Source organism: Urtica dioica, chromosome 3 (assembly GCF_054948205.1).
Source record: "Urtica dioica subsp. dioica isolate 48M chromosome 3, U.dioica_male_clone48M_v1_H2, whole genome shotgun sequence".
Taxonomy (NCBI): domain Eukaryota; kingdom Viridiplantae; phylum Streptophyta; class Magnoliopsida; order Rosales; family Urticaceae; genus Urtica; species Urtica dioica.
The window spans coordinates 15,739,054-15,811,142 of record NC_142758.1 but is presented as its reverse complement, the minus strand read 5'-3'; the positions used below and the strand labels follow the sequence as shown (position 1 = coordinate 15,811,142).

The following is a 72,089-nucleotide window of genomic DNA, read 5'->3' as shown; positions in this document are numbered from 1 at the left end:
TCATAAGAATTTTATTGAAAATTCTAAATGGGCATTTTCTTATGTTGTCATGAACAAGTGAAGAAAATTCTAGAAGCCTTTTTCTAGACATAATAGGCGCCCACTACCCAAAGAGAAAGGGAAATTATTTTGTGCATAAATGTATTTAGATACTTGCCAAAAGAAAAAGAGGAAACAAATTTGCATAAGGATGCACAAGGTATTTCGGCCAAGAGAGTAATAGGCAAGCCAAGGAACAAAAAAGGAAACAAATCCTAGCCTTTTAGAAGGCTGCCTTGGGCGCCCAAATGGAATAAGAAATAAGGGTTATTTTGCTCATGAATATGTGATATTCTATAGAAGAGGAAACTACCTTATTGAAGGTAAGACCTCTCCTATAAATAGGAGCCTCATTCTTCTCATTCCATTCATTCCACACAAGTTAGAGATTGAGAGACTCTCTCTCTAGACATTGTGGCCGAAAATCCTCTCTCCCTCTCTCTAGTTTATTATCGATTTTTTCTTGTCTTGGCACCTAGGTCCTCACTCGACCTAGTGTTTAGCTCTGCGGCTTCGAGACTCGTTCTTAAGTCGTAGCGTTTAAAAGTGCCCACTCACTGATTCCTTCTTTTCGAGTGATTTAGTGATAGAAACTTTCGTGGTTGCTCGAGGTGCCGAGGAAAGAAAGAGAGACGTGCTGCGAGGGGAGACGAGCGTTGCAAACTTTCCTAAAGCTTCTTCAAGGTTCAAGCTTCAAGAAAGGTTGGTAAACTCTTAGCTCATATTGTTTTTAATTACATGTACTTGCTTCTTTGTCTAGGTTAGTAAAAACTGTTTTTACTTGAAAAGAAATTTTTTAAAAATTCCGCCGCTTCCCAAAGCGTTTAATCTTTTTCTTAAACCCTAGATCAATTCCAACACGCTCCCTCCCCGGGCCGAGACCGTCACACGTCGATAGCTTCCGAAAGTTCTCGACGTTCACCCCCTTGAACACCCCACCGGAGCGGATCCTAGCTCTACAACGCGATAAGCTAGGGAGCCCCACTCCTCTCATAAAGGATCCTGCAAAGAGGGATCGAAACAAGTTCTGCGAATACCACAAAGATCATGGGCATCTGACGTCCGAATGCTATCAACTCAAGCATCAGATCGAGGCCCTGATTCAAGATGGGAAACTGAAAGAGTACGTCCTTAGAACGATCGGGACGGCCGCGGCGCACGGTGAGCGTTCACGGCAGGCAAGGAAGGGTCCGGCGACGGTGACCGTCACGGACCGAGTAGCAATTGAAGAACCGGATAGCTCACAACTGCACGTCATGGGCTCAATCATGGGCGGCCCAGAGTTTGGGGACTCGTCCACGCAAAGGAAGAAGTATGTGCGTGAAGTCTCCCAAGGGAAAATAGCGCACTATATCAACCATACGTACGAGGCTCCTCCTCCGGCCCCATTCGAGTCCATGTTCTTCATTGCCCAAGAGGCGGCGCGAGTCCTCCACCCAGACAACGACGCGATAGTCGTCTCAGCCCCGATCGCCAACAACCTCGTCCGGAGAATCCTAATCGACAATGGGAGCTTCGTTGATATAATCTTCAAGTCGGCGCTGGACATGATGAAGCTATCTGGGATGAGACCGACCCCGATCTCGACTCCACTCTTCGGCTTCTCCGGGGAGAGGGTCATGACGGAGGGAACCATGGACCTCTCGGTGACCTTTGGGACACCGGGGGGGCTCGAGGTCACCCACATCGTATCGTTCTTGGTCGTGGACCAACCCTCCGCCTACAACATCATAATTGGCCGCCCAACCCTCAATCGGTTGAAGGCCATTACGTCCACTTACCACCTGATGATGAAGTTCCCGATTGACAAGGGGATAGCCATGATGTTGGGGGACCAATCGATGGCAAGGATGTGCTACATCCAAGGCGTGGACGGGAAAGAAAAGGGAAAGATGGTGAGCACTGTCTTCCAGCTCGGGGACAAGTTCCCGTGCGAAATAGAGGAAGGAGGCACCTTCGCAGAACTGGACCAAAGGGACGATGTCGAGCGTCAAAAGGTGGAGACACCGGACGACCTCGTTCCCATCGTGTTGGACGACGCCAAGCCTGACCAAGTAGTCAAGGTAGGCGCCCGACTCTCGTCCAAAGTCCGAACCAAGCTCGCCACCTTCCTCCGCGAGCACAAAGACGTCTTTGCATGGACACACGCCGACATGTCGGGTATCGACCCCGAGATAATGGTTCATCATCTCAACGACGACATGAGAGTGGCTGAACGCGTTCAACCACGGCGGACGTTCAGCGGAGAGAGGTACCAAGCCATTGGTGAAGAGGTTGACAAACTTCTCGCCGCCGACTTCATCATGGAGGCGGAACACCCCAAATGGGTGTCCAATGTGGTGATGGTCAAGAAGCCAAACAGGAAGTGGCGAATCTTGTTGTCGGTCGTTTTCGGAAAACCCGAGACGCCAAGAAGACACGTCGTTCAAAGGGCCGATGGTCAGGCCGGAGGTCCTGAAGAGCGGCAAGCCTTCTGTCACGAGTCGACTGACAAGTCCTCGTGCCAAATCCTCACGTTCCTCGAGTCGAGCCTCGAGTCGTTCTTCTCGAGTCGAGCCTCGAGTCGCTCCTCGAGTCGAGCCTTGAGTTGCTCCTCGAGTCGAGCCACTCTCGTCGAGTAGAAACCTTCATATTTTGCATGGCAAGAATGGTATTCGAAGACCCCTAAAGGCCCGCAAGGGTCCGGCACGACGAACCATTCGCTGCGCGCATTGCAAGCTGCGTCGGCCAGCCGCGCAGCAAGCAGCGCGCCGCGCCATCAAGACAGCGCGCCGCGCCAGGCAGGCGCGCGCCGCGCCAAGACGCGCCCACGCCGCGCACCCGCGCGCCGTGCCAAATGACTCGCGCGCCGCGCCCCCTGCGCCGCGCGCCGCGCGCCGCGCGCCGCGCGTTGTGCGCCGCTCTTTGTGCGCCGCGCGCGCCGTGCGTCTCCGCTTGATGCCACATGCGTTCCTAGTCCCACATGGACGAAAAAAGAAGCCTTCTAAGGCCCCCAAACACCTATAAATACCCCCTCCCATTGAGGGGAAAGCCATCCCATTCTTTCTCAAGGAACTTGAGACTTCTCTCCGCTTCTCTAGATGCCATCCTTGGCCTGAAGCGGATTCTCCACGATTTCTCGCTCTCGGAGATTCTGAAGCGCTTTCCGGGGACTCCCGAGTGCCGCCTCTCTTGATCGAGCGATTAATCTTGAGCCCACGAGTGCTCTAACGGTTTTCTACTGAAAATCGCCTACGCGTCTAGCCCCCTAGACGCGTCCGCCATTTCTGACAAGAAATCGCCTACGCGTCCGGCATTTCCGACTAGGAATCGCCTACGCGTCCGGAATCTCCGCCACAACAAGGAACTCTTGACTTAGAGTCTCCAACGTCTCCAAAAGAGAGAAAACACACATTCTCTCTCGCGCTCGCGATCTCCGAAGTCCTGAGACGCCGCCGAGGACTCCTCGCGCCCCGTCTCCTTCGTCGAGCACGCCTCTTCGCCAAGGCTCCACGCCTCATACTGCGTCACACACGCTTGAACTACGTTCTGACCTGATCCCACGCACGGGTACGTAGGCAGCCGACAACCAAGGCACGGTCACTCCTCCTCCTCACCCCCTACCTCTCCCGAGAGGCGGGTTGATCGGAGAAAACCCTAGCTCGAGACTATCGGGTTCCCACTCTTGGCCCGAGTGCGATCACTTGGTCCGGCCTTGGATCGAACCGCCCGAGGTTTTAAATAGTTGTTCATTTTCGTGCGACAACATTTTGGCGCTAGAAGGAGGGGACTTCCCGACCTGTTCAGCCCGAAATCCCTTCTGTTCATCTTCTTCTTTTCTTCTACAAACTCAACTTTCTCGAACTTGAGAAAAGATGAGTACTCAACCACCCGTACGTTCTGAGGGCGTGAACAACCCCGAAAACGTCACTGGGACCAAGAAATACTTCTTGCGCTCCCGAGCGCATGGTGACGAAGAGTCGCTCCATGAAGAGAGCTCGACCCGCTCACCATCTCCATCTCCAGATAGCAGGGACCACCGCATGATGGAGTTGGAGGAGAACGTCCGCCAACTAAAGGCAAAGAACGCGAGGTACCACAGCCGACTGGCTGCGAAGCAACCCGCGCATAACGCAATGACCCCCAACGGGGATCCTGAGAACCTCAACGAGGAAAGCCACGACCGTGACCCTGACTATGAGGGTACTTGCGATCCGGAGGATATCGAGACTTCTCTCACGAAGGACGGAGGACTCCCCGCCATGTTTGAAGCCGGTCCTTCGAATCCCCTACCCCGGAAAGGCGACGCGTCGGCTGCTTCTCAAGAGGGAAACTCACGACGCTCGGCCCTCGACCGACTAGGTCGAAGGGAGAACGTTGAGGAGAGTCAGGGCACGCGGAGAGCGCGCCGTCGCAGGCGAAGCCTGCGCTTCCGAACGACCAGCCCAGATCTTAGGGATCACCTCACCGCCCAACGCATCGAGCGTGGCGATGACCTAAGGGAGCGACTAAGCTCTCGGCCAAACATCCCCGCAGCAGCCCCAACTAACGGGAACCGCCGAACAGGTCAAGGGTCAAATGAAAGACGACAGGTGACTCCTCCCGAACAGGGAGTTACTCCGACTACCGGTCTCGATGTGATCACAATGATCCACAATCTTCGAAATGAAGTACGAGATCTCCGAGAACACGGAATAGGCGGAAGTGCCTATGGGGTCGTTGAGGAGAAGTCCTCGCCTTTCACGGCTCAGATATTGGCCGAGGTATGTACGGGAAATTTCAAACTCCCGAACCTCGCTCCATATAATGGAAAAGCAGATCCTGCTTACCACATCCAGCACTATGAAACCTGGATGACGATGCAGGGTATCACTCCCGGCGCTATGTGCCAAGCTTTTAGTCTTACCCTCGCCGGACCCGGCTTCGAGTGGTTCAAGAACTTAAGGCCGGGAAGCATCCGCTCGTTCAAAGACCTGAAGGACATGTTCCTAGCACGGTTCGCTACGTCTATGGTCCAAAAGAAGAACAAGATGTACCTGTGGTCAATCAGGCAAGAGGATGGCGAGTCTCTTAGACGATACCTCGCCCGATTCACTGAAGAATCGAATAAGGTCGATCGCTTTGACGACAAAGACGCAATCACCGCCATCACTGAAGGCTTGCGCACAAGTGACTTCCTTAAGTCCATCGTCGGCCGTGTCCCTTCTACCATGGCCGAGTTAATGACTCGAGCCAAGACCTTCATGGGAGTCGAAGATTACCTCGATGGTCGCAAGGGCAATGATCAAAGCCCTCACCACCGAGACGAGCCTAGCGACGAGCAAGGAAACTCCCGTAAAAGGTGAAACAGAGGAGGTCAAACTTTTAATAGACGACGTCCGATGCCCCAGAAGCCGCGACTTGCGGAAGACTTTAAGGGCTACTCGTCGTTCACACCGTTGAACACAACGCCGGAGCAAATCCTAGCTTTAGCGCGTGACAAGTGCACTCCCCCGGCTCCAATGAACAAAGATCCCGCGACTCGCGATAGATCTAAATATTGCGAGTTCCATCAGGAATACGGTCACTTGACCTCTGAATGCTATAGGCTTAAAAGGCAGATCGAGGCATTGATCCAACGGGGTGAGCTAAAAGAGTTCGTGTTACGCATGATTAGCGCTGCGGGCCCCACCTCGAACAGACCACAGTCTGGCAGGGGAGGAGGAACAGCCGCTTCTGCCGACCGAACCACGGCTACTGCCAATGCCAATCCACAACTCCACGTTGTGACCACCATATTGGGAGGTCCACAAGATGGAGATTCGGCCCGACAACGGAAAAAATTCCTAAAGGCCGTGGCTCAAGAAGACGCTGCTATGCACGTCAACCTCACGTATGAAGAACCTCCGTCCGTGCCTCACGAGACGATGCATTTCACCAACAAAGAGGCCAAGCGAGTTGTGCATCCGCACAATGACGCAATTGTGCTCAAAGCCCAAGTAGCTAATAACTTGGTGAAAAGAGTTCTCATCGACAACGGCAGTGCTGCCGACATAATTTTCAAGTCCACCCTAGAGCGCATGAAGCTCGGGGGGCTACGCCCAACTCCGACCCAAACGCCTCTATTCGGGTTCACTGGGAAGAGAGTCATGACTAAAGGCGTCATCGATCTGCCGGTCACCTTCGGAACTCCCGGAGGCATTGAAGTCGTTCACATGGTCCCATTCCTAGTGGTCGACCAAGAGTCCCCCTACAACGTAATCGTTGGGCGACCCACGTTGAACCGGCTAAGGGCAATCACTTCAACATACCACCTACTGGTGAAGTTCCCTACCAAGGATGGAATCGGCATCATGGCTGGAGAACAATCCCAAGCCAGAATATGCTACATCCAGGGAATCGATGGAAAGACCGCTAAAAAGACGGTTAACACGATCTCTCAGCTCAGAGATAGCGTCGAGTCGACCAAGGTCCTCCGCGAAGTCCATAAAGACACCTGCATGACACCCAAGTGCAAGGTAACGGCGTCCTCATCAGGGACCCCACACGGTCTACCAGGTCATACATGGACGAGACACCGATCTATCGCCTGTGGAATACGGAACACTGGAAGAGAGTACTACCACTAGCCAGCGATCCCCCCATTTTATTTCTTTGCTTTCTAAACATTCAATAAGGCCTACGAGCCAACGTTTTAGGATTTCAAATTTTTTGCAATATTAATAAAGTTCGATGTTTTTCTTTCAAAATCCACTTTATCAAAGATTTTTAATCATCAAAGGTTACACTTGTAAACCCAAAACTCGGGGGGCTAGTGCCATAGGCAATGGAAAGTACGCTCAAAATCCTCAAGAAAGTACGCTCCACAAAAAGAAAGCACGCTCCATCAAAACAAAACACCCGAACACAAAACGGGAACAGGCGTGCACGTAAGACGCCTCCGTGGCGCGCCGTAAGACATCCCCGAGATGCAGGCTAAAGACGCCCCCGTGGCGCGCCCAAGAGACATCCCCGAGATGCAGGCTAAAGACGCCCCCGCGGCGCGCCCAAGAGACATCCCCGAGATGCAGGCTAAAGACGCCCCCGCGGCGCGCCCAAGAGACATCCCAGAGATGCAGGCTAAAGACGCCCCCGCGGCGCGCCCAAGAGACATCCCAGAGATGCAGGCTAAAGACGCCTCCGCGGCGCGCCCAAGAGACATCCCCAAGATGCAGGCTAAAGCCGTCCCTCGCGACGCACTTAAGACGCCTACATGGCGCACGTAAGACGCGTAAAGGCGCAACCCGTAAGACGCCTACATGGCGCAACCTAAGACGCCTACATGGCGCACGTAAGACGCGTAAAGGCGCAACCCGTAAGACGCCTACATGGCGCAACCTAAGACGCCTACATGGCGCACGTAAGACGCGTAAAGGCGCAGCCCATAAGACGCCTACATGGCGCAACCTAAGACGCCTACACGGCGCACGTAAGTCGCGTAAAGGCGCAGCCCATAAGACGCCTACATGGCGCAACCTAAGACGCCTACATGGCGCAACCTAAGACGCCTACATGGCTCACGTAAGTTGCGTAAAGGCGCAGCCCGTAAGACGCCTAAATGGCGCAACCTAAGACGCCTACATGGCGCACGTAAGACGCCTACATGGCGCAGCCCAAGACGCCTACAGGGCGCAACTCAAAACGCCTACATAGTGCATCTAAAATGCCTACATGGCTCATCTAAAACGCCTATACGGCACACCTAAGAAGCCTGCATGGTGCATCTTGGCCATCCCTTGCGATGTGCCTAAGACACCTAAACGACGCACAAAACCGTCTCTCACAACGCGCTCTGAGTCGCCACGAGGCATTGCATATGATGACTAAATCGCAACGCACCTGAACCGCCGTACGAGGCGCAGTTCATGCCATCTTCGCCATCGCCAAATAAACATGATCACCCTCACCTTGGGAGAATCCCCGTTCCATGCGAGTTAATTGAAGCTGCTCGCAAAAACTCGCGAACCCCGCCTCTGAGCAAGAACCTCGCTCGGCCTGAACTAGCTGAGACTTCGCTCCTCGAGTCGAGTCATCCTCCTCGAGTCGAGTCAGTCTCCTCGAGTTGAGCTTTGCTCCTCGAGTCAAGTCATTCTTCTCGAGTCGAGCTTCGCTCCTCGAGTCGAGTCATCCTCCTCGAGTCGAGTTTCGCTCCTCGAGTCGAGTCAGTCTCCCCGAGTTGAGCTTCGCTCCTCGAGTCGAGTCAGTCTCCCCGAGTTGAGCTTCGCTCCTCGAGTCAAGTCATTCTTCTCGAGTCGAGCTTCGCTCCTCGAGTCGAGTCATCCTCCTCGAGTCAAGTTTCGCTCCTCGAGTCGAGTCAGTCTCCCCGAGTTGAGCTTCGCTCCTCGAGTCAAGTCATTCTCCTCGAGTCGAGCTTCGCTCCTCGGGTCGAGTCAATCTCCTCGAGTAGAGCTTCGCTCCTTGAGTCGGGTCATTCACCTCAAAGTCGAGCTTCGCTCCTTGAGTCGAGCCATTCTCCTCGAAGTCGAGCTTCGCTCCTTGAGTCAAGTCATTCTCCTCGAGTCGAGCTTCGCTCCTCGAGTCGAGTCATCCCCCTCGAGTCGAGCTCCACTTCTCGAGTCGAGTCATTTTCCTCGAGTTGAGCTTCGCTCCTCAAATCGAGTCATCCTCCTCGAGTCAAGCTTCGCTTCTCGAGTCGAGTCATTTTCCTCGAGTTGAGCTTCGCTCCTCAAATCGAGTTATTCTCCTCGAAGTCGAGCTTCGCTCCTTGAGTCGAGTCATTCTCCTCGAGTCAAGCCTCGCTCCTCGAGTTGAGTCACGCTCCTTGAGTCGAGTCTCGCTCCTTGAGTCGAGTCATTCTCCTCGAGTCAAGCCTCGCTCCTCGAGTTGAGTCACGCTCCTTGAGTCGAGTCTTGCTCCTTGAGTCAAATCATTCTCCTTGAGTCGAGCACTGCTCCTCGAGTCAAGACATCCTCCTCAAGTCGAGTCACACCCTCCTCGAATCGAGCCATGCTCCTCGAGTCGAGTCGCTCTCCTCGAGTCATCCCTCTCGAGTCGAGCATCACTCATCAAGTCATTCTCCCCGAGTTGAGTCTTGCCCCTTGAATCGAGTCATACTCCTCGATTCGAGCGTCGCTCCTCGAGTAGAGTCATATTCCTTAAAGTCCAGCCAATCTCCTTGAGTCGAGCCTAGCCCCTCGAGTCGAGACTTGAGTCGGCTCCCTGAGTCGAGCCTAGCCCCTCGAGTTGAGACTTGAGTCGGCTCCTCGAGTTGAGACTTGATTCAGTCTCCTCGAATCGAGCCTTGAGTCAGTCTCCTCGAGGCGAGCTTCGCTCCTCGAGTCGAGCCTTGAGTCGTTCTCCTCGAGTCGAGTCCCGCTCCTCGAACAAACGGCTGGAGCAACCTGAAGAACAGGTTAGCCAAAGCAGAGACCCGCGCTCGCGCCTGGGGAATAAGGGCCGATCTTCCGAACGCAGACGAAGAAGCGTCACCAAGGCAGGAATGGCGGATGCCCCGTGAGACCGACTTATGCTTGATGCGTGGTCAAACTTTTAGCGTTTATCCCCGTGCAGTCGAAGCCCTCCGGTGTGGCAGAGCCTTTCGCCAGGTGCCACTCCGTCTTCTCGAAGCATCCGCCCGCAGCATCAACCTCCATCTTCGAGACCTCGGAATGAGCACGCCTCTGCAAAATGCAAAAGTGCAGTCGCCTTCCAAGCTGGCCGAGACGGAAGCCATGATCTTCCCCTAATACGTCACAATTACACAATCGTCGCCCTGCTAGTCACCGTCGAGTCCCATGAACTCCGAATTGATGATATTATCAAGCAAAATGCCATCGAAGAAAGACTTGGGTATGACTTCGCCAAAAGATCAACGAGCCGCGACACGCCTGGCTGCCTCTACAAAAATGCGTGTCCCGCCTGCCCACGCATGTCCCCTTTGCTCCGGGACTAGAGCGATGGACGCAAACGCGTCTGCCTCGCCCACGTCGAGCTACGTCTCCTATCCGCTTGGATCCTCCTCCACGTGTCGATCTCACACTCGTGTCGAGAGAAACAGAAAAGCGAGAGAGAGCACTAGCGTTCGCAAGAATATTCTCTATGTTCACAAAAGCTTTGCGACAGCGAAGCCCTGGGAGATAAATTTTCCTCAAAACACCCGGCAGAAACAACTAAAAGTTCACCGCCCGGGGCCTCCCGAGCGATAAACTTGGGGGGCTAATGTTGTCGGTCGTTTTCGGAAAACCCGAGACGCCAAGAAGACACGTCGTTCAAAGGACCGATGGTCAGGCCGGAGGTCCTGAAGAGCGGTAAGCCTTCTGTCACGAGTCGACTGACAAGTCCTCGTGCCAAATCCTCACGTTCCTCGAGTCGAGCCTCGAGTCGTTCTTCTCGAGTCGAGCCTCGAGTCGCTCCTCGAGTCGAGCCTTGAGTTGCTCCTCGAGTCGAGCCACTCTCGTCGAGTAGAAACCTTCATATTTTGCATGGCAAGAATGGTATTCGAAGACCCCTAAAGGCCCGCAAGGGTCCGGCACGACGAACCATTCGCTGCGCGCATTGCAAGCTGCGTCGGCCAGCCGCGCAGCAAGCAGCGCGCCGCGCCATCAAGACAGCGCGCCGCGCCAGGCAGGCGCGCGCCGCGCCAAGACGCGCCCGCGCCACGCGCTCCATGCGCCGCGCACCCGCGCGCCGTGCCAAATGACTCGCGCGCCGCGCCCCCTGCGCCGCGCGCCGCGCGCCGCGCGTTGTGCGCCGCTCTTTGTGCGCCGCGCGCGCCGTGCGCCTCCGCTTGATGCCACATGCGTTCCTAGTCCCACATGGACGAAAAAAGAAGCCTTCTAAGGCCCCCAAACACCTATAAATACCCCCTCCCATTGAGGGGAAAGCCATCCCATTCTTTCTCAAGGAACTTGAGACTTCTCTCCGCTTCTCTAGATGCCATCCTTGGCCTGAAGCGGATTCTCCACGATTTCTCGCTCTCGGAGATTCTGAAGCGCTTTCCGGGGACTCCCGAGTGCCGCCTCTCTTGATCGAGCGATTAATCTTGAGCCCACGAGTGCTCTAACGGTTTTCTACTGAAAATCGCCTACGCGTCTAGCCCCCTAGACGCGTCCGCCATTTCTGACAAGAAATCGCCTACGCGTCCGGCATTTCCGACTAGGAATCGCCTACGCGTCCGGAATCTCCGCCACAACAAGGAACTCTTGACTTAGAGTCTCCAACGTCTCCAAAAGAGAGAAAACACACATTCTCTCTCGCGCTCGCGATCTCCGAAGTCCTGAGACGCCGCCGAGGACTCCTCGCGCCCCGTCTCCTTCGTCGAGCACGCCTCTTCGCCAAGGCTCCACGCCTCATACTGCGTCACACACGCTTGAACTACGTTCTGACCTGATCCCACGCACGGGTACGTAGGCAGCCGACAACCAAGGCACGGTCACTCCTCCTCCTCACCCCCTACCTCTCCCGAGAGGCGGGTTGATCGGAGAAAACCCTAGCTCGAGACTATCGGGTTCCCACTCTTGGCCCGGGTGCGATCACTTGGTCCGGCCTTGGATCGAACCGCCCGAGGTTTTAAATAGTTGTTCATTTTCGTGCGACAACAAATCTGTATCGACTATAAAGATCTCAACAAGGCCTGCCCGAAAGATAGCTTCCCTCTCCCGAGGATCAAGCAACTATTGGACGCTACGGCGGGCCACGAGTTGTTGAGCTTCATGGACGCCTACTCAGGCTACCATCAGATCCGCATGCACGAGCCGGATCAGATCAAGACCACCTTTGTTACGAACCGCGGACTCTACTGCTACAAGGTCATGCCCTTTGGCCTCAAAAACACGGGAGCAACGTATCAAAGGTTGGTGAACCGAATGTTCGTTAATCAAATTGGCAAAACCATGGAGGTCTACGTGGACGATATGCTCGTCAAAATCTTTAAGGCCCACGACCACGTTCGAGACCTTGGAGAAATGTTCACGATCCTGCGACGCTACAAGATGAAGCTCAACCCCAACAAGTGCGCTTTTGGGGTCGAGTCCGGAAAATTCTTGGGCTACATGGTTAGCCGCCGCGGGATCGAGGCTAACCCTGAGAAGATTAGGGCGATCTTAGAGATGAGGTCGCCGCAGAAAGTGAAAGAAGTTCAGAGTTTGGCAGGAAGGATCGCCGCCCTGACGCGATTCGTGTCCAAGGCCACCGATAAGTGCCAACCATTTTTCAAGGCACTGAAGAAGACCGACGGGTTCGTATGGAAGGAGGAGTGTGAGGAAGCATTCCGCGAAATGAAAGCCTATTTCGCCTCCCCCCCGTTCCTCGCAAAGCCGAAGAATGGAGAAACCTTGTACATCTACCTCGCGGTTTCCAACAGGGCCGTGAGCGCGGTTCTCATACGCGAAGAAGACAAGGTGCAATGGCCGGTCTATTACGTTAGCAAGGCGCTCCTCGACGCCGAGACTCGATACCCAGAAATCGAGAGATTGTCCCTCGCCCTCGTCATGAGCGCGAGAAAACTCTGACCCTACTTTCAGGGGCACCCCATTGTGGTCCGCACGGGACATCCCATTAAGAAGGCCCTTCAAAAAGGGACCTCCTCTCGAATGGCCATTTGGTCCCAAGAGTTGGGCGAGTACGGGGTCGAGTTCCAACCGAGAACCGCCATCAAGGGCCAAGCCCTCGCCGACTTCGTAGCCGAGTTCACAGGCGCGCCCTCAACCGACGAGGGGGACAAAGGTGATGAAGGCAGAGAAGACAAGAAGGACGACCACAGCGAGTCGTCGAAGAAAAGGACCAACAACCCGATAGGGCCGGTCTGGGACTTGCACGTGGATGGCGCGTCAAACGCCCGGGGGGCTGGCGCCGACGTTGTGCTCACAAATCCCGATAGGGAAAAGCTGAGATACGCCCTGCGGTTCGAGTTCAAGGCTTCCAACAACGAGGCAGAGTACGAGGCTCTGATCGTTGGCTTGGAGCTAGCAAACAAGCTGGGCGTCCAAAACCTGCGCATCCACTGCGACTCACAGTTGGTTGTGAACGAGGTTAAGGGCGACTACGCCGCAAAAGAGCCAAACATGGTCGCGTACCTGTCCAAGACCCAAAAGAACCTAGAGGCCCTATCATGCTTCAAGATCGTCCCAGTTCTTTGAGAGACGAACATCAACGCTGACACCCTGGCTCGCCTCGCGTCCGGGATAGACGAGGAGGGCCAGGGCAGCGTCCCGATCGAAGTGCTGACTCGACCCTACATCTCGAGAGGCGACGTAGGGGTAGTTGACGAGACTCCGCCTCCCTCATGGATGACTCCGCTCGTGGGATTCCTTAAGCGAGGAGTCATCCCCGAAGACAAAGAAGAAGCCAAAAAGCTGAGAAGCTTGGTGCCGAAGTACGCGATGAGGGAGGATAACCTGTTCAAGAGGGGCTACTCCATGCCCCTCCTCCGCTGCTTGACCGAGGTCGAGGCGAAGAAAGCGCTCTGTGAAGTGCACGAAGGAGTGTGCGGAATGTTGGAATCGATCTAGGGTTTAAGAAAAAGTTTAACGCTTCGTTAAGCGGCGGAATTTTAAAAAATTTCTTTTTAAGTAAAACTAGTTTTTACTAACCTAGACAAGAGCATGTACATGTAAATAAAAAACTAATATGAGCTATTAAAGTTACTAACCTTTCTTGAAGCTTGAACCTTGTAGAAGCTTTTGGAAAGTTGCAACGCTCGTCTCCCCTCGCAGCACGTCTCTCTTCCTTTCCTCGGCACCTCGAGCAACCACGAAAGTTTCTATCACTAAATCACTCGAAAAGAAGGAATTAGTGAGTGGGCACTTTTAAACACTACGACTTAAGAACAAGTCTCGAAGTCGTAGAGCTAAACACTAGGTCGAGTGAGGACCTAGGTGCCAAGACAAGAAAAATCGAAAATATAAACTAGAGAGAGAGAGAGGAAGGGGCGGCCAAGTCTAGAGAGAGAAGCTCTCAATCTCTAAAACTTTGGAATGAATGAATTGTGAGAAAAAGGGGCTCCTATTTATAGGAGAGGTCTCACCTTCTATAAGGTAGTTTCCTCTTCTATAGAATATCACATATTCATGAGCCAATTACCTCTTTTCCCACTTGAGATGCTCGGCCAAGGATGCCTTCTAGAAGGCTTGGATTTGTTTCCATTTTTGTTCCTTGCCTTGCCTTGTTCTCTCTTGGCCGATTACCCTAAAGCATCCTCATGCAAATTTGTTTCCTCTTTTTCTTTTGGCAAGTATCTTGATACATTTATGCACAAAATATTCTCTCTTGGTCGGGTATGTTGGGCGCCTATGTCCTTCTAGAATGGGCTTCTAGAAGCTTTTCCATTTGTTCATGACAACATGAAAAAGGCCCAATAAGAATTTTCAATAAAATTCTTATGAAATGAAATTAATTCACAAGGCCCAATGATCAAGTCATGGCCGAGTGAAACATGTCATAAAATGACCTTGTCAAAAATTTATTGACATTCATTTCATCGTTTGTCTCAAAAGACAAAAATACCCTTTTCACTATTTTCGTTCTTGTTTTGACTTAGCTTCCAGTTTAACTATTCCTATCGATGTGATATGTGACAGTGACCTCATGGACCCAAATGAACAAAGCTTTAGCTAAACACTTGGACTCAAAAGTTCACAAACCTTTTCCAAGTTTAGCTTAATGCCAACTGACTCCACTAAAGAGCTGACACTGAAAATCTCTCGGTTCAAATGAATTTATTTTCTACTCAAGAATTCGACCTAATTATGATGAGCGGATCCACTAAATATTATCTATGTTTACCCTTCATGAATGTCATCAGCTAGTCGGGATTTACTAAATTACCATTTTACCCTTCTAGCTGTTATTTCCTCAACTCCTTTGTCGCTTGTGAATAAGTTAGAAACAATGTATTGACGAGGAGCTAACAAGTCACATTGTTTCATCCAAAAGAGTCAGGACTCAATTTGGACACAGGCCAGTTCATTTATTCACACTCCAAGGAACAAAGCATGAGGTGACATACATTGCATTTCAGCAATCTTGTACATGAATTCCATATCTATGAGAACTTCACAAAGTTACTCATGACATACTCACAACTTAGTACTTCACCAATAGGCCTTGTTCGGAATCACATAGTGAGTCCGAACTTTGACTTTCTCAAATGAGAATACTAAGGTGTGAAATGGCATGTCTCATTTCAGGATTAAGGTAAGCATGATGCAATTCATACATAGTGACTTCGAGACATAAGAGGTTAAATGGTTTGTTCTTATATTGTCTCTAGAAGTGCACTGGTCAATTCAGTACCTTCGGAAGATACCTAGAAGAACTATAGAGTCCCCAACTCTCAATGCCTCATAACCAGACATCATAGATTCTTCTAACAATCATACTGAGGTCAATAGTCCTTTGACCCTAAGATTGCGAATATATCGTTTTAAGCAAACTACGAAGAGTTTGTTCATGCAAATCTACATTTGTCTCTTCGTAAGTTGTTAAGTTTGTTTATGGACTAAAAGACTAAGGTTTTATCATAAAGCTTCAAACAAAGAAAGAATGAATGAACGTTTCAACTTTATTAATGAATAGATAGGCAATTACAAGCAAGAGTCTTCATGAGACTTTATTACATCAAATGTACAAAATAAAGACTACAACTCTTCTTGTGGGCACCATTGACAACACGGAAACCATGCCGTCGGACAATCATTGGCATTGAAGCTTCTAAGGCTCGGATATTTTTGGCCAACCTTGAAAAAGGACTCCCACGAGTGGGCCAAAAAATGCGACAAATGCCAGAGGTTCGCTCACATCCCGTGCCAAGCGCCTGCCCCGCTATGCCCGATCATCGTGCCGCGACCCTTCGCGAAGTGGGGAATCAATCTCATCGGCGAGCTACCTATGGCTCCGAGGCAATACAAGCATGCGATCGTGGCGATCGACTATTTCACGAAGTGGGTAGAGGCCGAACCGCTGGCAAAGATCACCGAGACAAACACAACGAACTTCATCTGGAAGAACATTGTCTGCCGCTTCGGGATCCCCGCATTGATTGTGACCGATAATGGAAAGCAATTTGACAACGCGCGCCTCCGAGAAATGTGCGAACAGTTGGGCATTAGCAAGACTTTCTCCTCCCCCCGCCATCCTCAAGCCAACGGTCAGGTAGAGGCGGTCAACAAAACGATCAAGGAGAATCTGAAGAAGAAGCTGGAGGAGAGAAAGGGGGCTTGGGCCGATGAGCTTCCCATGGTCCTATGGGCATACCGAACCACCGCGCGAAACGCGACCGGCGAAACCCCTTTCGCCCTCGCGTTCGGCATCGAGGCCGTGGTACCCGTCGAGACCAAGCTGCCAACCCTGCGCATCGAGGAATACGAAGAAGCCGCCAACAACAACGCAATCAGGCTCGAGCTGGACCTCATAGATGAGAAGAGGGCGGACGCGCTCACCCGCCTTGCTGCACAAAAGAGGAAGGTCAAAAAATACTACAACTCCAAGGTCAAATTGCGACGGTTCGCCGACGGAAGCCTCGTCCTCAGAAGGGTATTCCAAAACACCAAAGTGCAAGGGGCGGGAGTCTTGGGCCCCACCTGGGAAGGTCCATTCCGCGTGCGCCGAGCCATCCACAACGGCACGTACGAGCTCGAGAACTTGGAAGGACTCGTATTCACGCACCCTTGGAACGCGGAGCACCTTCGGCAATACTACCAATAGATGCCCGTTCCAGCTTACTCTATATTTTTGATATGTCATTTCATTTTCGATTTTTGCAATGACAATTTTAAATTTCAAGTATGGCCAAACGGCCTGGGAATGTAATTTTTTTTAACTATTTCAACATTGTCATCGAATTACATTTCGCTTCGAAACCTTTACCTTATTTTGTAACAATTTCTCATCTTCTCTGCGAGTACCCGAGAAACTCGGGGGGCTAACGGATTGTTGGGACTTTGACCTCGTCACCTTGTCTAAGTCGAGCTCGTCACCAGCTACTCGAGCTCGTCACGTAGTCTAGTCGAGCGCGTCACTTCGAGCTGGTCACTTCGTCTAGTCGAGCTCGTCACTTCGAGCTGGTCACTTCGTCTAGTCGAGCTCGTCACGTCGTCTAGTCGAGCTCGTCACTTCATCTAGTCGAGCTCGTCACCTCATCTAGTCGAGCTCTCATAATGACACGTTTTACGCGCCGAAAGGTAGCTAAGCATTATCAAGTAGTATCCGCGCACCGGACCTCCGACCCCCGCGCGACGCTCTCGCACAATTCCACGCCCCGCACACCGATAGGGAACGGGGCGTCGGTGGATCGCGTCCGCGCACCGGACCGTCGATCTCGGCAGTCAAAACCCAAAACGTGACACGCGTACCGACAAGTACCACGCTCACTGGGAACTGCAAGCTCGTCCCGATACGCACGCCGCTAGTTAGCGTACTCGCCGGAAGCATAGCGCGACGGCCACCCAGCTCGCACACGCCGGTAGGCAACGAGTCACGAATGGATGGCCGAGGGTCGCACCCGCCGGGCGAATCTGGTCTAGCCAGCGTCCGCGGGAAGCTTCACCGCCAAGTGCGGCAGTAAGCCGTGCAAACCGGTTACGCTAGGTAGGGCAAGCCGGGCTCGTAAGACACGCACCAATCACATCGCACGAATCGATTACGCTAAGCATAGCAAGTCGAGAAAATAAGACGCATAACAGACAAAAAAGCTTTAACTAAAGCAAACAATGTCATACGAGCAATCCAACAAGAAAAGTATGAGAGTACGGCAAACTTCTACCGAAAGAAAGACATAACAAAATTCCGAAAGAAAGCACGACGCAAGCGCTAAACAAGTGCGCGGAAAATCGAAGAAAACTCGGCTACTCCGAGCCGAAGTCGATCTACTCTTTGTCATCCTCGGGGCAAGGGGCGCCAAACCCGCCGATGTCTTCTCCGTCAAGTTGACGGTTTGTCGACTGGGCGGCTTCCGCGGGGGCTTGGGGGTGCAGGTCGTCCTCAGGCGGCTCGTCGTCCAGAGGAAGAAACATGACGTTGAAGAAGGAAAACGTGGTCCCGCGAGACACGTTCTCCTTCGCGGTCGCATCTCGGACCCGTTTGGCTGCCTCATAACGGGCCGCCTCCAGCGCGAGGTCCCAGTCATCCTCCAAGTCCGTCTTGGACTGCACGGCGTCGTCTTTCTCCTCGGCGAGGATCTGGACCTCCGCCCGCAAAGTATCCATCTCCCTCTCGGCCTTGACTTGGGAGATCTCGCTCGCTGACAGCCGAGCGTGGACGATGCTCAGCTCCTCGTCCCGGCTAGAGAGCGCCGCCTGGAGCTTCTTTGTCTCCCCCAAGAAGGTGTCGGCCGCCTGCTCCGCCTTCTCCCGAGACGTCTACCCGGCCGTGCGGAGCAATTTCTTGGTCGCCGACTCCTCGCGAGCTCGCTTCAGCTCCACCTCGAGTGCTTGAAATTCTCGAGCGGTGCGGGCTCCCGCTAGAGCGTCAGCATGGGCGGCCGGCATGCTCTCCTTGTCCTTCTCCACAATCTCCATGCGTCGCAGCAAGTCTCGGAGAATGCAGTCGCTTTGCTCTTGACGTGCGAGCATCTGCAGAGACAAGCGATATACGTATAGTCGAAATGAGCATAATGGTTACGCATGAGACAAGCAAGCGAATCGTACCTTTCGGGAGTCGCCGATCCCGTTTTGGAAATGCTCTAGATTGCTTGTCGTCAGCAAACCTTTGAAGTCCCGCAGAGAGGTCTCAAGAATCCCTCGGGAGCACTGATCCCTCAGCTCCGCCGCCTCCGCCAGGAGCATCGAATCCATGCTATCCGACACCGTCGATGTGTGGGCGCGCTTGTGGCCGGAGGGTGATCCGAAGGAAGTCGACGACGACGGTCGCTTGTTAGAAGAGCTCACCTCGTTCCCCGCCCGCGGTGGCGACCCTCGTTGGCGAACCTCAGCTCGGGGGCAAGCCGCGGTCGTAGCTTCATCGATAGGTGGCACTCTCGGCACGTGTGTGCGAGGCCGATGTCGTCAGGGCATGGTATCTGAAAGAGAGAGAGAGACGACTTTGAGTTAGAACACACACGATAAGCATAATACAACAAAAAGCGCGATAACGCGAAAGCATATGAACGGCTAGTACCCCCCACGTCGGGGGGAGGGGCGGACGAACCCCCCGCCTCTGATACAGGGTCCTCCGTAACCTCCACGCCAAGGCCAGGACACAGAGGAGCGTTGTCATAAGGCACGAACCACCCGGTCCTCGCCATTAGGTCCGGGGACTCAAACAATGACCTCTGCCGCCTCGAATCTGGGATCGCTTTGATCACGGATACGAGTTCAGAATCTTATGCGTCCCCGACGGAGGGAAAGTCGACCGCGGGTCCAAACGTTAAGGGCGCCGCCCCGAAGGTCGACTCGGAAACCCACACCCAAGGGTACCGATGCTTCGAGGTAACCTTGGTAACGACGGAGATGCGCTTTCGAGGGCACGCATAGTAGAAGCCCGGTTTCCCCGGGACCCCGTGAACGACCACGAGATCCTGAATATCATCTGCGGTGACTGCCCGTTTCTTTGCTCGATAGAGCATCATATGGCACGCGGCGATTGCCCGGTAGAAGGACGGAGACATCTGCGACGCATGCACCCCCAACCGGATCAATAGCTCTTGGATCACCGGTTGGAAAGGTAACCTTAGCCCTCCGCGAAGACTCGCCTCGTGAATGGCAGCGTGTCCCTTCCGAGGGCGAGTCGGGCGATCATCGGGCAACGGTCTCAGGATCGACACCGAATCCGAGATGCCGTAACGCTTCCTAAAACTCGTGAAACTAACGACCGAGAGCGAGCTCGGGACGTCAACGCCCAAGCAGTCCACGTCATCGCGGATTGCAGATCCCTCGGTCGGGAAGGCCGAGGCTCGCGACTCCTCTCGCGCCGTGAGGGAGACAACGACAGTCGATGTGGCACGACGGTCCGACGATTCACCCGAGCCTCCAACGTCAGGGGCGATTCCCGGCTCGGCGGGTCCCCCACGGCGGCCGCCCGAGCCAGCCGTCCTTATCTTCCCTTTGTCCGACCCGGCAGCGGGCCCATCGTTAGTGTCTCGCCTGGCCGGAGGGTCCCCTCGCGCGCCCAGATCACCCAGGCTCTTTGGGCTCTTGCCCGGCCCATTGGCGCTTGCGCCTGGACCGGCAGCATGGCCCGGCTCGCCATGTGGGACGCCACCGACCCCTAGGGCTAGGGCAACCAGCGCCTCGGCCGCCGCCCCCTGGCCGGCGCTGTCCGGCCGGCGCTCCACGTCTCTGGCGCCAGCGCTGACGTCAACGACGCCGCCCGCCTTCGGCCGTCCTCCATCGGCGCCCCCCACCTCCAGTCGACCTCCACCGACGCATCCCTCCTTGGGGGGGCCGGGCCCAGAATACCCGGGCCTCTCTCGCCGCCGCCCGCTTGCCGGACAGTCCCGACATCGCCACCCAGGACCGGCGCGACTCTCCCTGCGCCCGGCTCGGCCGGCGCGACTCCTTCCAGGACGGGCGCTCCACCAGCGCGGCTTAGGCCCCTCCCGGCAACGCCTCCGGCACAGACAAGGCCGACGGGGGTCGGCCCACCTTCGCGTGGACTCCCCTCGGCGGACGCACATTCCCCCGGGCCGCGCGCGTCCCCGACGACGTCAGGGTCCCCTCTGGCGACGCCTCCGGTGCGCGTGCCCTCCTCCATGTCGGTCAGCCATGCTTCGACCGAGCGGAAATCGCCTCCAGCCATCTCAACCGACCTGTTGCCCACAAGTGATGATGGGGGCGCTGCGTTTTGGGTAGCCACAGGGGATGAGAATTGCGCCCAAAAATCGTCTAGGTTTACATCTTGATTCCCGAGCAGAGGGAAGAGGTCATCTTCGACGGACCCACGCCCCGACAAGTGGTTGGTAGGGTCCATTGGCACGTGTAGCGAGGCAAGACGAAAAGTGACCAGAGAAAGAAAAAATAAATAGTAAAAGAGGCTCGAGTCAAACCTTTTCACGATGGGTCGCTCCGGTGGGCCGACGATGACGAGAATCTTGAGTTTACCGCACGAGCTTCACTCGACGATAAACTCGGGGGCTAATGTTATCGGCCCGACCCCGATCGCGACCAATCAAGGGCAAAACAGCGATCAGACTTGCCCCTGCCGTTGATCGGCCCATGGGCCGGCTCGGCCAATGGCCGGCCCAATAGCCTCGGCCCAAGACCGAGCTCAGCTATCCTTGGCCTCATGAGCTCGACCTCCGCTCGGCCTTGTGAGCTCGACCTCGGCCTCACGAGCTCGACCTCAGCCTCATAAGCTCGACCTCGGCCTCACGAGCTCGACCTCGGCCTCATAAGCTCGACCTCGGCCTCATGAGCTCGGATATCCTCGGCCATCGACCATCCTCGGCCAATGGCCGAGCCTGGCTATCCTCAGCCATCGGCTATCCTCGGCCATCGGCCATCCTCGGCCAATGGCCGAGTCTGGCTATCCTCGGCCATCGGCTATCCTCGGCCATCGGCCATCCTCGGCCATCGGCCATCCTCGGCCAATGGCCGAGCCTGGCTATCCTCGGCCATCGGCTATCCTCGGCCATCGACCATCCTCGACCAATGGCCGAGCCTATGCTATCCTCGGCCAAATAGCCGAGCCTATGCTATCCTCGGCCATCGGCTGGCCCGAGGTCGGCCTCGGCCAAGGGGCCCTCCAATGACCCCTTGGTCGCCTATAAATACAAGAAGCCTGCCCTCTTCCAAAGGTAATCCATTCTTGAGTACTGAAACGCTGCCGAACTCACACCTCGCTCGTTTCTCTCAAGTCTCGGCCCCTAAACACTTAAACCCTCTACAAACCATCTCACTTCTACTAATGTTGAGCGTCGGAGAGGTAAACAGGGGCAACCCCCCTTTTTTTCCCTTTGTAGTTCACACCTCTTTGCTTGCCTTTCAGGTGCCCGAATAAAATAGACACCACCAACAGCTAAGGGACGACTTGGGATACCAAGTCCGACACGCTCGAGCCCGAACGCGACCACTTGTTCCGGCCTTGGGTCGAACCGTTTGGGGCTCCTAAATCGTTGTCCGAAAAACGGCGACAATAGCTCGTCTTCTTCTCCAGGCGACTTGACTGATTCCTCGAAGAAGTGGCAGGTATATGTTATTTTGTCGGGCTTATCTTTCAGAGACGAAGGGTTTAAGGGCCTCGAGCTCCGAACTGGGCCTTACTGCTCCCCTTCTGATGATAGACCTTGTCACCGCGCTGGGCCGAACTCGCGATGATCTTGAGCTCTTTTGGTCGAACTAGCTTTAGGCCTAATTGGCCCAACTCGCCGGGGGAGCGGGGCGATATCCACTACGACAATCTGTCCCCTAGTATCTTTTATATTATAAGGTAGTATAATATAAAATATACTTTTAGTCGAACCGAGATTTCTCTCAGTTTGGTTAAGATCTGACGAAATACTCGAGTATTTCCTCTTTTTAGTTGTCTCGGGGCAAGCATTCAGGACTCGTGTTGCCATAACCGTGTTTCGGAACCCAAACGTTTCCATAATCATCGCGATTATCTCGGGAATCCCAACCGTTGATTTGACGCATAAATAAAGAACCCTGGCCTTTGGATTTTCTCATTAAAATCCATTGATTCGCCGCTCCTAAGGTAAAGTCGTGATTTTCTTTTTTTCTTCTTCTCTCTTCTGATTTTTCTGGTTTAGCCATTTCTCTCGCGTCAAAACCTTGAACTATTCCTCCTTCTTTATTGTATTAGTGAACTTATAGGTTTCTTGAGCCTAGTCGACCTTCGTTTTGGGCTTTTATCCTTCACTTTTCCCTCTTTCTTCTTTGCGTGAGACTAGAATATTTTTTCTATGAAAAAATGTCAACGCTTGACAAAAAGAGCGAGGATCCCAGTAGCGACTTGTCGTTGTCGTCAACCTTGATGAAGCGCAACCTCGCCGACACGGGGGAGCGTTACGACTTCCCGAACGGGTTAAAAGTGAAGGTGAGAGGCCAGTCTGCTGAACGAGTTATACCTGGGTACGTTTGTGCGTACCAAGTATTTTTCGAGGAGTGCGGGCTGCGCTTCTCGGTGCCTAAACTTCTTATAGAGTTCTGCGACCATCTGGGCCTTTAGTTCGCCCAGATGTGTCCGAACTTTGTGCGCCAAGTGATGGCGTTGTTGTTGGCATCTAGGGAGGTCGGAGTCTCCTTGGACGTTAATGACCTCGGCCGTCTGGTGGTCGCAAAGCGCAATTCGAAGCACCATCCGATGTGCTTCTACTTGGCGAACCGACCTCGCCAGGGAGTCATTACTGACCTCCCTCGTAAGGACAAGAACAGGGGCTCGAAATATTTCTATTTCGAGATCAGTGATCAAACCGTCGAGGTAGTGAGGAACTGCCTATCCGTCCAGTGGAAGACGGACTGTGGTACTGATCTACTGGAAGGGGGGGGGGGGGGGGGGGGGGTTATCAGCGATCTATGATTGGAATCCGAACTGACGTCCTGTTTTTTTTTGTTTTGCAGAGAAGAACAAAGTGTAGTAGTTACGCACCGACGAGGTCTCGTGGAACAAAGTCTCGTAGTTACACACCGGGGGGGAGGGGTTACCAGCGATCTATGATTGGAATCCCATCGTACTTTACCCGTCGGAAGCCTTCGATTTCAAAGTCCAGTAGTTACGCACCGGCGAGGTCTCGTGGAAGAGTTTCTCCGAAGCTCGATTCGTCAAAGCCGGTCTCTGCCCCTTCTACAGGTAAGTTCGCCTGGTCGAGCTGTGTTTTCATGCTCGTTTTCTAACAGATTCCCGTGTTTTTCTACAGGCGGTCTCCCTTCCCCTTCCGAGATGAGTAACGAGAACGTTGTCTGGCGCACTAAGAGGAAGGCCATCAGAGTGGCCGGTGATACTGGGGCCGCATCTGGATCGGCCGGGAAGGCTAAGCCCGCCAACCTGGCGGCGCCGAATCCTACTCTAGGATTCCAGGAGCTCTCACAGTCGTGGTTCCTCCCGCCACGCTACCCATCGAGCTCGACCGTGAGACCGAGGCTGTCGAGACCCCTGCTGCTGAGGTCGCCAAGACTTCTGGTGCCGAAGTCACCAAGAATTTGGCCGAGCCCGTGAAGATCCCATGCGATCCCGGTCTCTCAGGCCAAGAGGAAAGGGATCGACGATACCTCCCAGCAGCCGAGCGACCCGAAGAAGGGTCGATCTGATGACCGGGGAAAGGTCGTGAAAAGATCTAGTCTGCAGTCTCGTCAGCTGACTTCACAGTCTGGCCCATCGCAGGGATCCCAAGAGGGATCCTGCAAGTTGACGTTCAACTGGAACATCGACAAGCTGGTCTGCGAGGACCCAGCGGTGGCGGCCGGCCTCCTGGGTCAGTTCAATTTCCCCGAGTACCGGCTCCCGCACGTCGCAATGATGCATGGGGCGAGCTACTACCACTCTGTCAGTGCGACGGGTTCTCGGGTAAATTTCACTCGCTATTTGATTCTGACCATTTGTTCTTTTGGCAGTTCTTGGCCGAGATGAACAAAGGCTTCCTCGGGTACGAGGTCATGTGTGAGCGCCTCTCGCTCACGAACCAGGACTTGAGGGCCAAGCTGAAGGCTTCCGAGGACGAGCTTGTGAAGTGCCAAGGCACTCTCGGGCAGATGGATCTCCTCATCACCAAGGCGGGCGAGCATGTTTGTCGCCAGAAGGACCTCGAGGATCGACTCCAGGATTCCAAGAGGGCACGGGTCAAGCTGAAGAAAGAGCTCGATTTGGCTGAGGGCGCTCACCGCAACCTGGGGTCTAAGTTGGAGCGGGTGAATGCCGATTTGGCAAAGGAGAAAGCGAAGAATCGATCCATCTACCGAGCGTATCGATCTGCCAAGGACGATGGCATCCGTTTGGGCAGGAAGGCTGCTGGGGCGAAGTACAAAGGGGCGCTGATGGCCTACCGCCAATTCATCCCGGCGGGGAGGAAGAGGACGACCATCATGCGCAACCTTGACCAGGCTAAGGCTGCGTCAACGATCTTCCAGGAGGTTGTTAACAAGGAGATCACTTACGCCCCCACCGAGCTGCAGGAGGCCAAAGATGAGCTAGAGAAGCTCTAGGCTGAGCTCGACGGTGTGCCCTTGCCTTCCCTTACCAGGGCCGAGGACCTTGAGTTCACTCCGTACAAGGACCGTTCACCCCCGGACGTGGTGATGTCGGAGAGTACTGACATGGCGAATCAGTTCGGCTCGATGCTGGACAGCTCGAAAGCCGTGCGCACGTCCATCGATGAAGCCGGAGAGACCTCGAAGGGAGAGGAGTCTGCCAAGGAAAAATCCGCTTAAGCTCGCCTCGACCCCCCTTTTTTTGTTTTTATCTGTTTTTGTGCCCGTGTGTGGGCAAGTTGTCGAACTCCTCTCTTTTTTTATTGCTTTCTTTTTTATTTTGTTCGAACATATCCCTCGACTTTAATTTCCCTTATTAAATGCCGTGGAAGTTTTTATTATATTTGTTTATGCTTTCTTTGGATAATAATTACTTATAAACTGTAACTTATTATCCTTAACCAACGTTTTAATGCTTTCACGTTTGAATGAACGCGCTTATTGATTAAGGCGTTTATTCTTCACAGCTTATTTGTACGATGTGTTTCGGCCATCGTAAGTCGAACCCTTAGTCGTATCGGGATTATGTATACGGAACACCTCTAGGTGATGCCTTATACATGATATGTTTTTCGAACCAAAACTCTAAGTCCTTCTTCGTTCTTGAGTCAGACTTAGAGTGGTTTATCGTACATTGCGCATGAACAAAGCCTCAGGCATTTTCACTTGCGGGTGTAAGTCGAATCTACCACGCTTGGCAAATTTATTTGAATCGAACTTGTTCGTTCCATGTTTCTCTCGTTTATATGAGGCGGGGGATGAACCTTGTCACAAAGCTGCCTACGTACCCATGTTTGGGATCAATCCGTTACGTAGTTCGACTATTGTGATATTATTCTAACAGTAATATTTTTTCAAATTCATGACATTCCAATACCTTAATACTGGGATGCCATCGAGTGTTTCGAGTTTGTAGATACCCACACATGGGATTTCCGTGACTCGATACGGTCCTTCCCAGTTTGCTCCTAACTTTCCAGCGTTCTCATCGGCTCTGTTCTGGTAAACTTTTCTCAATAAGAGATCTCCGATGTCTAATTCCCGGAAGTTGACACCTTTGTTGTAATATCGGGCGATGGATCATCGGTATAGATCCATGCGCACTAATGAGGTCCCTCTTCTCGTCTATCAAGTCGAGAGAGTCGCGAAGCATCTTGTTGTTGGTTTCTTCATTATCATTCGTGTATATGGTGCGAATTGTTCTTATCTCGTGTTTGATGGGCAGTATTGCTTCAACCGCGTAGACCAGAGAGTATGGGATTTTCCCAGTGGGCCTTCGTGGACTTGAATGGTAGGCCCATAATACTCTAGGGAGTTCATCGGCCCATCGTCCTTTTTTGGCTTTGAGTTTCTTTTTCATATTACTAACGATTATCTTGTTAGTAGCTTCTGCGTGTCCGTTTCCTTGTAGGTATCGTGGCGTCGAGAAACGTAATGTGATTCCTTCGGCTGTGTAGAAGCGTCAGAACTCTTTTGATATGAATTGGGATCCATTATCCATGATTATCTCTTGAGGCGTTCCGTGTCGACAAATTATGTTTTTCCGAATGAAGTTTTTCACGTCTACATCCCTCACTGAGACGAATGCCTCGGCTTCAACCCATTTGGAAAAATAATCTGTTGTGATTAGGAGGAACTTGAGTTCTCCTAGTGCGTTGGGCAGAGGACCAACGATGTCCATAGACCATTTCATGAATGTGTATGGGGCGGAGATCGAGGATAGTTCTTCCCCTGGTTGTTTGATATTCGGGGCGTGTTTTTGGCATTGGTCGCATTTCCATGAATGGTGTTCACAGTCAGCGATCATGGTTGGCCAAAAATATCCTTGATTCTTGATTTTAATGGCCAAAGCTCATATGGCCGCGTGATTTCAGCACTCTCCTTCATGTATTTCGGAAAGGATACATTTAGATTTGTCCTTTCCTATACACCTCAAGGAAATTCCGGAAACACTTCTCTTGAAGAGTACTCTGTCGATTAGGGAGAATCTTGCGCTTCGGCTTACGAGTTTTTGGCGCAATTGTTTGTCTGTTCGGGTGTGACCTTCGGAGATATACTTGATTATATCCTTTCTCCAGTCCCCCTCTTCTATTATTACCATTATACTTGTGTTCTTGGTAGTGATAGAAGATTTCTTAATTACTTCCACCAGTATGATGCGGCTCAACGCGAGGTCTGAGGTCGAAGCTAGTGCGGCTAGGGCGTCGGCGGTACTATTCTCTCCTCTGGGGATGCGAGTCAATTCGAATTTATCGAATTGGTCTGTCATCTCTTTTACTATTTGTACGTATGCTTCCATACGTTCGTCTCTTGTTTCGAATTCTCTGCTAAATTGGTTCGCGACGAGTTGCGAATCGCAAAAAGCGGATATGAATTTTGCTCCTACAACCTTTGCTAGACGCAATCCTACGATTAGCGCCTCGTACTCGACTTCGTTGTTCGAGGCAGTGAAGTCCAGATGGAAGGATTGCTCGATCACTTCCCCGTGCAGTGATACCAAATGTATCCCAACTACAGCCCCTTGTTTTGTTGATGAACCATCGACTTTGAGGGTCCATATTCCGACGTCTTTCGTTGTTTCACTTTCTTTCGCAGGGAGTTCGATGAGAAAATCGGCTAGAACTTGTGATTTCGCACAAGTTCTAATACGGTACTCTATATTGTACTCGCTTAACTCGACAGCCCATTTGGCTAACCTTCCTGACTATTTAGGGCTGTGGAGAAATGAGCATAGGGATTGAGTTGTCGTCACCACTATTGAGTGGGATTGAAAGTACGGGCGGAGCTTTCGAGCTGCCGTGAAGACGGCTAGAGCCAGTTTTTCCATTGCAAGATATCGTGTCTCGGCATCAATGAGTGATCTGCTAATGTAAAAGACTGGTTTTTGGTCTCTGCGCTCCTCTTTGATGAGTAACCCGCTCACCGCAGTGGGTGATACGACGACATACAAGTAGAGAGGCTCTCCCTCTTTGGGTTTGACCAGGACCTGAGGCTTGGCTAGGTATTGCTTCAGCTGTTTAAAAGCGTCCTCGCACTTTTCGATCCACTCAAGTTTTTTGTTTCCTTTCAACAGTTTGTAAAAAGGCAAACATTTATCGGTTGATCGGGATATAAATCAGCTAAGGGCCGCGACGTGTCCCGTTAGTCTCTGAAATTCTCTTTTGTTCCTAGGAGAGGGCAATTCTCGGAGCGCTTGAATTTGATCCGGATTTGCCTCTATCCCTCTTTGAGTTACCATGTACCCAAGGAATTTTCTGGAGGACACCCCGAAGGTACATTTGGATGGGTTTAATTTCATTTGGTACTTGTTAAGAATTCCGAAGCATTCTTCCAAATGTGGGACATGATCCGATTCTCGCATGGACTTTACCAACATATCGTCGATATATACTTCCATTGTCTCTCCTTTCTTTTCGGCGAACATCTCATTCACCAATCGTTGATACGTGGCTCCTGCATTCTTGAGCCCGAATGGCATTACCTTATAACTATAATTGCCTTTATCGGTCGTGAATGCAGTTTTTTCTTGATCATTTGGATGCATGAGGATTTGATTGTATCCTGAAAATGCGTCCATAAATGATAAGATCTTATGACCAACCATAGCTTCGACTAAGTGTTCGATATGGGGTAGCGGGAAGCTGTCTTTTGGACAAGCTTTATTAAGATCAGTGCAGTCGACGCATACACGCCACTTGCCATTCTTCTTCTTGACTACGACGGTATTGGCTAGCCAATCGGGATATTTCACTTCTCGTATCAATCCAGCTTTCAATAGCTGTTCCACTTCTTCGTTGATTACTTTGGCTCTTTCAGGGCCAAGCTTTCTTCATTTCTATTTCACGGGTTTATGGCTTGGATCCATGTTGAGTTGATGTGAGGCGATTTCAATATCTATACATGGCATGTCCTCGGTTGTCCATGCGAAGGTTTTCTTATTTTTCTTCAGGAAATCAATCAGCTCTCGTCGTATGCTTCCCTTTAATTCAGCTCCTATACCCACACATCGTTCGGGATTTGTTCCATGGATTTGAACCTGTGTTATCAATTCTACGCTTGGTTCATCCTTATCCCCCAATTTTTCCTTTGGTGATGGATCGGTGGTTCCGCTTCCGATGGTCATTAATTGCTATTGACCCTCGTCGGTTTTGTTGTCGGGAGGACCTTCAGAATTGCTCTCTTCTGATTTGAGTTTCTCGACGATCCTTTTATGGTTACTCATATATCAAATTCGGGATGCCTCTTGGCTTCCCCTGATCTCTTGTACCCCATTAGGAGTCAGGAAACATACACATAGGTGGGAGGTTGAAGGCACCGCCCTCATCTCGTGTATCCAAGGTCTCATGAGGATGGCGTTGAATGAGGAGGGGCAGTCAAGTACGGTAAATTTGACCATTCGGTTCACGTCTCCGGCCCGTACGGGAAGTTCAATGACTCCTAGAGAATGGGTCGTTTCGCCATTGAACCCGGATAGCTGGTTGGGTTTGTGTTCGATTTCAGCCTCTTTGATGTTCATCCTATCCAAAGCGGCTTTGAATATGACGTCCACAGAGCTTCCGCCATCGACCAAGATCCTAGCTACTATGCAGTTGCCCACTTTGAGCTCAAAGATCAAAGCGTCGTCGTGGGGCCCGTATAGCCTTTTAGTGTCATCCTCGTTAAATGAGATCGTGGTATCTACTTTCTCTTGAGGTCTTGAAGACCTTGGTGCACCTTTAAGTTGGCGCTAGTGTGCCTTAATGGAATTCACACTATCTATGCAAAATTTGGAACCTCCCATAATATAGTTTATTCGGGGTTTTGCTTGGGATGCATTGTTATCCTCCTCCCTTGCCCCTCCACTCTTCAGGGAGGGATTTCCTCGGGGTCTAGTGTTATTGAATTCCTTTTTCTGGGGTGGTGGGCCCAGATCGACATTCTTCAGTTCTCCGTTTTTATATTTTTCGATGAGAACTTTCTGAGCTACGACACAATCTAAGGTTTCGTGTCCGTAGCTCTTATGGAAGTCGTAGTACTTCTTCTTGTCACGAGGCCATTTCGAGGCACCTTCCTCCGAAGTCGTAGTACTCTCGTTTACGGTGATCGAGCCAGCCGAACTCAGCAGGGTAGCTCGCTCAACATCGAGCTGCTCCTGAAGCGAAGACTGCCCGGCTGTCAAGCTATCTAGCTGAGATCGGGTCGACCTCTGAACTTCGGCGGTGGTTTTGAAAAGTTTCAGCAGAAGAGCCCGCATTTCATGCTCACTGTTAGAGGACATCTTTTCAAAGTGGTTCGATCTGTGTTCTTCTGCGAATTCCTATAATGACAGACAATAAATTAGACCAAAACTCGTTGATAAATAAATAATGCATCTCTTAAGCTTGGACCAGCATCTTTACATGTGAGCAATTGTCTCTGTTTATATAACTGGGATATATCTGGAAAGTTTTGTTCTAATGTCGTCATGACAAAATCGGTCGAATCACGGACCCTAATACCGATGCAATTGGAATCTCACAAGAGTAAAATATCATTAAGCTTACGGTGGTTGGGTAGCGGTAGTAGATTGGGATCCGATACTTAATGGGGAACACTAGGGATAAGAATGAACTTGAAAATATAAAAAATAAACAAAAAGTTTGCTTAATATTGAACAGAATGGTATTTACTTATTCAAAATTCAAACCAAACCCCGAATAAAACAATGGGCGTGTTTGGCACAGATTATTTAAGCCGGTTTTTGTTTCTAAGAAAAGCTAAACTGTTTTTATACGTTTGGTAAAACAATTTCTAAAAAAAACTTGAAAAGCGATTTCTGAAATAGAACGTGAGATCCAAAAGCTAGGATTCCTAGCTTTTTGTAAAATCGTTTATGTATTATTTCATACAATTACTAAATTATCCTCACGTAATTATGAAATCCCGAAATTACTCCTAAAATCTCTCTTACAAATCAATATATTGAACCAGACTTCAGAAAATGCATACCCGAGTGTATAAATATATCTCCTAAAATTTCTCAACACATATTCAAAGGTTAACACTAATAACTCTCCTATAATTTCTCAACACATAGTCAAAGGTAAACACTAACGCATAACCATACCGTGTGTATACATATATCAAACCAGACCTTCTGTAAATACATACAGTTAAATATAAATAAACAAACCTGAGGAACAACGCAGTTGAAGCAAGGGTCTTTCGTTTTCATCCTTTGATGAGTGATTCCAGCATAAAGGTAAATTATTTACTCCATTTATCTATGTTATCAAGTTAACATTGTATATAAATATAAATTAGTATCTAATTATGTGGAGCTGATTCAAAATCTACAACAAAATCTTACCTTTTTTTAGGTCCTGTAAATTTTTTTGAAAAATCACCGGTTCTTATTCTTTTGGTTGAAGCAAGCTTGGTCAGCTCTGCAACAGCCTCTTTTTCTTTAGGACCACGTTGTTGCTTTCTGAAACAAATAATCATATAACAAACTTAGACTTCACCATAACAGAACTGTATATATAAAGATATATAACAAGCTGCAACAAAAATTGCGTTTTGGTTCTCACCCCAGTTATGTTAATAAACAGACCAAAATTAAGAGACCAAAGGAAAAATTAGGAAGCCAAAATTTAGTATCTAACAAGCTCGAAATCAAATCATGTGTCAGTTCCGTTAGTCTATACAAACGATCAATTGCGTTTTGGTTCTCTCTCCATTTAGTATCTAACAAGCTCCAAACCAAAATTTAAAGCTTTAATCCCTATATTCAATCGGAGTGAGGAATAAAAAAACCAAAATGAAATAGGAATAGTAATTACAAAAAATTCAGCCTAAAACCCTATATACAATCGGTGTAGGTTCTGTCGGCAAGAGAAAGAGAAGAGACTCACACCGAAAAACCCATAAGAACATAAAGAGAAACCCATAATAAGCTCAGCTAAAAACCCCCAAAACAAACCCTAAATTCGGACCGAATAAAATTACGTCAAACAAAAAATATTCAATACAGAACTTTTGAAGAAAAAACGAGCTTACCTCGATGGCGAGCTCTGACCTCCGCTTCGTTTCCCCGGCGTTCTATGTCTCTCTCCCTCTGTCTCTCGCGCGCTCTCTCTCTCTCTCTCTAAAAATGTTTAGTCGGTGTAGGTGCCTAGAGAAATGAGAGAAATAGAATAGTACTCGGTTCCCATTGAGAGTTTTTAAAACTAAAAGTAAATAAGCGTGAATAAGTTTTAATTTTAAATAACTTTTTAAAACGTTAACAATTAAATAAGTTTTTAAACTATTACAATTAAATACGTTTTTAAGTTACTTTTATGTCATTCAAACAATTAATGATTTCAATAATGATTTCATTCAAACACCGCTAGACCAAATATTTACTATTACTAATATGTTACATACTACAAATAATTCATTTTTTAAATATTATGTTCTTATAGTAGTAAAAAGTAATTTGAATTAAATGTATACTTGTAGATGACTGAAAATCAAGATACACGACATCGTACAAAAGCAATATGGGATAATGATGCGGTTGATGTCTTATGCGACGTATGTATTGCGGTGATTGAAGCTGGAAATCGACCGGGAACAAGCTTCACCAAAATAGGATGGGAGAATATGGTGAAAAATATTTCCCAGAAAACTCAAAAAATATACGATAAAGCTCAGTTGAAAAATAAGCTTGAGTGTGAATGGAAGCTCTGGAAGCAATTGATCGGAAAAGAAACAGGCCTTGGATGGAATGGTAACAATAATACCGTTGACGCAAGTGAAGAGTGGTGGCGTAGTAAAATAAAGGTTTGTATCGATAATCAAAGAAATTTACAAACTTCAAATTTAAATTATAACAAAGAAAACACTTTTTTTTGTAGGAGAATAAAAAATTCGGAAAATTTCTCAAAGAAGGCATTTCTCCGGAGTTCGAAGATAAACTGGATACGATGTTCAAGGATATAGTTGCAACTGGAGCGTATGCATTTTCATCTACAACTAACCTTCGTCATTACGATGGAAGTGAGACATTTCCTAGTGCTGACATCTTAGAAGAAAGATGTGATGAATCGGAGGATCCTGTATCTCAGCCGAATCCTCAAAAGAGTGTTAATAACAGCAGCAAAAATCCCCTAGACATCAATAATTTTCCAAAGTTTAAAAAGGCTGGTGGACGGAGCAAAGTCAGTGGAGCGGCTAAATTATCTTCTCAAATCGAGCGTCTTGTGAAGGCAACAGAAGAGCGAAGCGACACCATATACGTAGTACGCAAAGACTTGCCTGGTACTAGTATCGCCGAAGTAATGGAAGTTGTTTTGTCACTGGAAGGTATTCATGTAGGACATCCAACGTGGATTTTTGCGACTGGACTATTTCAGAGTCGCGAGAAGAGAGAAATGTTTGCAACAATGCCAGATCCGCATACTAAAAAATGTTGGCTAGATTACGAGTATAATCTAGTTTATGGCTCTACTCTAGGAGGAGCTCCAAGCAACTCGAGCTTTTGAATTTTAATAAATCGTATTTAATAAGTGTTATTAAACTACATTCATTGTTTTGCAGTTGTTTTTTATTTTGTTTTATTAAAATAATCAAACAATACGAGAACGCTAGTCTCGTTTATATTCCATGGTTACTTACTATTTTTTTATACAATCTGTTACATATTTCTTTTCAGGAACAAATGGATATCACTTCAGATGATGAGTTCGAAATCATTGCCAAAAAAGAAAATGATGAACACATTGTCCTTATACGGAAAACTGCTCAATTGATGCAAATTTATTATGATACATACATACATAAAGTTCCTTGTATGGATTAAAAAAAAACGGGGCATATTTTCATTCAAGAGCTGTTGAGGGGAAACAGAATTCGGTGCCAAAGAATGTTCAGAATGGAAAAAGAGGTTTTCATAAGTTTTTGCAATAACTTGGAAACAAGTTACGGATTCAAAGGTTCAAGACATATGACTACATTGGAGATTTTAGGAATGACTCTAATGATTCTAGGACATGGTCTAGGAAACCGGTTAGTGCAAGAGATGTTTCAACATTCTGGTGAGACGATAAGTTGATATTTTTCGGAGACGTTGGATATATTATGTCTCATGGGAGTCGATGTCATAAAACCTGCTGATCCAGAATTTAAGAGTACTCCCAAAGAAATAGCAAACGATCCAAGATATATGCCACATTTTAAGGTATTATAATCATATTTTTGTTATTTATTTTCATCGATACTTTGTATAAATTAATTGAGATATTTGTTTTTTTTAAGGATTACATTGGTGCTATAGATGGTGTTCACGTTCCAGCTTCTTTACCTCAAGCAGATCAAATACCGTTTATCGGTAGAATAAAGATTCCTACTCAAAATGTTATGGCTGTATGTGATTTCAATATGAAATTCACTTTTGCGTATGCTGGTTGGGAAGGTAGCGCGCATGATTCAAGGGTATTCTCTACCTCTCTTCGTGATACTGAGATTAACTTTCCAAAACCTTCAAGAAGGTATGACTTTAAATTTTTTTTTATAGCTTTGTCTTGTATACAGTTTAAACTAAATCATTATATTCAACTTGATATGTCACAGGAAAGTATTATCTGGTTGACGCTGGTTATCCTAATTTGCCTGGATATCTTGGTCCGTATAAAGGTCAAACATACCATCTGGAGCATTTTCGTGCAAGAAGAACTCAACCTACTACAAGCAAAGAAATCTTCAATCGTGCACATTCTTCTCTGAGAAGCGTCATCGAGCGGAGCTTTGGAGTGTGGAAAAAAAGATGGAGAATCATGAATGTCATGCCGAGTTATCCATTCAAAAATCAAGTAAAAATAGTTATCGCAACTATGGCACTGCATAACTATATTCGAATGCATGCAAGACAAGAGATGGATTTTGAAATATTCGACGAGATAGAGGGCGATGGTGAGGGGGATGAAAACAACACAACTGAAGATCAAGATGAAGATTGTCAGACTTCTTCGAGTAGTATGGACAAGTTAAGAGATGAGATTGCAGCAAGTTTAGTAGAAACGATAAATTTGTAGTTTACATTTTTGTCAATAATTAAAAAACTCTATATTAAAAATAAAATAAATTTGTTTCGTCCATATTTTTCTAGTTTGTAATTATAATTCATATATATGCATATAAATAAGCATATAAATAATTATTATTTAATTTTTAAGACCATATCTATTTTAGTCTTTTGGCCATAATATATTTATTTTACCAAACGTTAAATCAGTTTTTGTTACCGGTAACAACTGTTTTATAAACAATTTATTAAACACAACGACCGTACGCCAAAAGGCGCAGTGATATTCAAGGAAAAATCTCGCTTTCCTATTGAGTCCGCGTCAACGGAGACTCGCAGTAACATTTAGAGAAACCACTCGCTCGCAAAAAAGAGAAGAAGAAGAAGAAAAAGAACAAGAAGGAGAAGAAGACAGAAATCAAAATCTTGTCTTGAAGTATTTACTTTAGTTTTGTGGGTCGACTCTTTCTTGACACTCTCCGATGGCCGGGTATTTCCTTTTTTTTTTCTGTGATTATTTTATTGGATTATTTTTCGTACGTAATTAACTCGTAATTAAAAGAAAAAGAACAAGCTCTCACTTATGGGGTTGGCTTTGATTATTTTTCCAGCCTAGATTGCTTTGTATTTGTTTTCAAAGGAAAAGGGGTTTTCTTTTCTGAAACTTTGGAAAGTTGAGAACTTTTCCATCACCTATATATTTTCTGTGGTACTTCTGAAGAAATCTTCCGTTTTTACGGATAAAATAACCTTACTGGTCGTGTCCATTTAGGTGATTGTTCAATTGTATTCGGGTCAAATGTAAACGAGTGGTTATGAACTTTCTTTGAAATAAATAAAAAATGCCAGTCTTTGATACGAACATCTAGTGTTAGAATTAACTAGGCATTTCAAACATCAGCGTCAACTCGGTTGTCAAATGAGTCATTGCGAATAAAGATTATGTAAACGGGTCAAGGATGTGTCTGATCAAGATGGGAATGAGTAGTTTTAACACTGCATTTGACCAATGCGTTAATAGTTTAGTGAAGCCAGTTATTTGACTTCTGGACGTGAGATTCTCGTTTGTGTTTGTTCGCGCAGAACGTCGTGGCTAGTGGATAGTAAGAGAATCGCGACAAAGATCAAAAGTGCATCATGCACGTACGAAGCTGAAGTAAAGTGGAAGAGCAACCCGACGAGATCTTGTCCAAGTTGCAAATACGTGATCGACAACAGTGATGTAAGGTTTTTCTTTCCTAGAAAACATTGGCTAGAGAGGCCATAGCGAAAAGTCATATTATGGACTATAAAAACTTCAATTTGTTTAGATAATTTGCTCACTTCTCTGTATCTTGTGAATAGAAAATGTTAATTTCCGGTGTTGTCTTAGGCATCACTAATCTTTGAATTTGCAATTTTTTTTAATAAACATATTGATGACTCTATACGAACATTGTTTCCTACTTTTTTGCTCCAAATGTTAATTCCGCCGACTTATCATAAAACCTTAATAATTATGCATATATATTTTTTCATCACTTTGGCTCCTGAACATGAGTTGGTAAAAAAAAAAAAAATCCACTTAAAATGAGATTTGTATGATAAAAGTTCTGAGCTTGGATTTGTCATTTACTTCTGAATAAAGTTTGTTTTCTCATGCGTGATTTGGGTTAGACAATGCATTTGCTCTTGTAAGATCTTCTCAATTCGAAGCTTTCTTCTTCTTGGGATCATTGAAAATGCAGTCTATGGTAATATATATATATATATATATATATATATATATATATATATATTTGTTCTTATGATGGGATAAATCTTCCAGGTTGTTCAAGAGTGGCCGGGACTGCCCAGAGGCGTGAAATTCGACCCATCCGACCAGGAGATCATTTGGCACTTGCTTGCCAAAGTCGGCGGAGCGGATTCGGAACCCCATCCCTTCATCAACGAGTTCATCCCGACAGTCGACGAGAACGACGGGATCTGCTACGTGCATCCCAAGAAACTACCGGGTGGGTGGGTTTAACCCGATCTTCTCCCCCTTCAATTTTTCCGGGTTTTTACGCCAAACGGCTTCGTGACGTGAAATTCTCCTTTCAGGGGTCAAGCAAGACGGAAGTGTGGCCCACTTCTTCCATAGAGCGGTAAAGGCTTACAGCGTCGGGACGCGGAAACGAAGGAAGATAAGGGACGGGGACTTCGACGTGCGCTGGCACAAGACGGGGAGGACGAAGCCGGTGAACCTCGATGGATCTCAGAGGGGTTGCAAGAAGATCATGGTGCTGTACATGGCCGCGGCGGCCAAAGGAGGCAAGACCGAGAAGACCAACTGGGTTATGCACCAATATCACCTGGGGACCGAGGAGGACGAGAAGGACGGCGAGTACGTCGTCTCCAAGGTCTTTTATCAGCAGAACCAACTGAAGCAAGGCGACGTGTTTGAAGGCGCCGCCGATGCCGTGAAAACGGATCCGCTCACTCCCACGTCTGTCACTCCGGACCCGCCTCGCGGCGAGCGGAGAGTGTCTGAAGTTGACCAATCCGGTGAAGATACAACTACAACTTCTCTGTGTACCGACGATCCCTGCCTACAGGTATATATATTTTTTTCACTTTTGATATCATATAATTTTTATAAGAGTTGATTTAAAATTGGCTGGACCATGAAAAAAAAAATTCTTTACAATATGGTTTTATTTTTACCAACATTTTCATTAACACTAAAATTTAAATGGAGCAACTTGATTGGGATTGGTTTTATTTTATACGAAATTAAGAGAGGTACCAAATATTCTGGAAAAAAAAAACCAAAAAAAGATAAATTCAATATGGAACAATTTAGCATTCATGGAGTTTGCTACGTTTTAGCGTTGTAATAAGTGATGATTGTTTCATGTCTAAATTAATGAAAGATGATTTTGAAAATATCAATTTTTTTAATGGGTGACGAAACTATTTGATTTTCAATATAGCCCAAAGTTACAAAACTTCGTAAGTACCGGGTGTCAAATAATTTTTTTGACAATGGTAAAAGCTGCTACGCTTTTATTGATGATGTCAAAACAAATTTAGTCAACATAACTTGACTATTATGCTTAGAACTTAAAAATCTTGGCTATTTTGTACAATATATCCATTTTATGAGGGGGCTAAATATAGAATTAGAACCAGTAGACACATTGGAGATTCTCTCACAAATGCAAGGTTTCCGTTGATGTAACTCAGTTTGAGGGCATCGAATGTCTGGAAGAAGATGCTCTGGATGAATGTGACGATGATCGACACCAAATGGACCCGCCGAACGAACAAAACGAAGGCCAGGAAGAAGTGGGTCCTGATGCGAACGGGAATCAGGAGGAGTCCAAATGGTGGGACAGCGAATCGCAGCATCTGCTGAATTCTCAGCAGCTCGCGGAAGGGCTGGCTCTGGTGGATGATCTCCTTCAAAGTCAGTCCCCGAGCAGAGACGAGGACGGTGATCACTCGAGGAATCCCAGGCCCAAGCTTGCCGATTATGCTCGCCTCGGAGCGGAGGATCTCAAGAAGGATTTAGAGGCGTGTCAGAATCTCGATCCCGACCCAGTCAACACTGATCTCCTCCTTGACACCCCTCCTTCCGAGTTCAGACTCAGCCAGATTGTGAGATTACAATTTTGAATGTTTTTTATTCCGAGGAGAGTGATTATAATATATTCATTTTTATAATTTTTTATTTTTTGGTAGGAATTCGGGTCGCAGGAGAGCTTTCTGGCGTGGGGTGGCAAGTTATCAGACTAGTGGTAAGCCTTTTGAGGCTGTGTTTTTGGGAGGGGCTTTGCAGTTTAAGCTTATCTTCGGGTTAAAACTTGTGAAGTCAGTTTTTGGGCAGCTTGAAATGTGGTAATTGGCGGCAAAGCTCCGTTGTTTTTTGGTTGAACGTATTTGTATTTGAGAATATTTCAAAGGGGCCGTGTAGCTATTTTGGCTCTCTTTTTGTTAATCAAGTGTGGGCTGTATTCTCAGGACATTATTCGTATTCATCCCAACATAACACTTGAATCGGATTTTAGGGGCTCAAAAACTTCTCTTTAACAAGTTCAAAAACGAGTGTTTCTTTTGGGGTAGTCCTCATTTATTTAAATCGTGAATGCGTGATTTTGATATCATAGACTGTCGAGAAATCTTAGATTGAAATATACTAGCTGAATTTATTTAGCATTTGCCAAAAAAAAATGGAGGGATTAGCAATGAGAATTTTCATTTTCTAGACCCAAAAGTTATTGAAATATCTCAATTAGACCCGCTAGTTAAAAAATATTCAAAATTGGACTTTTGTATCAATTTTAGGTGAAAATACACTTAATTCAAAATAAACCCTCTCTCCATCTATTTCCACCTCTTTCATTCTCACTCTCACTTTCTCTCCACACCAAAGAACACCAAATCCGACGTGAGCCCCATTCCGACGCCCAACCACACCAAATCCGACGAGTTCCAACGCCCACCACACCAAATCCGACCGAAACCACCATAAATCCGATCTCCACCAAAGTTTCAAGCTCTCTCAAACTTCCATAACTTAAAATGACAAAAAAAAATTAGTTTTTTTTTTTTTTTTTTTTTGGTTTTTTCATGGTTTAATTAGTGTAGGATTGATAGGATACAAGATTTGAGTGGTTATTAGTTATTTTATGTTGATTTGAATGAGATTTGGAGGTGATTTTTTTTTTTTTTTTTTTTTTAATCTGGGAATTTCCGATGAAGATCATCGGAATCCATCGGATTTGGTCGGATCCGACCGAATCCGATGGATTCCGATGGTCTTCATCGGAAATTTCCGATGGATTCCGACACGTTCCGACGAGTTCCGATGGATTCCGACACGTTCCGACGAGTTCCGATGGATTCCGACGAGTTTCCGACATGTTTGAATTTTTTTTATTTTTAATAATTTAAGATAAATAGAAAGAGTTTTTTCTAATAAAATATACTAATAATTAGTTGTTTTTTCTACTTAATGATTAGTTTTTTTTAATTATGAACAACATAATTAGTTGTTTTTTTCTTCTAATTAATGATTAGTTGTTTTTTTTAATTATGAACAACATTACTAATAATTATTTTTTTTTGTAATTAGTTTTTTTTAATTATGAACAACATACTAAAAATTAGTTTTTTTTTTAATTATGAACAACATAATTAGTTGTTTTTTTTTTCTAATTAATGATTAGTTGTTTTTTTTATTATGAACAACATACTAATAAGTAGAGAATGAATTTTGTTTAGTAGTGTTATATGGGTTTTTAAGGGTATTTTTGTCCAAAATTGGTACAAAAGTCTAACTTTGGATATTTTTTAACTAGCGGATCTAATTGAGATATTTAGTTGAGAAGAGAGTTTGTTGAGAATGATTTCGACTAATTCTCATTGACTTGAAGATTACATTATATATGAGTGATGATCAGTTACAAGACTAACAACCTGATCATTCAGTTATAACAATAATATAATTAAGCTGACTCAGACAATACTAAGCCTATATCACAATAGCCCCCCGCAAGCTAAGCCGGCTGAGCCAGGTTAAGCTTGGAGCAGAGATGAACGAACCGGGGAATGGGGAGTGGCTTAGTCAGTAAGTCAGCTAATTGATCATCAGTGGGTACATAACGGACTTCAAGCAGTTTTGCAGCAATCTTTTCCCTGATAAAATGAACGTCCATTTCTATGTGTTTGGTGCGTGCATGAAAGACAGAGTTTGAAGCTAAGGCTCCGGCTCCTAAGTTATCACACCAAATGACTGAGGGTTGAGGATTCAAATGGACTCCAAGTTCTTTGAATAGGGACTGTAACCAAAGAACTTCTGCTGCTGTAGAAGATAGTGCCCTGTACTCCGACTCGGTGCTGCTGCGAGATACTACATCTTGTTTCTTCGAGCACCAACTGATTAGACTGGATCCCAAATAGACAAGATAGCCTGTGGTGGAACGTCTATCGTCAACATTGCCTAGCCAGTCAGCGTCAGTGTAGGCCACAAGATTGAGTTGTGGAGCCGCTTCAAACTTGAGGCCTTGTGATGGAGTTCCAATGAGATACCGAAGTACTCTTTTGCAAGCATTCAAGTGTACAACCGATGGAGAGTGAAGAAACTGACTCAGCTTGTTTACTGCGAAAGCGATATCCGGACGAGTCATAGTGAGATATTGTAGCGATCCCACTATGCTTCTGTCGGTCGACGGCTAATCAAACAACTCGGGGTCTTCTTTACTCAGCGTCACACTGGGACACATCGGAGTAGGACATGCCTTTGCTTCTGTCATATTTGCTTTCTTCAGAAGATCTCTGATGAACTTCTGCTGTGTGACATAGATGCATGACTCATCACGGGAAACTTCAAAACCGAGGAAAAAATTCACATGACCAAGGCTTTTTAGTGTAAACTGCTTGTTGAGATCACTGATCACTTTGACTATGAACTGAGAATTGTTCCCTGTAACCAATATGTCATCTACGTACACGAGCAGGTAGATGAGAATTGAGTTGTGTTGATAGATGAACAGTGAGGAATCTGCTGTGGAGCTGACAAAGCCATATCGTGTTAGAGCGAGTCGAAGCTGATCATACCAAGCTCGTGGTGCTTGACGAAGGCCATATAAAGCCTTGTTCAACTTGCAGACGTAATTTGGCTTCTGAACATCGATGAATCCCTCAGGTTGTCCCATGTACACTGTCTCTTTTAGCTCACCATTTAGAAACGCGTTGTTTATGTCGACTTGCTGAATGTCCCAGCCTAAGGTAATGGCGAGTGTGAAGACTACCTTGATTGTAGACGGCTTTACCACCGGACTAAAAGTCTCAAAATAATCGACGCCAGCTGTTTGTTGAAACCCGCGCGCTACTAGACGTGCTTTGAACCGTTCAATCAAGCCATCTGCTTTGTGCTTCACACGAAATACCCAGCGGTTTGATACAACGCTCATGTCGTCAGTAAAAGGAACTAACTCCCAAGTATTGTTGCTGATGAGAGCTGTGTACTCTTGGTCCATAGCAGCTTTCCACGCTGGATCCGAGAGTGCCTCTTTGACAGTACCTGGTTCCTGCGCCAATTCACACAAAGCAGCAACTACTAATAGAGCTTTTGGTTTATGGATACCTAGTTTGGCTCTAGTTATCATAGGATGGGTATTTTGTGGTACAATGGCTGTTTGTGGTCTATGTGTGGTTGGAGTTGGATCAGGTTCTTGGAAAGGTACAATTGAAAGGTTATCATCTTGCACATAGGAGCTGTGATTTGGTTATGTAGTTGATTGTACTGTGTTGGGATGTGAAAAACTGTTTGAGGATGTTGAACGAGAATCAACCTGAGATATGAGTGGGATGTAATGTGGGTTGGGAAAAAAAAATTGTTGTGATTGATTGGAGCAAGTGAGTGGTGGTTTGAGTTCAAACATCTCAGTGTATGGAAAGGAATGTTCATAAAAAATCACAGACCGAGCAACATAAATTTTACCAGACTCATGTAGACATCTATAACCAGCATGTAAAAGACTATAACCCAAAAAGACACACTTTGAGGACCTGAAATTGAACTTGTGATTATGGTAAGGTCGTAGAAAAGGAAAGCACGAACACCCAAAAACTTTAAAAAATTTGTAATCAGGGACCTTTGAAAACAAAACTTCAAATGGAGATTTTAAACCAAGACATCGAGTTGGAGTTATGTTTATGAGAAAAATGGAAGAAACAACAGAATCCCACCAAAATTTCAATGGCAGTTTGGCTTGAGCAAGGAGAGTGAGAGCCAAATCTATGATATGTTGATGTTTTCTTTCTGCCTTGCCATTTTGTTGGTGAGTTCTAGGACAGGGATGTCGAAACTGAATACCTAGCTGGTTTAAAATTGGAGTGAGAGGCCTGAATTCACCACCCCAATCAGTTTGAAGACACTTAATTTTGGTATTGAATTGTGTTTTAATGAACTTGTAAAACCTGTGAAAGACTGACACCGTTTCAGATTTCAATTTGAGTGGAAAAGCCCAGGTGTATCTTGTAAAATCATCAATAAAATGCACGTAGTAACGATATCCATCAACAGATGTTTCAGACGACGGACCCCAGAGATCTGAATGAATAAGCTGAAATGGTGCAGTGGTTTTCAAACTGACAGGAGAAAAATGAAACTGATGCATTTTACCAGATGTGCAAGCATTGCAAAAACTCATTTTATTAACACTGAGAGGACATTTTACAGACTTCAAGACATGACACAGGATTTCTTTTGATGGATGTCCTAACCTTTGGTGCCAAATATTTACATCTGTAGTATTGGACATATTACTTGAGGTAGTGCAAACCAGGGATTTGACATTTGGTTTTACACAAACACATGACTCAGAATTCAAGCTACAATCAGTACACGAACTACTACAAACAGAGAACAAAGGACTTTCAAAACTTGAGACAAAAGCACGAATTTTGGACTTTAAACTCTTGAGATGAGATGACAATCTCGCGAGATCAAGCTGGTATAAACCGTCTTTAAGAATGGCTTCCAGAAGCACCTTCGATGTTGCCTTGTCCTTGATAAAACATTTATCATCGAAAAATTCAATTAAAATGTTGTTATCATGAGTGAATTGAGATATGCTCAAAAGATTTTTGGTTATTTGAGGGACGTGAATGACATTTTTTAGAGTAAGGTTTTTGTCATGGTTCTCAAGCTCTAAAGTAGTGTTGCCAATATGTGAAATAGCGAGTTTAGAACCATTACCTACAACGAGCTTTTCATTGCCTTTGTAATCGTTGCTGACGGTGAGGTTGTTAAGCTCCGATGTGATGTGGTTCGTCGCGCCACTGTCAAGATACCACTCTTGACCACCATTGGAGTCGTTGGCTGATCCGGTGTAGGCCTGAGGACTTGAATTGACTTGCTGTTGTGGTGCGCTTTGACTGCCTTGAAAGGTGACATCAAATCTATGGAAGCACTTTAGCGAAACGTGTCCAATTCTACCACACAGCTGACAGGTTGGCCTGTTTCCACGGCCTGAGTTCCGTCCTCCACGACCACGGCCTCGACGTCCACCATTTGATCCGGAGTTCGCACCATTGTTGTACTGTTGTTGCGAATTCGATGTGTTGTTGTAGCCTCCTCTTCTGTACGCCGCGTTCGCCATCGGAGCATTCAGAGGATCGGCGTTGAAGACTGATTGATGCGCTTCAATGCGCATTTCTTGAGACTGGAGTGCGAATTGCACTTCTTGAAGCGAGATCTTGTGTGACCTGCTTGTGAGATTGACTACTACGGACTCGTATTCTTGACCTAATCCGCCAAGAATGTAGAGGATCAATTCGTCGTCAGTGATTACAGATCCGACGGAGCCGAGATTGTCGGCAATGTTCTTCATCTTGAGGATGTACTCATCGATCGACTGATTGCCTTTCTTTTGCGTCTGGAGCGAGAATCGCAGTTGCATAACTCGTGCTCGTGAGTTCGTGTAGAACGAGGCTTGGAGAGTTGACCAAACAGACTCTGAGCTTGTGCACCTGTTTACGTGACCTAGCATCGCTTCAGAAATCGAAGAAAACAACCATGAGAGAAGAAATTGGTCCAATCGAGTCCACAGAATGAATTCCGGATTCAGAATCTTCATCGGCGCTCCATCGGCACCGGTAGAATCGAGAGTCTGACTCGGACACGGAGTTTTTCCGAGCAGAAATCCGTCGAGTCCATGAGCTCTCGTGGTGGACATCACTTGTGTGGTCCAGAACTGGAAATTGTTCCGATCGAGCTTGAGCTGTAGAGGATTGATGTGTGGCGTGAATTGCTGGTACAATTGAGCCTGAGACGAGATTGACGAGGAAGCGGAAAGCGATGGAGAAGAGAATAGACCAGCCATGGATGAAGAAGAATTAGATGAAGAGAAGTTCGCCATTGTAGAGGTGTGCGAAGCTCAGATCGGAGAGTCGAAAAAAAAATTGGGGAAAAAATTTTTTTGAGAGAGAAACTTGGCTCTGATACCAAGTTGAGAAGAGAGTTTGTTGAGAATGATTTCGACTAATTCTCATTGACTTGAAGATTACATTATATATGAGTGATGATCAGTTACAAGACTAACAACCTGATCATTCAGTTATAACAATTGTGGATACCAGAATAAATCCTTGTAATTTGGGCTATTTCTCAAAGGCCCGATTTACATCTTGGGCCCCGATTGGTGAATAAAATCCAACCAAGCCCAGCCCGCTCGGATTAGGATTACACCTACAAGCCAGCTCGCAGCATCGGCCTCCTCAGCTCCGAAGAAGCGGTCTCCGAGCTGACCACCCCGCGAGTCCGGAAGAAGCGGTCTCCGAGCTGAACACCCCGCGAGTCCGGGAGAAGCGGTCGCCGAGCTGATCACCCCGCGAAGGAATAGGCCAAACCACTCCGCATACAGCACCGCAGAACGCTTCAGACCGACCACGTGTCCACCAGATCGACGGAAGAGGAGCGACGATCTCATCTATAAATAAAGGAAACAGCGGATCTCGCAGGGGACATCAATTTTCATCTTTCTGTACCTTCAATATTCTGTATTCCTAAAATATATTCTGTAGTTCTATGTACGATCGTGATCAATTATAATAAAAGTTATTTCCTCAATTTGTTTCTATTATTATCTAAGTCGTTCTTCGTTATTACTCCGAAATTCAATTCCATTTACGACGAATTCTTGAGATCCACACCATATAAATAAGTCGATATATTCAATATAATAGATATAATATCGTGATTGTTGAGGAACGGATTTCGACACCAACAATTTGGCGCCGTCTGTGGGAATTCACTCGAAATCAAGAATTCTAACCTCGAAGAATTGAGTTAATCTCAAATCACGAAGTATGGCTAACGAAAATGAACAAAATGAGATGAATCGAGAGGTTACCTCCGAGATCAAATCTCTTTTGGAAACTCTGGTCGCTGGATCGACCGAGAATAGAGAATTCCAGCAATCTACCCGGACTGCCTTGGAATCGCTGGCTGCCGAACAGGCCGCGCTCAGAGCCGCGTACGCAGCCGATAAGGCTGCAGCTGAAATCGCGAACTCATCAGTTCGACCTGTCAGCCTGGAGACAGGGGATCGAGCTCTCCCGACGGTGACTAGTTTGGATTTCTCTAGGATCCCGGTCACCCCGTCAAGGATAGGATCATCCTACCCAGTATTTCAGCCAGGGATGTATTCACATCCCGGAGTGATCACCCCGGGATCCTTGCCGAGCTCCAGCAGGATTCCTCCTCCCCCGGGGGGATCGCCACCTCAGCCCACACTTCGTCCACTTAGCGCTGAAGAAAGGGAAATCCCATTAGCCCGATTCCCCGCTTCATCTGATTCCCCCGCGAGCTCAGACAAAGCTCCAGCGCAAAACCAGCCAGTCACTAGTACTGCTGCTGCCGTCGCTTTCGTGACCCCAGGAGGATCCGAGCTGGTGACCAACAGGCCCGAGCTGACCGAAATGGAGTTGTTTCGCAAAATGGTAGACGACAAATTTCGCGCTGTTCACTCAAAGATGCATTCTGCCACTAGCTCGGCCCCTGAAATCGACCGTCTAGTAGCCGAAACAGGACGAACCCCCTTTTCAAAAGATATTAGTAGGGTCAAGATTGGAGATGCGGGAAAGGTCCGACTCCCTAAGTATTCCGGTACGACCAATCCTAAGTCTCACATGACAGCCTTCCGAATTGCCATGGGTCGAGCTCATCTTTATGAACACGAACTCGAGGCAGGATATTGTCAACTGTTTGCCGAAAACCTAACCGGGGCCGCCCTAGATTGGTTCTCCAGGCTCGAGGAAGGCTCGACCAGCAGCTTTCAAAAACTGTCTACCGAATTCCTTAAGCATTACTCTATGCTCGTTGAAGACGAGGCCACCATGGCAGACCTGTGGAATACCCAGCAAACTAATTCCGAGTCCCTCAAAGGCTACATGACTCGCTTCAAAAGCATCATGGCAAAAATCCCGAACATCGATAACGATTCGGCTTTGACCGCTCTAAAAAATGGACTGTGGCATGATTCTCGTTTCCGAGAAGAGATGATAGTCAACAGGCCACCTACCATTGAAGATGCGATTCACCGCGCATCAAACTTCGCAAGAGCCGAAGAAGAAAGGAGTTTCCTGGCTAAGAAACATGGTATCAAGAAAAGTACACCGGGAAGTCTAATCCCCGGGAACTCGCAAGGGGTAGGACCCAACAGGAAAGGGAATACAATCCAAAAAAAAGCGGAGGCCCCACCAGGCTTCGCGTTCAATGTGAACGATGGGAATCGCAGCGAAGCCACTAATAAAAAATGGACTAGAGACCCTAATGCTTACTGCGAATTCCACAAAAGCAATGGCCACAGTACACTCAATTGCGAAACAATGAGAAAAGTCTTAGCAGAAAAATTCGCTAAAGGGGAGCTGAAAGGAATTGACTTGGGACCCCCTCCCAAGAAGAAGACTTTCAACTCACAACCCCGAGGAAACCCTTCTCCCGGAAAAAGGGGAAGAAATGATGAGCAGGATACTCAACCCGAGCCACAAACAAAACCTAGAATCGATTGCATTATTGGAGGTTCGAAGTTCTGTAGGGAATCGATAAACTCCATAAAGGCTCATCAGCGTCAGCTAAAGAACACCTCTACTAGTCTTCCCACGGAAGGTGAAGACGAAGTGTTAATCTCCTTCAAAGGAAGTGAGGTAAAGGGGCTGGTCGCGCCACATGACGATGCCCTGGTTGTCGAACTAGATGTATCAAACTGCATTGTGTCTCGGATCCTGATCGATGGAGGAAGCTCAGTGGACGCGATCTTCAGAAAAACTCTGAACAGGATGAACATCGACGAAATCGACATTGAGAGAGAACCAACAGAGCTGACCGGTTTTAACGGACTGGTAACGCCCTCTATGGGAGTAATCAAACTCCCTGTCCAAGCAGCCGGAATTAATAAGCTCGTCGAGTTCGTGGTTCTCGACTGTCCATCACCCTTCAATATGATACTTGGGAGGCCGTGGATTCACGGTATGAAAGCCGTCCCGTCCACATACCACCAATGTGTTCGCTTTCCCACTCCAAATGGGATCGCGGAAATCCGTGGAAGCCAAGAAGCATCTCGAATGTGTTACATGAGCAACCACAAAATAAAGAAAGAATTGTTGAACGGTGCCCCATAGCAATTAACGACTGTCGGAACCACTGTTTCCACCCTGCAAGACACAAAGGGAGGGGAGGAACATGTGGAAGAACAAGATTCCCCTCGTCCCGAGTTAACAACACAAGTACAGCTCGATGGATCTAACCCAGATCACCATGTTGGGATCGGATCCGAGCTCAAAGGAAAAATAAGAAGGGATATAATAGCCTTCCTAAAAAGAAATAAAAATACATTCGCATGGTCCACCGAGGACATTCCAGGCATAAGCATCGACGTGGTGTCTCACCAACTCAACGTTGACCCTAGCTTCAAACCCATCAAACAAAAACGGCGAAAACTCGGCCCCGACAGGTCCAAAGTGATCAATGACGAAGTGGAGCGACTACTGAAAGCCGGATCAATCCGAGAAGTAAAATACCCGGATTGGTTAGCAAACACCGTAGTAGTAAAAAAGAAAAACGGTAAGTGGAGAGTGTGCATCGATTTCACTGACCTCAATAAAGCTTGTCCCAAGGACAGCTTCCCTTTACCACACATTGATCAGTTGGTCGAGGCCACAGCTGGGCACAAAATGCTCTCCTTCATGGACGCGTTCTCAGGATACAACCAAATCCTTATGCATCCGGACGATCAGGAAAAAACGGCATTCATCACAGACAGAGGGACTTATTGCTACAAAGTAATGCCCTTTGGCCTAAAAAATGCCGGGGCCACGTATCAACGACTCGTAAACGAAATGTTCTCCGAGAAAATCGGCAAGAATATGGAAGTATACATCGATGATATGTTAGTTAAATCACTCCGAGAGGATGATCACGTCGAACATTTGGAGGAATGTTTCAAGGTATTAAATAAATATCAAATGAAACTGAACCCCGAGAAATGCTCATTTGGAGTATCTTCCGGAAAATTCCTAGGATATTTGGTCACGCAACGAGGAATCGAGGCGAATCCTGATCAAATCCGCGCATTGCGCGAAATTCCGTCCCCCCGAAATAAGAGAGAGGTACAAAAACTCACAGGCCGTATAGCTGCCCTTAATCGCTTCATCTCTCGGTCGAAGGATAAATGTTTACCCTTTTACCAGCTCCTGAAATCAAACAAGGAGTCAAAATGGAACGACGAATGCGAGAAAGCATTCCGTGAGCTGAAAGAATACTTGGCCAAACCCCCAATCCTCGCGAAGCCCGCAATCGGAGAACCACTCTATCTCTACGTGGCTGTGTCGCACGCTGCCATAAGTGGCGTTCTGGTTCGAGAGGATCGAGGAGACCAGAAACCAGTATTTTACATTAGCAAATCCCTTGTCGACGCTGAGACAAGGTACCCTGCTATGGAAAAGCTCGCACTAGCTATCGTCACTTCAGCCCGGAAATTAAGACCGTATTTTCAATCACACACGATCGTTGTAATGACAACCCAGCCGCTGCGAACCTTCCTCCACAGTCCAAATCAATCCGGAAGGTTGACTAAATGGGCAGTAGAGTTAAGCGAATACGACATCGAATTCCGAGCAAGGACGTGTGCAAAATCACAAGTTCTTGCTGATTTCCTTGTGGAGTTGCCGAGAAATGTGACCGAAACCAACCTCGACGAGGGTGTTTGGACCTTGAACGTAGATGGCGCCTCATCGAAACAAGGATCTGGCGTGGGGATACGTCTGGTGTCACCCCATGGCGAGGTAATCGAACAATCATTCCGACTCGACTTTGTCGCGTCAAACAACGAAGCTGAGTACGAGGCTCTAATCGCAGGTATGCAACTAGCTAAAGCCTGCGGGACAAAAAAAGTAAGCGCATATTGCGACTCCCAACTTGTTGCTAACCAATTTAGTGGAGAGTTCGAAACAAGAGACGAACGTATGGAAGCCTACGTGAAGGTAGTACGGGACCTCGCAAAGAACTTCGAAGCCTTCGAACTCACAAGGATCCCGAGAGGAGATAATACATCCGCCGACGCCTTAGCAGCTCTGGCCTCAACATCAGACCCCGGACTCACTAGAGTCATTCCGGTTGAATCAATCAAACAACCTTCTATAGCCATTAACATTAACACAATAATGACAATAGAAGTGGGGGATTGGAGGGACGACATCCTGAAATACATCAAAGAGGGAAACGCGCCCGACGACAAGTCAAAAAGGCGAAAATTAAAACAAATTTGCGCTAGATTTTGCATCATCAACGATGTTCTTTTTAAAAGGAGCTTCGCTGGACCATATCTAAGGTGTATCTCCAAGGGCGAATCAGCCCGCATTATCTCCGAAATCCACGAAGGGGATTGTGGGAACCACGCCGGCGGAAGAGCCTTGGCCATAAAAATCAAAAGGCAAGGATACTATTGGCCAACGATGGTGGAGGACTGCGAAGAACACTCCCGACGTTGTGATAAGTGCCAAAGGCACGCCCCAAACATAAAACAACCCGCCGAGGCGCTGTCTCCAATCTCGTCCCCATACCCATTCATGAAATGGTCAATGGACATCGTCGGACCAATGCCTGCCGCCCCTGGTGGATTAAAGTTTTTATTAGTCCTCACCGACTATTTCTCCAAGTGGATGGAGGCGAAAGCCCTACCCCTAATCAAGGATATCGACGTCCAGACCTTCGTATGGAAGGACATCATATGCCGACACGGGGTCCCACAAGAGATCGTCACCGACAATGGCGCCCAGTTCATATAAAAAAGGTTTAGACAATTCTGCTCATACCACGGAATAGAACTGAGAATGTCTACACCTAGATATCCACAAGGCAATGGCCATGCCGAGGCCGCCAATAAAACTATCGTAAACTCTCTAAAGAAAAGACTCGACGCTAAGAAAGGTCGATGGGCTGACGAGCTTCCGGGAGCCCTTTGGGCCTATCGATCCAGCCCTCGGCGCCCTACCGGAGAAACCCCATTCTCCCTAGTGCACGGTGTCGAATCAGTCATTCCTGTAGAACACGAAATCCAAACCATAAGGACGATGTGTGCACGCGAGAATGAAGACGCCAACAACTTGGCACTCTCCGATTCCCTCGACTTCATCGAGGAAAAAAGAGATCGAGCTATGGTCAGAATGTTGCAATACCAACAGAGCATCGCCAGGCACTACAATAAAAACCTACGCTTCCGCCACTTCATAGTAGGAGATCTCGTTCTCAGGAAAACATTCCAGAACACAGCAGAGCCTAACGCCGGAAAATTGGGAGCAAATTGGGAAGGACCCTACCGCATTACGAAAATGGTCCACCCAGGAGTTTACGAATTAGAGACTCTGAATGGAACACCCATTCTAAGGTCTTGGAACATCATAAACCTAAAAAATACTACGTCTAAACCACGTAGAACCCCGAATCGAACTACGTCACGGCTTGATCCCATTCATTGGGTACGTAGGCAACCTTGACTCCAAGGCTCAGCCCCATCCAAAGTTTTAAACACGAGGTCTGTAACGCGACAGACAACGAGTAACGGACTCTTGACTCCGCTTGGTACCCCATCACCACCAACCGAGTCATCAACCTTCACAGGATCAAGGACGGACCCTTGATATCCTCACAGCATCGAGGCTCTCAGTATGATTGGGTAACACTAAGATGGGATCCCTTTGAAATACTGAAAATTAAGATGGGATAAAATAAAACGCAAACACCTCCCATAGGCATCGAGGCCATCAAAGCGTCTGAATACCTCACTAAAGGACCATTCACACGCTCTTGAAAACCAATACATAAAACAATACTTCACAAATCGAGAGTATGATCAGAACACGTCTAAGTCCGATGAATATCGAGCAGCGGGCCGAGATAAAGGCATCACTCCTCGGAGATTCAGACACACATTAAGCACAATCGGGACGCGAGTTTTTACAACGTGTCACCAGAAAAAGAAAAGGAAACAACTACGGACCAAAACAGTTTCTTTGAAAAGCAAACCCGAACCATTCTCGGCATAGGACTGATTATCCAGTATGTAATCTGCCCTATAACAAAACCATAAGGACCAAGCTAAAAACGCTTAGCAGTTCCCACGCAACCTATAATCAACGAAATAGTTCACCAAGAAATGCGAATAAGGACTGATCAAGTTGATACAATAAATCATCAGCCAAATGTTGTTAGAAGGCTTAGCAAAATCCTGTAAACGACTAGGCAGCAGACTGATAAATCAGCTCGGCAGTATATTGAGCGAACTGAAAGCTCGCCTGTGACGAACTCAATTAATACATGCGTACGGAGAAGAATTCCTCATGTGTAACGAATGGATCCAAACTATCCTACATAAGAGCAGTCGAAATAAAAAGACTTAGCAAAAATCGAGGAATCACAAATGCACGGAAGCCAAATAAAAACTCCGACCCCGGAGTCAAACAAGAGTACGAGCTCGATGAAAGCGACCCCATGGCCAAAATCATCAGAGCAAATAATTATTACAAAGAAAAAGGCATAATAGTCTTGCCCAAAAACAGACGGGCTCATAATTATTCAAAAGAAAATAAAACAACTAGAATGAACTGTGAAAATCCTTAGGCTCCGGACTCGGGAACATCTTGGACGACCTCGGTCCCCTCAGGTATTCCCGCCATAGCCAGACCAGCGTTCGAGCCATACTGATCGATGTCCATCGCCACCGAAACATCTTCAGAGCCGCCATTGGGGGATATCCGCTCCGAATATGGAGTGAAAATCACATCCTCCGCACCTGCGAGGTCGGGAAGAGGATCAGCGGACAGATCCGCGGTGAACTTGGCAATATCGTCCTTCGCCTCCTGAAGAACTTCGGTGGCATCATCGAGCTCGCCAGCCACCACGTCCTCCAGCACCCCGGCCGCAGCACGGCACTGATCAAGCCTCCGCACGATCACAACCTTCTTTTCACGAGCTGCGAGGTGAGCCTGGTATTTAGAGATAATGCTCCGATACTTCGCAGATGCGGCCTTCCGACCAGACCGAGTAGCCTGAGCCTTGATCATCTTGGCACTCTTCTGCATCTGAGCGATAAGAGCGTTAGCCCGCTTGGAGTCAGCAGCAGCTCGATTGGCAAAGACACTCAAATCCTTGTTGCTCGACTCCAGCGCGGTGACCCGATCCCGGTGCTCCTCGATCTCCGATTGAGCAACGCTGAGCTGCCGCTCCTTTTTTGACAACTCTGAACGAGCTGCCTGGGCCTCGATGCCAAGGTCACGGAGCATCTTTTGGTCGAGTCGAGCATGCTTCAGCTCGTCCTCCTTCTTCGCCAGCTCGCCTTTGAGCCCGGTCACCTCTCCCTCCAAGGCTTTCACCTCGGCGTTACGCTCCCTCGAAGCCTCCAAAGACCGTTCCAGTTCGCGAATCCTTCTCTCCGCCACTCGGATCTTGTGCTCATAAGCATAAACCCCCTTGTTGATCTCTGCTTGATACTTTATTAAGACAAACACCAGACGAGATCAGCAACGATAAAAAGAAAAATATATATATATATATTGGATAATATACAAACAACTCAATAAGAGTTAGTACCTTCGTGGCCGCCATAGACATCCCCCTATAGATGTTGGCACCCCTCAGAGCCCTTACTTTGCCCAAAGGCGCAGTAGGGTACCTGATCTGCCTCATCATGAAGGCTGATGAACTGCCGTCTTCGTAGATGGGGTGGTTACGCTCAAAGTGAATCACCACTTTGTTCGGCTTCGAGTCCGATTTAGGCACCTCGTCAGGGGACGTGGGACCCGAAGAAGTCAGCTCGCCGGGACCAATCACCGCGCCCCTCTCCTTTGGAGCAGCACTCTTTGGGAGCGAGCTACCTTCAGTATCCACCATCCCGTCCCTTTTGGCGGACCCAATCGGAGCAACTGATCCCGGCAGTTCGACAGTTGCCTCACCACCACTTCCCACGTAGCTGACCTTCTCCTTCTTTTTCTTTTTGGCAGCCCGTTTCTCCTCCTTCTCCACCTAGGCGGCCGAAATGAAAACGCCCTCCTTCGAAGACTTCTTTCCTTTGCCCTTCTTGGCCACGACCTCGACCTCGGGAGTCGGCTTAACCACCCCGGCCTTTCTCTTCACAGCACTCACAGGCGATCGCAACGCCACCTCGGGATCAGCCTGGACGGGTTGAGGACTCTTCTCAGCGCGTCCCTCGACTCCAACAGCATCAGGCGGGCCAGGCGAGCTCGCCCCACAAGTATCATCCTTCTCTGCTGTTCGCTCTGGAGTGGTCGAACCGTCGAGGATTTGGGGTACCTCGCCTTTCTGTGCATCCTTCTTGGCTTGACGAAGTCTCTTCTTCTCAGCCACATAGTCAACTTCGGCATCCATGTCACCCCGCTTACAATCCTCGCCTATGGTTAAAAATTTTTAAATAAAAAAAAAACATTCCAACACCTTCTGCAAGTCCAATAAAATAACAGGTTATACTCACCAGGAACACCTCGATCAATCTCAGGACGAGCCCAATAACCCGACTCGACGAAACGATCTGAGTTGAAGTGTTTCCAGTCCAAACTTCCAGTTCGCAACACCTCGAGCTTTCCCAGGAACTCCGCGTCAACCTTGGGCGCCGTGATTTTCGCTATAAAAAATATATATATAAAAAATCACAAAAATCAATTCTTGACATATCATAAAAAGACCAAGTAGCGAATGACAAATCCTAATTCTATACCCGGAGAAGAAGCCCACTCGAGGCATAACCTTTGATGAAACGAGCCGACCGAGTGCTCATTTATCTCAAAGAAAAATCTTCTCCGACCCCAATGAGTGTCTTTCTCAGGTAACCCCTCTAAAACACCTCGACCCGCAGCATTAGCAAGATAAAATGTAACCGGGGTAAGTTTGGAGTTACGTTTGATATGACCTAAACGAACCAGGTCGGCCACCGTGAGCTCGACCTCGTTCTCCTTGGCTAAGGTAATCAACCCAGATATTTTCCTAAGGAAATTGGGGCACATTTGGGGAATGGATATTTTTAGGGCTTCTAGATATTCTAAAAGCAAAGGGTCCACAGGAAATCTCAGCCCGCAATCCCTGAAAAAGATTTCATATACGCAACAATAGCCCGCAGAGGTATCTGATGCTGTAAACTCGGGACTAGGAAGGGCTAAGGCCACGTTCTGAGGAATATCAAATTCATCGAAAAAGTCGACAAGTTCATCCTCAGAAACCGTGGTGGGACCTCTGAGGTCCTTAGAAATCTCATCAAGCTTTTCTGGAGTGTTTTGGGTAGACATTTAAGAAAACCTTTTTTGTAACCCGGTCAGAAGTAAGAAAAAGAAAACCAGTGAGATGAACGCCTAGAGAGATAAGCTCTGACGAGAAAAATAAAAAGAGTAAAAAAAAAAAGAAGACGAAAGATACCTGATTTTGAATCTTCGAGGGATTAAAAACGAGTAAATCGATTAGAATGCGAAAAGCCCTATTTATTAATAGCGATGGGATGGCAGCGTCGTTTCAAATTCCACTCAAGTAGGAATCATAACTGATTCGGCCTAGAAAGGAGAAATTCAGTTTGACACCTGTCATTATGGACATCATGACTACTACACGTGGACATGCAAGTTCGGGATTCAGTTCGAAAATTCGGGCTCAAAAATTTAAAGCACACTTTATATTCGCATAAATTAACTATGCTTTGGGGGACTTATTGTGGATACCAGAATAAATCCTTGTAATTTGGGCTATTTCTCAAAGGCCCGATTTACATCCTGGGCCCCGATTGGTGAATAAAATCCAACCAAGCCCAGCCCGCTCGGATTAGGATTACACCTACAAGCCAGCTCGCAGCATCGGCCTCCTCAGCTCCGAAGAAGCGGTCTCCGAGCTGACCACCCCGCGAGTCCGGAAGAAGCGGTCTCCGAGCTGACCACCCCGCGAGTCCGGGAGAAGCGGTCGCCGAGCTGATCACCCCGCGAAGGAATAGGCCAAACCACTCCGCATACAGCACCGCAGAACGCTTCAGACCGACCACGTGTCCACCAGATCGACGGAAGAGGAGCGACGATCTCATCTATAAATAAAGGAAACAGCGGATCTCGCAGGGGACATCAATTTTCATCTTTCTGTACCTTCAATATTCTGTATTCCTAAAATATATTCTGTAGTTCTATGTACGATCGTGATCAATTATAATAAAAGTTATTTCCTCAATTTGTTTCTATTATTATCTAAGTCGTTCTTCGTTATTACTCCGAAATTCAATTCCATTTACGACGAATTCTTGAGATCCACACCATATAAATAAGTCGATATATTCAATATAATAGATATAATATCGTGATTGTTGAGGAACGGATTTCGACATCAACAACAATAATATAATGAAGCCGACTCAGACAATACTAAGCCTATATCACAATATATTTCCATAACTTTTGGGTCTAGAATATGAAATTTCTCTTAGCAATTCCCATCTTTATTTTTCAATTTGACATGAAACTCGATGTATGAGATCTAGGTCTTCATGATTTTTTTGTGTTGAATTCACTATCATAAATTCATTTCTATAATGCTGTGGTTACCGCTGCAGTAAAAAGATGGTTAACATATACTTGGCAGATATATATCGTTATACAATAAATGTTCATTTGTGAATAAATTGATGATTTTCAAGATAAATAGCACTGAAATCGATGGATTTACAGTCATAGTTTGTCTAAAATTGTGAAATACCAAATTTCTGTATAAAAAAAAAGTGCAAGTAGTAGGTGTCAATAATTTTGTTGACAGTGTCAACATTTAAAAAAAAAAAAAAAAAACCTATATAGATTTGGCTTTTTTTTTTTTTTCCCCCTAAAAACATAAAAATTTGATTATTTTACTAATTAATAAATTTTAAAATAGCTATTTTGTGTATCTTTCTATGTATATCATTATTCTAGATTTTGCATAAGATGGTTAACATAGTAAGAAAATGACTGACGAATTTACGTTTATGACCCCTTATATCAAATTGGGTAATCTAGCAACGTAGTTAATTTTATACATGATTTTAAGGATGTAGCCAACGTTTGTTAAATTTTGTACTCTAGTCATTTACATAAATAAACGGTTAGAAAATATCGAAAAAATTCTTATGTAACAAAAATCATAGAAACCAACTACTACCAAACGTTTTAGCCATCAAACTTATCGCGTGTAAAATAAAATTGAAATGAACTAAAATTAACCCAAGAAAACTTGATATCGCAACTAATTGGACTACAAAAAAGGAATGAAAATATTATGGAATAAATGGGATATCGCGTGTAGAACAACGTAAATTAACCCAAAAATTTTTTATATCGCAAATAATTGGACTATAAAAAAGAAAAGAAATTTTATGAAATAAATCAAGTTAACATGTATTAAAGCTACATTATTTGGCTGCGATAAAAACGTTGGCTACATGTTTATGTTCAATTGATTTTAATAAAAACTAATGTAGCAATTCATTAAATGACTAATAAAATCACGTCATCATTTGTTGTTACATTTGAAACTTAAATGAAACGTTGATTAGATTGCAATACTAACGTTTGAATTGGCTTAATCCGTGTAATTTTTCATAAAAATTTAGCTTAACATTGGTAAACCCGTCTACAATTTCAGACATAAACAATTGAGCTCTCAATCAACCAAGAAAGGTAAATCTTAATAGATATATCTAAACATTCACACAATGTTGATATTTGTCCATAAGTCCGAATCGGTACAATATTGCTCATAAGTTTCACAAAAAATGGTTTATTAATTTATTTAGAATTCAAGAAATGATGAATTTTCAAGTTTTTTCTTCTCCAGCAACCATTCCTATTGGAGAAAAAAAAGGCTAGAATTGTGTATTATTTTGTTATTGATCAAATAATATAGAGTAGATGATACATCAATCACACGTGAAAGCATAATGAAATTGTCATTTCAAGACTATTTATGTGACGAACTTCATGAAATGTAATGATATCTATAGATATCATGTAGTTATAGAGTCATTGAAACTTTGATTCTTTTTTTGGCTGATAGAATCTTGATTCTCGTTAAAAGCATATACAGACATAGCTTATTAATTTCAAACTTTACTATATATATATATATATATATATATATATATATATATATATATATCCACACCCCTGAATAGCTCGTTAATCATAAAATTAGAAACATGGCTGGCACACTAAAATTTTCGGTAGAAAATGGCTATTTTGTGATGGTTTCTTCCATCAAGAAAAGACACGTTTTTCTTTTTAGTAGTGGTTTACTTGCTATCTGACATCATTTTTGGTATATATATATATATATATTTTTTTTCTAATAGAGATATCTTCTGTTATATTTTGCTCAAAAATTTAATAAAATAAAGTAAAAAAACACATCTAATAAAGCAAACTTAATCTCCATCGTTAGCATGAACAAGCAAACAACAAGTCTTTATACCAATCCGTCCATTATATTCAAACATTTGTTAGATCGATTAGATCCAAATCACGCTCATCTACCACATACCTCAAAACTCTGACAAGACAATTGGAAAGACTTATGTGGGCCACAAAAAAGTAAAATTATTTGAAACAAACTCAGGCTATGTCAACACCAAGGAAAACACATAACGGATTGGTCACATGTTATCATTGATAAGTACAGCAAACCCTTGAAACATATGCACTGAATTTAGACCGTTATAAGAGGGGGTTTCTCGAGCCTTCAAAATCAAATGGGCCACATTTGACATTTACTCCTCACAAAGCACAGCTCCTTCCTAAATGGGCCAACACTAATGGGCCTAGGCCTGGGTGTTTAAGCCAGTGATTAGGGTCCCATATTTGCCTGTTCAATTGAGGCATCATTGCTTTTTAGGAGAATAGTCCAAATGAAGAGACCTAACATTAGAAAGCACAATTTGATACTATTTTAACTCAACACCAAGCATGTTGTAGGACATGTCTCTCTGCTGGACTTAAGAGTATAAGGTGATTCTTTCATTATTTTTTGTAATGTAATAGACTTGTAGCTATATCTTCTTCTTTATTTATTTTTTTCCATTTTTTTTCCTTAGTTGGAGACACTACCCAAAAAATTGAGAGACTAGATATTGATATTGGTGGGTGGGTTCAATTGTTTAAGAGGTTGTCCTATATCAGTGCCTCAAAGTTCCTTCTTTGATGGTAATGATGTAGCTAAAGAACAAGACATAGAGGGGTGTAAAACACCCTGGCAAAAATTGGATCCATTTGATTTTTCGTGAAGAACATGAAAACCCTATGATAATCATCACTTTTTATTTATTTATTTTTTTGCTTTGTTTTTTTGGTGGATTTTGTTTGTTATATAGCCTTTTTTTCCTTCTCAAATGTTGGTGGTAGTGGTACACTACTATGCTGCTTTATTTATTTTGTGTAAAATGATTCCATTTCTTTTTCAGAAGATACATTTGACTGGATTTATTTCTTTACTAACGTACGTCGGTGGAAAAAAAATAAATATCTAAAAGGACATTTTAAAAACGGATACGAATGTGTGTTTTTATTTATTTAGGGGCATAAACAACGGACACACGATAAAATTAACATGTGCTTATTATTGATCGTCAACTATGTAAATATATCTACCGAACAAAAAACCTGTTAGAAAAATCTTTGAAGTTGAAGACGTTGAGGCTTGAATCATGCATGAAAACGCTTTCCTTATAATATTTCATGTACCTCAAAAGTGTCTTAAGGTTCTGAACAAGAATACCACAGGATACGACAAGCCATATTCCGGACTGCACTAAAACAGAGTGACATCCGAAAATAGGCAAGAACAATTTTCTGGGAAAAGTGTTTCGAGGAAGAGAGAGCAGCTTCGAATACTGTGTACTGATTTCTGAAACCGAACTCGGTGTATAAAGAAATCGTACCTGTTCGTGAAAAGGTTCGACGAACAGACGCAAACGACACGACCGTTGGCCAAACGACCGTTCGTTTCCGAAATGACGTGACTGTCCATTCAAACGATCACAAAAAATAACCACCGAAACAGGAGACGCGACTGTTGGCGAGAATCGCCGCGAGAAGCCTGCGGACCGCGCCGTTTCGTCGGACTTGCCCCGAAGTGCCAAAGTGCGCCTACAAAGCGCCACTAAAGCCTCTACGCTCGAGCCCGAGCAGGACGCCAGACGCCGGTGGCGACACCGGCGATGTGAGAGTGAAAGGTGGTATAGATATGCCACCTCACCTCCACCTCACATCCACATGGCATAGTCCCTCTACCACTTGTTTATTAATGGTTATTAAATAAAACATATATAAGGTGCTCAAAACCTTTGTGTTTATTTCATGTGGGACTCTTTCCCACTCACATACACACTCTCTTAACAACAACACAATATTTCGTCTTTTAGTGAACAACTTAAAATAAAAGCTTTAAATCATTAAATCCCTTATTTAATTAAAGCTTTTTTTTAACAATCCCTCACTTGTTCAGAAAAGATAAAATAGAATCCAGAAGAGAAACAAATAGTATTAGTACAGATAAGTATCTTTCGATTTGAACTTATCCTTAGTATAAGCAACACAAGACTTTATCGGAAATTAGGTAGCTAGGCTTTGAACCTATTTTCCTTGTGACAAAGTCGGTGTTACTCAATACACACCATTTAGTGTTCTTTGCCTACATCACACGCTTAGCACCGTTAATGGCCATGTGCTCATCCTGTCTCGTGAATTTTTCATGAGAGAAAGTCCAACTCTCACTTTGGGACGGCACTATCCCGAAATTCACATAGGTGAAGTTCTTACATCATCTCTGCTACTTATAGATACTTGTCCTCAAGACTGAACTTCATTAAGAGTGAAAAAACTCAACCTCCCGTTGTAACAGTCAACCTTATTATATAATGTCACGAATATCCAAATCAATGACTTGTTCATACCCATTGAACCTAATGTTAGTCATTTCCTAACCTTAGGTTGGGTTGCATCATTGTCAGATCACTACTCAAGGAGTTTAAGACCCATACCTCTCGAGGTCGATTTCACCAAATCTCTTGCAAGAGGTTTAGTGAACGGATCAACAATGTTAAAGCTTGATCTCACATATGTGAGCGAAATGATTCCATCCTTGATCAATTTCCTCACATAGTCATGTCTAAGACTAATATGTCTAGACTTTCCATTATACACTTCACTGTATGCTCTCGCTAAGGTTGATTGACTATCACAATGTATCGACACGGTTGATATATTGTTTTTAGCCAATGGAACGTCTAAAAGAAGATCCCTCAACATTCAGCCTCTTGACCTGCGGAAGCCAGAGCCACGAAGTCTGATTCCATGGTCGAATGAGTAATACACGATTGTTTCTTTGATTTCCAAGAAACTGCTCCTCCGGCAAGTGTAAACACCCATCCTGTCGTAGATTTGTTATCTCTGACTTTCGATATCCAACTCGTGTCAGTATATCCTTCTAGTACGGCTGGAAACTGACCGTATCGAAGTCCAAGATTTTTGGTTTTCAAAAGAAATCCAAAAATTCTCCAAATGGCCTTCCAATGCTCGGCACTTGGATTGCTAGTAAATACACTCATTTTACTAACGGCGAATGTATGTCTAGTCGAGTACATTGCATCAAGTACATAAGGCAACCAACGACACTAGCATATTCCAATTGAGCCACAACCCTTCCATCATTCTTTTCAAGTTTTACACTTGGATCAAATGGGGTGTTCACCTCTTTGAACTTTAAATGTTTGAACTTATCAAGCACTTTTTCAACATAGTGTGATTGACTAAGTTCATAACCCCCATTGGTTCTACGAACCTTGATACCCAAAATAGTATCAACTTGTCCAAGATCTTTCATTTTGAAAGTGGAAGATAGAAACATCTTCGTTTCTAGTATTCCTTTCATCTCATTGTTAATGATCAATATATCATCAACATAGAGACATAGGAAGATCACAAGGTTACCACGCACCTTTGTGTACAAACACTTGTCACAAACGTTAGGAACAAATCCATTCGAAAGTATGACCGAGTCAAACTTTTGATGCCATTGTTTGGGTGCTTGTTTTAATCCATATAAGGATTTAACAAGTATGCAAACCTTTTGTTCATTACCCGAAAGCACATAAACTTCCGTTGCTCCATGTAAATCTCTTCATCGAGATCTCCATTTATAAATGCCGTCTTGACATTCATTTGATGAACATTGAGGTTATACAAAGAAGCCAAGGCAAATAACACTCTAATTGTGGTTGTCCTTGCTACCGGTGCATATGTGTCAAAGTAATCAATTTCTTCCCGTTGTCGAAATCATTTGGCTACTAATCTAGCCTTGTAAGTGTTAGGAGTACCACCACTATGGTACATCTTTCAGAACACCCACTCACACCCAATGGGCCTCGACCCTTTGGGCAGATCGACAATCTCCCAAGTGTGTTTTGAGATAATAGAATCCATTTCATCTTGAATATCATCCTTTTAAAAGGCATAGTCCAAAGAAGCCACAGCTTCATTATAAGTATTAGGATCATTTTCAACGAGAAGAATTATAGGAATCTTTCGAGCAAAATTCTCTCTATTTCCCTCTACTAGGTAAAAAGAAAGAAGTTGAGAATCTATTTCATTAGGTCCTAAATCCTTAGTCTTACGAACTCTTTTTCTTATCCGAAGTTCGGGTTGTTCTACAACTACTCTAGAAGAACTTTCCTCTAGAGGTTCTTCATTAATGGAATTTTGAGATTCCTTTTCTTTCGAGTTAAGATTCTCAAAGAATTCCACATCTTGGGATTCTACTATCACATTAGATTCTAAGTTTAGAAGTCTATATGCCTTGCTATTCGTAGCATAGCCAACAAAAGCACTTCGTATCCCTCGAGGACCCAACTTGATCCTTTTAGGATCCATGTTTTTGTAGTAGGCTAGGCACCCCCACACTTTGAAATACCCAATATTTGGCTTTCGCCCTTTCCATACCTCGTACGGAGATATTTGGGTTTTCTTTACAGGAAATACGGTTTAAAATATGATATGCAGAAAGTAAATCTTCACCCCCACAAACTAAAAGGTAATTCAGAATGCATTAACATGACATTTTCATCTCTTGAAGTGTCCTATTTTTACGTTCGGCTAAATCGTTTTGTTGTGGTGTTCTAGGTGCGGAACATTCATGAACAATATCATTTTCTTCACAAAATGCATTAAAATCACTAGGAAAAAATTCACCACCCCTATCACTTCTAAAGACTTTAATATTAATTCCTAATTGATTTTCTACTTCATCCTTACACACCTTAAAAGCATTAAAAGCTTCATCTTTATGTTTCAACAAATAAACATACGTAAATCAATAAAGGTTATAAAATACCTATTTCCCCCACGGGTTAACATGCCATTAAATTCACATATGTCGGAATGTATAAGATCTAGCAACTTAGAATTTCTCTCAACACTATAAAAAGGTTTCTTTATCATTTTAGATTTCACACATATTTCACATTTATCTAATTTATCAGATTTGCACGAAATTAAACCAATTTAATTAATCTTTTCATAGTGCTAAATCCTATATGTGCTAATCTACTATGCCATAAAGAAACATAATCAATCAAATAAGTAGAAGGAGAAATTTCCTTAATAACATTGTCAATAATACATAGTTTGACCATCCCTTCACTGAAATTTCATAGTTTATGGGTCAAGATAAGCTTGCCCGATTCAACCACAGATTTAATCCCCAGTTTGCCTAGGAGATCACCAGTAACAAGGTTCCTACACATTTTTGGAACATGGAGAATATTGGTCAAAGTGACCGTCTTCCTGGAGGTGAAGTTGAGATCCACGTTTCTGATGCCGACAACTTGAGAGCGATGCTCATTTCCCATATGAACCGCTTGTCCATCGTTGACTTCAGAATAGGTTTTGAAGGCAGCCCTATCATAGGTGACGTGAACGGTAGCACAAGTGTCGTACCACCACCCTTGAACCTTGCCATTGACCACCATGAGTTCGCTCAACGTAGCGACTATGTTTCCATCGGTCATAGTGGCGTCGACTTCTTTCTCACCCGTCTTGCGGTGTCGACGATCTCGAGCATAGTGACCGGGTTTGCCACACACATAACAATCCCCTTTGGCCATCTTGGATACGGGCTTGTTACCGAATGTCGATTTGCCAGAATGCTTGAGTTTCTTCGAGTTCTTTTTGGAACCCGAAGATCGTCCCTTGTCATTCCTCTTCCTCTTGCCTTTAGCGCACACTGCATTGGCCTCGGAACTTCCAGCATCCGTGGTCTTCTCTCTCATCCTCGATTCCTCCTCGACTTGAAGATGTTTCTGGATTTGTTCCAAAGAGAAGTCTTCGGTGTTGTGAAGAAGTTTCTTGCGATAACCTTGTTTTCAATGGTGCCCACAAGAAGAGTTGTAGTCTCTATTTATGTACATTTGATGTAATATAGTCTTACGAAGACTCTTGCTTGTTACTGCTTATTTATTAATAAAAGTTGAAACGTTCATTCATTCTTCCTTGTCTGTTTGAAACTTTGTGATAATCTATAGTCTTTAGTCCTTAAACAAACCTAACAACATATGAAGAGACAAATGTAGATTTGCATGAACAAACTCTGCATGGTTTGCTTAAAACAATATATTTGCAATCTAAGGATGAAAGGACTATTGATCTCAGTACGATTTAGGAGAATCTATGATGTCTGATTATAAGACATTGATAGTTGGAGACTCTACAGTTCTTCTAGGTATCTTCCGAAGGTACTGAATTGACCAGTGCACTTCTAGAAACAAAACAAGAAAAAACCATTTCACCTCTTATGTCTCGAAGTCACTACGTATGAATTGCATCATGCTTACCTCAATCTGGAAATGAGACATGTCATTTCATAGCTTACGTATTCTCATTTGAGAAAGCCCGAGTTCGGATTCACTATGTGATTCTGAACAAGACCTATTAGTGAAGTACTAAGTTGTGAAGATGCATGAGTAACTTTGTGAAGATCTGATAGATATGGAATTCATGTACAAGATTGCTGAAATGCAATGTATATCACCTCATGCTTTGTTCCTTGGAATGTGAATAAATGAACTGGCCAGTGTCCAAATTGAGTCATGACTCTTTTGGATGAATCAATGTGACTTGTTAGCTCCTCGTCAATACATTGTTTCTAACTTATTCACAAGCGACAAGGAGTGGAGGAAATAATAGCTAGAAGGGTAAAATTGTAATTTTGTAAATCCCGACTAGCTGATGATATTCATGAAGGGTAAACATAGATAATATTCAGTGGATCTACTCATCAAAATTTAGTTGAATTCTTGAGTAGAAAATAAATTCATTTGAACCGAGAGATTCTCAGTGTCAACTCTTTAGTGGAGTTCGTTGACATTAAGCTAAACTTGGAAAAGGTTTGTGAACTTTTGAGTCCAGCTATGTTAGCTCAAGCTTTGTTCATTTGGATCCATGAGGTCACTGTCACAAATCATATCGAGTAGGAATAGTTAAACTAGAAGTTAAGTCAAAACAAGAACAAGACATGTTTTACGAAAATTGTCTAAAGGGTAATTTTGTCTTTTTGGACATAGGATAAAATGAATGTCAATAAATTTTTTGACATTGTCATATGATGACATATTAACACTCGGCCATGATAAGATTTTGGACCTCGAGGATTAATGTCATTTCATGGAATTTTACTTAAAAATTCTTAATGGGCATTTCTTATGTTGTCATGAACAAATAAAGAAAAATCTAGAAACACCTTCTAGAAGGCGTCTTGGCCGTCCAAATAAGAGAAAAAGGGGAGACCAATTTCGTGCATGCCATAGTGTGAAAGAGATTATTTTTTGCCTTGAAGTATAAAGATACTTGCCAAAAGAAAAAGATGAAACAAATTTCCTCTATGGGGAAACAAACCACATGGCCAAAGAGAGGGGAGAGAGAACAAACAAAAGGGGAAATAAATCCTAGGCAATTGTTGACTAGGATGGGCGAATTTTAGGAGAAATGGGTAACTAAGGATTGCTCATAAAGGCTTGAAAAAAGAGGAAACTACCTCTTTCCAAGGCCAACCCTTCTCCTATAAATAGAGCCCTCATTCCTCTCATTTTCTCATCCCAACAATTTTAGAGATTGAGAGCTTCTCTCTCTAGATTATCTAGCCGTCCCTCTCTCACTCTAAGTTCTTTTCGTTTTTGTTTTGGCACCTAGGTCCACATTTAACCTAGCGTTTTAGCTCTTCAACTCTTAGACTTATTCTTGAGTCGTCGTGTTTAAAAGTACCCACACACTAATTCCTTCTAATCTCGAGTGATTCTTTTGATAGAAACTATCGTGGTAATTTAAGATCCCGAAGAAAGACGAGCTGCGTGGGGAAACGAACGTTTTAAACTTCCTAAGGCTTCTCAATGTTAAAACTTCACAAAGGTTAGTAAATGAGTAATGCTTTTAATAGTTTTAAATGAACATGTACTTGCTCTTTCTCTAGGTTAGTAAAACCGTTTTACTTGTTTAAAAGAAAATTTTTAAATTCTGCCGCTTGCTCGAAGCGTTAGATGTTTTCTTAACAATAGATCAATTCCAACGAATGGTATCAGAGCTATGGTCAAAGATATGCATGTACATGTAATTAAAACTATGAGCTTGAAAATCGTTTTCGAAAGTTTACTAATTTTGTGACAAGTTAGAATTGTTTTCTTATATTTTTTTTTTAAATTTATTGCTCATGCCTTTAAATTAAAAATCATGTTTATTTTCTATGACTTTGGGATGTTATTAAAACACATTAGAATCAGTTCTAAAAGTTTTTAATTTTTTATAATGAAAAACGCGTTTTTAAAGTTTGAGAAAATTTCGAGTAATTTTGTGACTATTTATATTGTCTTGCTAGTTTCGTTTATTTACTCGTTTCGTTTAATGTTTGTTGTTATTTTCTTTTATACCATGATATTACCATGTTAATAAAACACATATGAAAGCTTTAACAACTTCCTAAAATGCTCTGTTACACTCGATTCTTTTTCGCAGTCAAAGTCCGAACTTTAATTATTTCAGTTTTCTTCGAACTCGAGAAAAACCCGCAGTAAAAATGGCATAACTCTCTGCTCAGAATTCAAAATTTAATGATTCTTGAATCAAATTAAAGGACTGTTTGTCTTCTTTCCAATGAAATATTTTTTAGGTCCAAAGGACATTGGAGCCACCAGTTATGGTGATTTTACTCCAAGATACGCGGCTGTTCCAAATGTCCAGTTTTTTAGAATGATTAAATTCCGAATTTAGGACCTCACTCCAAGAGTTATAGAACTCTAATGAGAAAATTTCCTTGAGAAAAATTGTTATTTTATAAGATAATAAACATAATGTGAAAGATTAAAATGTTTTGATTTTTGAAAGTTTAATTGAAATTGAATTTTTACAAAACTAGTTTGAATTTTGAAAAACCGTTTTCGCTTTCAAACTTAAAAACATTTTGTCATCCAAATCAAATAAGTTTTCAAAATGTTTTCAAAACTATATCTATATCACACATGTTCAAAATCTATATGCTCTTGAATATTTGAGTGGGAGGCCTCCTCGTAGACAAGCTGAAAAATAAAAGATGTGTAATCTCAAACTTTGAAGTGTTCGAGTGAGTTGAAGTTCGCACTTCCCTCATGCACTTTCCTGAATAGAAAATAGAGAGTCTGTACCTTGTGCCTTTATGCACTAACACTGCTCTTCCTTGAACGTGAAGATCGAGGATTCCTTTCTAGAAGTCCACTCTATCGCTCTATAAATAGAAAATTTGTTTCCGAACTTATAAAGACGATGTGCCAACTCCAAAAACTAAGTGGGAGGGTTATATTTGTTGTTTGTAACCAACGATCCCCAACACTAATGAAAGAAGCAATTAACGTGAGACTAAGAGTCACCCTTGCTTCGATCATTGCTCAATGAGCTACGTTCAAGAGTGAGACGATGAAGACAAGCTTCCTCTTGGTAGATTGTTTTTTCAAAATTGACCTTTTGGACTAAGTGTTGGTTGCACAATTAGACTCAATCCCTAGTAATCCTCCCTTGAGGCTCTGCGAAAGGATGTGAGTGATCAAACCAATTTAAAAGGTGGCTAGTCAAAATTGGTGTATTGACATCTCTGCTAAGCACTAATGATATGTCATTTACTTATAAAAGAAGATTTTTTGCCGCCTTCTCTTGAGGGAGTAGATTATCATTTAGTTTATAACACCTTTGGATTTTATCAAATGTTAAAAACTTAAATCCTAAACAAAAGACTAATCATAAACTTGTTTGAACTCTTATAGGTAAAATGTCAACCCTCTCTGAACCATTCTTTCCTGAAATAAACTCGAAGGTGAAAATTACGTCGGTTGGAAACGTAACCTCGACATAGTCCTTACTGTCGACAAGCAAAAATGGGTTCTCACCACCCCCTGTCATCTTCAAACGAATGAAGATTTGACACAAGAGGAGAAAGATGCCTTGGTGGCCTGGCTTCGATCCGATGAGATTGCGAGGTGCTATATTTTGGCATCTATGAACAATGTGTTGCAACAACAACATCATGACATCGAGACTGCCGCCGATATGCTCTACAATCTCCATGAGATGTTTGGAGGGCAAGGATGTCAAGCAAGGCAACAAGCGATCCGAAAGTTTATGAATTGTCGCATGAAGGTTAGAACTCCCGTTAGAGATCATATGATGCTGATCATTAGCTATCTAAACGAGATAGAGATCCTTGGATCTGAGATAGATGGGGAGACTAAAATAGACATGATCTTGGAAACTCACCTTGAGTCTTTTGATACCTTCAAGCTGAACTACTCCATGAACAAGCTAGAGTACACTGTTACCGAGCTTATGAAGGAGCTTCACACTGCCGAGGGACTCACTAAAAAAAAGAGGATTCAAGGAGAGGTACATGCTATTGCCTCCACCTCTAGATCTAAGAAGAGATCTTGCAAGGCCGAGAAGAAGAACCAACCTAAGGTTCAAAAAAAGAAGAAGATGCTAAAGGTTCTGAAGGTGGACAAGTCTAACGTCAAGTGCCACTATTGCAATGAGCCTGGTCACTGGTGTAGGAACTGTCCCGCCTACCTCAAAAATAAGGAAAAAGGTATTGTACTTGTTACCGAAGCTTGCTTAGTAGCTGATAATGTATCATCGTGGATTATTGACTCCGCTGCTACTAACCATATTTGCTGCTCCTTGACTGGATTTAGGAAAAGCAAAAGCTTAGAGGATGGCGACTTCTGCTTCAAGTGGGGTGATGGGAGTGTAGTGTCTGCGAAGGCTGTGGGATCCGTGACGCTGTCTTTTGAAGACCGCACTTTAAATTTGAATAATGTTTATTATGCTCCTTCATTTGGGAAAAACCTAATATCTATTGCTCAACTTTTCGAGCAAGATTATTGTTTAAAGTTTATAAAGAATGGAATTCGTATTTCTTTTTCAAATTCTTTTGTCACTGATGCATGTAGACACCGAATTAGATATAAATCTAGTTAGGGAGCCAAAAAGGATCAAACTTTCTGATCCTTCCGATCTAACAAACTCAACATATCTCTGACACTTAAGACTTGGTCATATCAGTCTAGACAGGATTAAGAGACTTGTGAGGGACGGTCCACTCCAAGCCTCTTGAATAAGTGTTGTCAATGGTGCCCACAAGAAGAGTTGTAGTCTTTACTTTTGTACATTTGATGTAATAAAGTCTCACGAAGACTCTTGCTTATAATTGCTTATTCAGTAATCAAAAGTTGAAACGTTCATTCATTATTCTTTGTGTGAAGCTTTATGATAAAACCTTAGTCTTTAGTCCATAAACAAACCTAACAACACATGAAGAGACAAATGTAGATTTGCAAGAACAAACTCTTCATGGTTTGCTTAAAACAATATATTCACAATCTAAGGATCAAAGGACTATTGATCTCAGTACGATTGTAAGGAGAATCTATGATGTCTGGTTATGGGACATTGAGAGTTCGAGACTCTATAGTTCTTTTAGGTATCTTCCGAAGGTACTGAATTGACTAGTGCACTTCTAGAGACAAGATAAGAACAAACCATTTAACTTCTTATGTCTCGAAGTCACTACGTATGAATTGCATCATGCTTACCTCAATCCTGAAATGAGACATGTCATTTCAGAGCTTACGTATTCTCATTTGAGAAAGTCAGAGTTCGGATTCACTATGTGATTCTTAACAAGACCTATTGGTGAAGTACTAAGTCATGGTGATGTCATGAGTAACTTTGTGAAGATCTCATAGATATGGAATTCATGTACAAGATTGCTGAAATGCAATGTATATCACCTCATGCTTTGTTCATTGGAATGTGAATAAATGAACTAGCCAGTGTCCAAATTGAGTCTTGACTCTTTTGGATGAAACAATGTGACTTGGTAGCTCCTCGTCAATACATTGTTTCAAACTTATTCACAAGCGACAAAGGAGTTGCGGAAATAACAGCTAGAAGGGTAAAATGGTAATTTTGTAAATCCCGACTAGCTGATGATATTCATGAAGGGTAAACATAGATAATATTCAGTGGATCCACTCATCACAATTAGTTGAATTCTTGATTAGAAAATAAATTCATTTGAACAGAGAGATTCTCATAGTCAACTCTTTAGTGGAGTTAGTTGACATTAAGCTAAACTTGGAAAAGGTTTGTGAACTTTTGAGTCCAAGTATTTTAGCTCAAGATTTGTTCATTTAGATCCATGAGGTCACTGTCACAAATCATATCGAGTAGGAATAATTAAACTAGAAGCTAAGTCAAAACAAGAACGAGACATGTTTTACGAAAATTGTCAAAAGGGTATTTTTGTCATTTTGGACATAGGATGAAATGAATGTCAATAATATGATGACTTAAATCACTTGGCCATGATGAGTTTATTGGACCTTGTGGATTAATTTCATTTCATAGAATTTTACTTGAAAATTCTTAATGGGTTTTTCTTATGTTGTCATGAACAAGTGAAGAAAAATCTAGATGGCCCTTCTAGAAGGTCTTGGCCACCCAACCCAAGAGAAAAAGAAAGAGTTTTTGTGCATTAATGTATGAAGATACTTGCCAAAAGAAAAAGAGGAAACAAATTTTCTCTATGAGGAAGGTTAGGAATTCGGCCAACTAGAGTCAAGGGAGAAGCAAACAAAAGAGGAAACAAATCCAAGGAGTCATGAAGACTCTCTTGGCCGTGTGCCTCTAAGGAAATAAAGAGAATATTGCTCATGAATATGAGATATTCTATAGAAGAGGAAACTACCTTATTGAAGGTAAATCCTCTCCTCTAAATAGAGCCCTCATTCCCTTCATTTTGTACATTTCAAAAGTTTTAGAGACTGAGTGCTTCTCTCTCTAGAACCTCTTGGCCGATCCCCCTCCCTCTCTTTCTCTAGTTTTCTTTCTTTTTTGTTTTGGCACGTAGGTCCACATTTGACCTAGTGTTTTTAGCTCTTCGACTTTGAGACTTGTTCTTTTTCGAGTGATTTTAGTGATAGAAACTTTCGTGGTTGCTCGAGTTCCCGAGGAAAGAAGAGAGACATGCTGCGTTGGGAGACGAACGTTTCAACCATCCAAAGACTTCTCAACGTTCAAGCTTCTCAAAGGTTAGTAAGCTTATATTACTCGTTTATAATTTTAATTTATATGTACTTGCTCTTTGTCTAGGTTCGTAAAATCGTTTTACTTGTTTTAAAGAAAATTTTTAAATTCCGCCGCTTGCTCAAAGCGTTAAACTTTTTCTTAACCCTAGATAAATTCCAACAAATGGTATCAGAGTTATGGTCAAAGATATACATGTATATGTAATTAAAATTATGAGCTTGAAAATCATTTTCAAAAGTTTACAAATTTGTGACAAGTTAGAATTGTTTTCTTAG

At 45.0% G+C, this 72,089-nt stretch overlaps 2 protein-coding genes, 1 long non-coding RNA gene and 2 pseudogenes across 3 annotated transcripts; 3 read left to right on the top strand and 2 right to left on the bottom strand.

Moving 5' to 3' along the window:
• Positions 1–29,337: 29,337 nt before the first annotated feature.
• LOC149402425 (uncharacterized) lies at positions 29,338–30,369 on the bottom strand. Its single transcript, XM_089608371.1, has 2 exons — positions 29,886–30,369; positions 29,338–29,825 (listed from the first exon to the last, which is right to left on the bottom strand). The coding sequence occupies exons 1-2, from the start codon at positions 30,367–30,369 to the stop codon at positions 29,338–29,340; spliced, it is 972 nt and encodes a 323-aa protein (XP_089464497.1).
• A 438-nt stretch (positions 30,370–30,807) lies between these two features.
• LOC149402424 (uncharacterized) lies at positions 30,808–32,289 on the bottom strand. The gene is made up of 3 exons (XR_016296190.1): positions 32,130–32,289; positions 31,441–31,557; positions 30,808–31,354 (listed from the first exon to the last, which is right to left on the bottom strand). It is a non-coding gene; the product is annotated as an uncharacterized LOC149402424 (long non-coding RNA).
• A 284-nt stretch (positions 32,290–32,573) lies between these two features.
• Positions 32,574–35,146, top strand: LOC149402423 (uncharacterized; annotated as a pseudogene).
• A 251-nt stretch (positions 35,147–35,397) lies between these two features.
• On the top strand, positions 35,398–39,124 carry SOG1 (NAC (No Apical Meristem) domain transcriptional regulator superfamily protein). The gene is made up of 6 exons (XM_089609232.1): positions 35,398–35,626; positions 36,220–36,358; positions 36,944–37,130; positions 37,219–37,712; positions 38,344–38,757; positions 38,842–39,124. The coding sequence occupies exons 1-6, from the start codon at positions 35,619–35,621 to the stop codon at positions 38,893–38,895; spliced, it is 1,296 nt and encodes a 431-aa protein (XP_089465358.1). The 5' UTR covers positions 35,398–35,618; the 3' UTR covers positions 38,896–39,124.
• Positions 39,125–45,975: 6,851 nt separating this feature from the next.
• On the top strand, positions 45,976–51,660 carry LOC149402421 (uncharacterized; annotated as a pseudogene).
• Positions 51,661–72,089: the final 20,429 nt, after the last annotated feature.

Coding starts and splice junctions, on each gene's coding strand:
- LOC149402425 (XM_089608371.1), bottom strand. CDS start 30,369: ATGTCCTCTAACAGTGAGCATGAAATGCGGGCTCTTCTGCTGAAACTT. Junction 29,826..29,885: donor AATAAACTATATTATGGGAG/GTTCCAAATTTT, acceptor GCCAACTTAAAG/GTGCACCAAGGTCTTCAAGA.
- SOG1 (XM_089609232.1), top strand. Junction 37,131..37,218: donor GCATCCCAAGAAACTACCGG/GTGGGTGGGTTT, acceptor TTCTCCTTTCAG/GGGTCAAGCAAGACGGAAGT. Junction 37,713..38,343: donor CCGACGATCCCTGCCTACAG/GTATATATATTT, acceptor GATGTAACTCAG/TTTGAGGGCATCGAATGTCT.